Source organism: Castanea sativa, chromosome 12 (genome assembly GCF_040712315.1).
Source record: "Castanea sativa cultivar Marrone di Chiusa Pesio chromosome 12, ASM4071231v1".
Classification (NCBI taxonomy): domain Eukaryota; kingdom Viridiplantae; phylum Streptophyta; class Magnoliopsida; order Fagales; family Fagaceae; genus Castanea; species Castanea sativa.
Genome location: NC_134024.1, coordinates 12,666,927 through 12,739,015, shown reverse-complemented (window position 1 = coordinate 12,739,015; position 72,089 = coordinate 12,666,927). Strand labels below are relative to the sequence as shown.

Sequence of the window (72,089 nt, the reverse complement as noted above, 5' to 3'; positions counted from 1 at the left end):
CACTACACCGAGGGCGCTGAGCTCATCGACTCGGTGCTCGACGTGGTCCGGAAGGAGGCGGAGAACTGTGACTGCTTGCAAGGGTTTCAGGTTTGCCATTCGCTCGGCGGTGGAACCGGGTCTGGTATGGGTACGCTCCTGATATCGAAGATCCGAGAGGAGTACCCGGATCGGATGATGCTGACTTTCTCGGTGTTTCCGTCCCCGAAGGTTTCGGACACGGTGGTTGAGCCGTACAATGCGACGCTCTCGGTTCATCAGCTTGTGGAGAATGCGGATGAGTGTATGGTTTTGGATAATGAAGCTCTTTACGATATTTGCTTCCGTACACTTAAGCTCACTACTCCTAGCTGTGAGTTCCTCTTTTCTCTCTCTCTCTTTTCGATTTTGTGGTGTAGTTGCTTAGTTTTATTACATTTTTTTTTGGTCTTAGTGTGCTTAATTCTATGCCTATTTGCTCTTATTTTCGATTTGATTATGTTTGGCTTGATGGGGTTTAAGAATCGTTTCAGAAACAAGACGATTGTGTTTGAATAATTAAATGACTAATCTAAGAGTATTTGATGTATAATATTACTGGGAATATTTCAGTTGGTTTCATTCTTGGAAATTAAGTACTTATCTGTTTGGCTATTGGGGTTTTCTATAGTTTGAATATAATTGAATGGTTGGGCATTTCTTTTTTTCTTCAGGTTTGATGATGTATTAATTTTTTAATTTAAACATTTATAGGGTTGGGATTAAGTTTTTATTTTTTTAAAAAAGGGTTGGGATTAAGTTATACCTTGTATAGCTCTCTTAATTGTTTATTATTGGATTAAATTTTGAAAAGAGTAACAAACTAATTTACAACATTTTTACAAACTTTTATTGTGGCCAATTTCTTATTACTTATTAGTTTTTATCTAGGCCCATCAATAACATCAGTATTTTATTTACCAACAATCATATATTAACAACTTTTGGTATATATAGTATCATTATTGTTCTTAATATGCACACCAACTTTTTCTTTAAATTGGGGTGTTATTTATTATTTAATCCATTAACTCGTGTTTTTTGTATAATTTTAAAGTTATTAAAGCTTGACATTTAAACGTTGTATGATGAGATAGTTATTGATTGTCCAATTATCTTGATATTTCCCAAGCATGGAAGGTTTAAAGAGGAGATAATATTATTTCAATGAAATGATATGGAGTGGTGTAACATGCCATAGATTCATATTCATTGTAACTTGAATTTGACGCCATATATATAGGCCTCATTGGCTCTAATAAAAATTTATGGAAACTTCTTTGCAGCTAGCTAATAATCTTTGTTTGTTGCAGTTGGAGACTTGAATCACTTGATTTCTGCAACTATGAGTGGGGTTACTTGCTGTTTGCGATTCCCTGGTCAACTCAACTCAGATCTCCGCAAGCTTGCAGTTAATCTAATCCCATTCCCACGTTTGCACTTTTTCATGGTTGGGTTTGCTCCACTTACTTCCCGTGGTTCCCAGCAGTACCGTGCCCTTACCGTTCCTGAGCTCACTCAACAGATGTGGGATTCCAAGAACATGATGTGTGCTGCTGATCCTCGCCATGGCCGATATCTAACTGCCTCTGCCATGTTCCGTGGCAAGATGAGCACTAAGGAAGTCGATGAGCAGATGATTAATGTGCAGAACAAGAACTCATCCTACTTTGTCGAGTGGATCCCCAACAATGTTAAGTCCACTGTTTGTGATATTCCTCCTACTGGGTTGAAAATGGCCTCAACATTCATTGGCAATTCAACATCAATTCAGGAGATGTTCAGGAGAGTCAGTGAACAGTTTACGGCTATGTTCCGCAGAAAGGCTTTCTTGCATTGGTACACAGGAGAAGGTATGGATGAAATGGAGTTTACAGAGGCAGAGAGCAACATGAATGATCTTGTTTCTGAGTATCAGCAATACCAAGATGCTACAGCAGATGAGGATGGTTATGATTATGAAGATGAGGAAGAAGTCCATGAAGAGGAGGAGGCCTAAGTAGTGTTTGATATCTGTTTCTCTCTGTGCTTGTTACAAATGTGTTTGTGTTAATGTTTCCTTTTTGTTCCTGAATACCTTGTTTGGGGGTTTGGATTGTGGGAATGTGGTTGGACTTTTAGCTCTATTGTCTCTCGTTTGCTTTTGGTGTAGTTGTCTAGGGAGTTTTGTGCATCAGACATGGTACCATGAAATGTTAAGTGTTTACTTGCAGTTGCATGCCATTGTCTCTCGCATGCCATTGCTACAAAATTTGATTTCTTGAGCTTTTTGAGAACCAAAGAAATTTGCAGAGGTAAGCTTTATGCACATTGTCATTGCTATATGGATTGTGCTAGGTCCACTTGGGGATGTCATTCAGAACAAAGTAGGTTGTGCGAATATTGAGGCCCAAGCATTTGCATCAAGCAACAGCAAATCACATGCTTTGCAATCCGCATAATTGAGCAATTATGGCTGGTTCCTATTGCAAATACACTCGGGTTGATTCATTGGTTAAGTCAACTTATCATTACAAAATTGCACTGTTGATGGGGGAATTTATCTTATACATAGTTCTTTCTACATGTTTTGAGATATTGATTGTAGTAATTCTTGTGGTGAAGAGTCTTCTGATAACAGAGTTGGGTCGCTATTAACAACTGTTTTTTCAAGCTTCAAAATCAATTGATGAGACAACTTAGGTTGGATCTTAACTTGTGTCAACCTCAGAATTACAGCAGCAATAGCAGCCACAATCATCGCAATGCCCCGGCTATGATAAAATCACACAAACATGCACAGATTTCAACCTATCACGGCTTGACAACTACAAAATGATAGTAAATAAACAATAATCTATGATGCTATTATAGAAACCACCGAGTTTTATCCCAAGGTGAATAAAAGAACAAGAACTTTCCAATCCGCTGTGCTCGATTGGCAAGAATAATTTATTTATGTTGGTTCATATGAATCTAAAATATAGAAACTTTCTGTAGGGATACAACTGATATACCAGATAGATTATGCTTGTCTAGGCTCCAAACTTAGGGACTTTAGCAGTTGAGATTTGAGCAAGGAAGTGCTCTGCTACAAAACGTCGTTGGATTTTTCCAGTAGCAGTTTTTGGTAGAGAATCGGTAAGAAAAACCTTTTTGGGGACTTTGAAGGCTGCAAGATTTTTCTTGCAAAACCTCAGTACCTCTGCCTCGTCAATGTCTGATCCTTCTCTTGGAATGATTGCACAATTAATCTGTTGGCGAAAGAAATACATTATCAAAACTATGTTAGCTTTTGCTTTAGCAAACCAACAGTGGGAATGTGCTTGCATTCTATGTGCTTGTGAATCTTTGCCCAAACATGCCCCTAAGCCTAAGGTGCAGAGTGGCTAAATGGGGAAGTTCAAGTGGCAGATATAAGAGAACCACTGTTTCAACTCATCTAGGCACAACAAGGTAGGAGAATGTGTCTCATACATCGGATATATACACCTCATTCCTCTCTTTTACAACATATTGGGTAATGTATTTTCACCGACTCATGTATATTTAGAGAAATTTTATAGTACTCATGAACCTTTTTAATTTTTATTTCTAGGTGTGGTTTATGCATATCTATTATATACAACTGCAAAAGACAATTCTGCAATTCCATCCCTTTAAAACAAATGTACAATTAGAAAAATATTAGTATATTACAGCTAATACCTTCTTCTATTTCAACTAACACCTTACATTGGATATTAAAAAAAAAGTTTACAGTTAAAAAAAAAAAACTTGAAATATTAGTATATTATTGCTAACACCATCTTATATTTCAACTAACACTTTCTGATATTTCCAGCTAACATATCTAAGGTTCAAATCTCTCCTCTTCAACTATCAAATTATCAAAAAAAGAAAAGAAAAAAAGTAATAGTGGTGGAACCATGAACCATACTTTATACTTCTAGTGATTTAAGAAATCTTATAATTCCAAACCAATACCTTTCATTCCAATAATACCTCCACCTCAGTCTATAGTAGTTCAACATTTGGGGTTTCTATCCCTAGTAATTGAGGAAATTCACTATATCCCAGGGATATATCACTTTGGAGCACCATGGTCACAATCCTATAAAAATTTTGATATTACGAAAATTCTAAATATTTCTCAAATTTGATCTAGATAAAAGTGTAGAAAGCATGAGCTGCGTGACTAAAGTGCACTACTTTAGCAAGCAGGAGGCTGAACACGGGTGATAAATGGGCTGCTAATTCTTGATAATGAACCATAGCAAAACAAATTGGAATTGCTAGCAACCAATGTAATCAAACTCAATATTGTCATTTCAAAACCACCAAAATTTTAATTTAAAAAAAAAAAAATACTAAGATATTAGGAGCAAAAAAGCCCATTGGCTGTATTCAATCCATGGGGCAGAGCTCCTTGTGGCAAATTCGTTGGTGTAAAATGAAGCAAAAGATTGTCACAACTATAAGCTAAAAGATCTCAGCATGTGATGGATCCTGTGAGTAATTGTGTACCAATGGATCCTGTGAGTAATTGTGTACCAAACACTTTATTTTCTCATTAAAAATGAAAGCCTTTTCTAGCCTGTTATTATTATTATCATCATATAAGCTACATATGTGGTCATAAAAGAGCTTAACAATTTACATGAATCCAGAAACATACAAACAAATTTTTAGATTTAGTTCTTTCTGGTATAGGTTTGCATCAAGCTGGGGCCATATCACCAAACAGTGCCAATATATACATGTCACTGTCTGTGACATGACTTAGATTATGGTTTTGTGGGTTCGAGGGAATTGGTTGGAATGTTCAATATAATAATTACCAAAAAGAATATCTACTGTGCAAATATGATTAGTGTCACTCTAACAATATGGTAAATAAGAGTTTGAATTATAATTTTGTAACCAGTGGCACCTTAGTTTATAATATTTGTATAGTAATCAGTATCTCTAACATGGCTCTAAATAAAATCAAAAAGAAATTATTTTTACCTCTTCACCGTATTTGTCATCAGGAACTCCAAAAGCAACTGCTTGAGCAATCTCAGGATGGGACAAAAGGATTGCATCCACCTCAATTGGTGAAATTTTCTCCCCTGAAAAGTTTTGACTTGAATAAGAGGTGTTGAAATAATGATATTAGAATATTTTAAAGACAATTCAGGAAGTTGAAAACACGTTATTTGTTTTCAAAAATAACAAACTTGTAGTGTGGTTTGTTTTTGTATGTCTGGTGCAATTATACTATATGTCTTTGTCAAGCATGACACTAATATTGTCTCTAATAATAGCATTAAGTTGGCCAATTTAAAATGATAGGACCAAAATTTGTTAGGCCTAATTCATCTGCAATTTGTTTTGTTAGGCCTAATTTTATGTGCATATGAAAAGCATTGCAGTTTTGCTACCCAAATAAAAATTAATAAATAAAATTGTAACAAGGCTTTTAGTGAACATAATAAAAATCAAAGACACAAGTTTTTTTTTTTTTTTTTGAGAAACAAAAGACACAAGTTGGTCAGTCTATCTCAAAAATAATGTGCTAGGCGGCCGAAAAGTGGTCAATAAATAGTTAACTACAACATAGGGTTGGTAAACCAAAAAAGAGCCCAGCTTCACAAGAATACTATTGAAGCCATAAAAAGGGAGACAAAATGACGTTGATAACCATGACCTTTTCAAATTCCCAAAAGTGGCCCATGACAAAATGACTTTGATAACCATGTAAATAACATAAAATGAACATGTTACATAGTTCAATAAGCAATTTAAATCACAATCATATTCCCAAAAATAAAAAAAATTCTTACCTCCACGATTGATGAGCTCCTTGATCCGACCAACTAGGTGCAAATACCCATCCGAATCAAAATACCCGAGATCACCCGTATGAAACCACCCAAATTGATAAGCAGCCTTATTAGCCTCAGGGTTATTTTTATAACCCTTTGTCACATTTAGTCCCCTAATACACACCTCCCCATTAATTTGAGTCTCTTGAACCACACCATTCTCATCCAATATCACCATTTCTTGACCCACGGGTTTCCCTACCGACCCGGGTTTATGCGGGCCATCTTCGGGTAATGGGTTCGACGCCATGAGATGGGCCGCCTCAGTCATTGCATAGGCCTCCAATACCGGGGCCTCAAACGCCTCCTCGAGCCGGGCCATAATGGCGGGCGCAAGCGACGCGCTACAGCTCCGAATGAATCGGAGCTTCGGGTAAACGGGTTCCAGGTTACCCAAGTGGCGATCCAAAATAATTTGGTGGATAGTAGGAACTGCAGTGTACCACGTGGCATTATATTTGAGCATGTCTGACCAAAATGTTGAAGCTGAGAATCTACCAGCAGCTGGGAGAGCCACAGCGGCTCCAGCTCCGAGTGAACTCAGTAACCCGGCTAATAACCCGTGAACATGAAACAATGGTAGGACTATCACTGTTGAGTCTGACTCAGTGAGTTTGTACACCGATTTGATGTTCTGCACGGAGGCAGCTAAGTTGAGCTGAGTTAAAGGGACACCCTTTGGTCGGCTCGTGGTGCCTGAGGTGTGGAGGAAGAGTGACACGTCAGTGGGCTCGTTGGTGAGTTTGGTGACCGAGTCAGGGTTTGACTCTGACTGAGTTGGTGATAGAGTCAGCTCCGCGCTGGCTTCAGAGAGTGTTGCTGTGGTGTGTGGGATTTTGAGCTTTGAAGCCGCGGCTTGAGCTGAGACATTTCCTTCTTTTGAGGTTAATAAGAGCTTGGACTCCGAGTCCCCTAAGTAGAACTCAAACTCGTCTGATGTGTAGGCTTGGTTGAGCGGCGCAGCCGTGGCTCTGGCTCGAATTACAGCCAAAAACATTATAACAAACTGTAATCACAAATAATTAAATAAATCATTCTCTAAATAATTTCCTATTTACACTTTTTAAGCACCTCAAGAAATACCATTTTTCTTCTCAAAAAAAAGAAAAAGAAAAAGAAAATACTAATGTTATTGAAAAATATAAATATAACAAAATCAGGACCTAATTTTTTAGGGTGAAAGTGCATGGGTTAAAATTGAATTTTTTATTGTAATCCGCACAATATTAATTTAAAAGGTTTTGTTTGTTTGTTTTTACTACTTCCCCATAAAGTAAAATCCGTTCAATTCCATGAAAATAAAAAGTTAATTAAGTTTTTAGGAAACCAATTTAATTTGATAGCCAGAAGAAACTTTTTAAAACATGGGTCTGTTTCGAAAGAGACGTAGACGTATAAAAATGCATTATTTTGCGTTTTTAATTATAGTGGTACACAAAATGATCTAAGAACTGACGTACTCGATTTTAAAAACTCTCTACCAAATAAAAAATCTGCTTTCAAAAACACGAAAAGCACAATCTTGAAAAAACAGCAACGGCAACAACTTGTAAGTTGTAACAGTTTCGATATGGGTTCTCTCAAAGCCGAAGATGTTGCCGAAATTTAACGTAACAACTTATCACATACCTTTTGTTTTTAATGTGCTTAGGATTCTCCGAAAACTACGAAAACTCCAGGTTTTTATTTATTTTTCGTATTGAACATGAACAACCAAACACGTAAAAAAAAAAGGAAAACAAATAGAGATAAGTATTAGAAAGAAAGAAAAACCTCGACGGTGTTTGGGAAGACAAGGGCCACGACATCGCCGACGTGAACACCGGCGGAGACAAGGCGAGAAGCGGCAGTTTCTACGAGTTCATGAAGCCGAGCGTACGTCAAGTCGAATTTGCCGGAGACTGAGATTGCTCGCCGTGATGGGAATTCTCCGGCGATACGTGTCAACAATCCGGTGAGCGTTTGATTCTCCATCTCAGAGAGAGAGAGAGAGATTGGTTTTGTGTGCTAGTATTACAGAATACAGAGAGATCGATATAATTTTGACTATTTGACAGAAAGGTAATAGTTCAGAGTACACGCGGAAATATACCTACATTACATATATATTTATATGGTGAGTGTATATACAGGAGAGTTTTATTGGTCCAGGTCTTACTTTGGGGGAGGTTAGCCACGTGTCATGATCATGGAGGTTGGGTTTGTGATTGTGAGACTGTATCCTCTGCGATGCTCTTATATGGGGCTCTTCGTGTCAGTGGTAGGCTCAAATTTATTAGTCAAGAACTAGTCTCATCACACGTGAAGCGTGCAATGGGGTCTTTTTTAATGGTTTTATTTTGAAGTAAAAAAAATGTGTTTTTATTTTTTATATATATAATTTATATTTTAAAATTTTAATTTATAAATGAGACTTTTTTTAGTAGTCTTATTTTGTAAAAAAAAAAAAACGTCTTCTTATTTTATATATATAATTTTGATTTTAAAAATCTAATTTATAAGTGGATAAAGTAATTTAAAAATTAACAGGAGATGAACCTTTTTTTTAGTGGTCTTATTTTGTAAAAAAAAAAATTGTGTTTTTTTTTAAATTTTATATATATGTTTTTTATTTTAAAATTTTAATTTATAAATGGATAAAGTAATTTGAATTTAACAGGAAAGTTGTCTAATTTTTTAGGCAATGTTTTAGTGGGAGTTAAAGTTGCATTTTTACCAGATTGTGCTGTAGTTTTATCTCTACTTAAACATAGGGGTATAAGGGCATTTTTGAACTAAAAAAATGAGGAATTTAAATAAAGAAAGCCCCTTAAATAATAGTATAGATAAGATTAAAATAATAAGGTAAAATAATAATAATAATAATAAAAACAAAGGAGGAAAATAAGGTTCGATTACATAGCCAGTGATACGATAATTTGAATTTTAATACAAACAATGCTTAAAATACTAAAATAGTCCAAAAAACCTTTGTAACCTCTTTTTTTTTTCTTTTTTTTTTTATAAATAGTTTCAACGTATGCCGTTCGTTCTAATGATTGCTCTTTTATTATCAAATCAAGATACCAATTGATTTTTGGTGTAAGCGGGGATCAAATCTTAGGTCTCTTACTCGATTGTAATAGAATTTACTAATTTAGCTAATTGGAAGTTGGAATCTACCTTTGTAGTTGTGGGGGGCAAAAAGATCCTGATGGGAACGTGGGCCTTTTGGGCCGTGTTAAGGAAGGCCGACCTGATCCTGGGTTTAGAATTTGTTAGTACTATGGGTCGGCCCATACGCCGAGGATCCGAGGATCCAGCCGAGGGTGACCTTACCCTCGGATGAACACCGAAGAACTCGGGATTTCATAGTAAAGATTAGGGGATGACACGGTTAAGGCCAATGGTTAAAAGGGGGGAACCCTAGAACGCCCCAGAAGCACCGGTGTTGAAGAAATGTCAAAGATAAAGGCTGCTACCTCCACATTAAAGACCCTGCACCTACCACCCTGGCCGCAATTATGGGGAAGTGACACCTGAACAGTAGAAGAGAAACTTCTGGTTACTATTCAAAGGCACTGAGAAGGGAAATATCTAGGCTAAGGGGGAGGTGGGGCAACACGTGTACAAAGTGTTCAAAAGAGGAGTATTTAAGGAGGAACCTGGAATAGAAACAGGGACGGACTTTTTGTAATCTAAAAAAAGAAAAAAAGACAAGGAGAAAGATATAATATAAGAACAGCTCTCGGCTTACGTCCGAGGAGGCCGATTTACAATATCCCTTGTTGTTTCCAAGTATTTGCAATCTTTAATTTGCCATTTAATCCCCACACACTTCTAACATGGGTTTCAAGCCCACACTCTACAAATTCATATTGTTTAAGGCTCATTGGGCCTGTGCCCATAACTGTTCTTGGGGCCAGGTGCACTTGTGTGCTTACAGAACCTATCCTCTCTAGGAATTTTTATGTCAACCTAACTTAGCCATATCAAATTCTTTTTATTTATTTTTATATATACAAAATACAAATTTTATTATAGGCTAATTTAAGTGTATATGTGTGAAACTTCTTTTTGGAGTCTTGAACTTTAGCTCTTGCCATATCAAATTCTAATAAGTGAGATGTCTACAAAAAAATAACTACCCACTAACAAATGAAAACATTTATTAGTGGGTAGATATTTTTGTACACATGTTTCTTGTTTATTGAATTTTAATATCAATGATGTGGTATCTTTTTTTTTTTTTTTTTTTTTTTTTCTGAGAATGTCATGGTATCATTTGATACAAAATATTTATTCCTAGTTTCTATTATTTACAACAAAAACTCGCGATTTGATTTTCCACAAAAAGATATCTCCCAATTAAAGACATATAACATATGTCATATATTTGACTTTAAATTTCAAATGTCTAACATAATAAAGATATTAGAAGAAACTAGAGGATTTAGTCAAGGAGATTTTATCCCAAACTTCATATCATTTGTTGTAACCATTGAATTAATTAAAACAACAACGACATGAATAAACTTGATAAAAAACAAATTTACATTATCTACTTTAATTGGCTGTAAATTTAGTTGTTTATTTTTAATGGTAGTAAGTATGTGATACTCATTAAATTAGCACTTTTCCTGAAATTTACTTGAAGTAAATTTTTGTGATATTTTTGTGCTATTTCTGAGAGAGAGAGAGAGAGAGAGAGAGAGAGAGAGAGAGAGAGAGAGAGAGAGAGAGAGAGAGAGAGAGAGAGAGAGAGAGAGAGAGAGCATGACAATATTAGTTTGGGAATAACCATATATAATCGTCCTACTTGCCAAAAAGTCAATACATGAATCTATAACGAAAAAGTTTAGATCAATATTAATGATTTTGTTTTCTTGACTTTATTATATGCTTAAACTCTAGGATTGAAAAATATTTACTTTCTTTTGCTTTTCTTTATCTTTTATCAGTTATTTTACAAATTTAATTATAAATTTTAGAAATAAAAGATGGAGGGTCTATTCTCTGTCTGTTAGATGAGTGAAATAGATTGTGGAGTAATTTTGATAAAACTAAATTTAAAGTGTTATTTTCGTGTCAAATTAATTTGCAGAGTAATTTTTTTTTTCTCTCACAATTATAGTCATCAATTCATCATTTGTTTCTTCAAAGCCATATATATTATTTTGTTCTTAAAAGTTTTAATTTTGTCTTTTTTGTTTGGAATTAGGGGGTAGATAGAAAATGAAAACGTAAATTTTGTTTATACATGATTATGATTATTTAGGGCCATAATGAATAGACTTCTATTATTAAGTCTTGAATCTTTATTTAATTCTAATTATCAAATGATGATTTAAAAAAAAATTGGTCTGAAATTTTAAAATTTTTTTTTCTATAAGATAAAATTTTTACTCTAACCTAATCTAAGTGCATATATGTATGAAACTTTCTTTTGGAAACTTAAACTCCGACCTTTATTATAACTGATATACCTATTAAAATTATAATTGAATATTATAATCATCATGAAAAAATCTATTTGTCAAGATTTTTATAATTATAATTCAACCCACTCCACCTAATGTTGCCGACAAAAACATACAAATTTAAATATTCCGACACTCAATAAAAAATTTTAAAAAGAAAACGATGATGTGTTGGTGACTCGTGACTATGACCCAGAGTGGATTGGGGAATTGCATTTTTGCTAGCACTTGGGGAATGCAAACGCGTGTCTTACCGGTTTTATTGTCGTTTTATACATGACTTATGTCGTTTATTCTTTAATAGTTTTTTTTTTTTGATGGGTATTCTTTAATAGTTTAATGAACATGACGATGAAGGGCTTTCGGTGCGTTCATGGCATAAGTGGCTGCTATTTGTTCCTTACAAAAAGCACAACCTGCCACGCATTTTGTTTATTTTTTTGTTCTTTTACAATTTTTTTTAAAAAAAAAAATTTGACTGGCTTCTTTTTTTTTTTTTTTTTTTTTTTCTTTCAAGTTTCAACAACCAAACTTAGCGTAGGAACTAATAATATAAGAGCATTAATACCCAGTTTTGTATATGCTATAATATGCTATATTAGTATTAAAACACAAAAAAGCCCATTACCCAGTCTTGCAATTATTAAAAAAATTTGTAATTGTGCTATAGTATCATTCTAAATTTATGATGATACTGTAGCTTACTTGCAAAATTAAAATAAATTTTTTTATTCATTCACCTCAAAAGCATCTTTCACTTTCTCTCCCTCCCTGACTCACCACAAAATTAAAATACGTTTTTTTATTTATAAATTTTGTAGTATATATTTTATTACGTAGATATATTATTTTAATATGTTGCATAGGAATATAAAATCGGACTTGGTTTAGGTCCAGTGCATCCAATGTACTGGATCCAGTCAAATGATGACACGTGTCTAAAAGTGTACACATGTCATTATCTCAACGAATCTAATATTATTGAACACTAGACCTAAACTTGATTGTATTGTAAAATAGTATAATATAATATATAAAGTAGTTTTTTAAATGGTAAAATGAGATATTTTATAGAAACAGACTAATGCATATGCCAAGAATTAAAGAATATTATCAGGTGATTGTTTGATAATTCAATAGTTAAGTGCCAAGAATATTATTAGGTGATTGTTTTATAGAATTTTCAATTTCAATGCATTTGTCACAGTTTTTGACTTTGTTCAAGTTTGTAATATGTTCTAGTTTTTTACTCTTTTTTTGGTGAAAATAGAACGTTATTATCATGGAGTTGAATTTGAAGTCGGTTCAGTTCAGATTTTAATGCTTTTTTTTTTGGTCTCTAATTTTCGCTGAAACTTCTAGTTGAGACCTGAGACAGCTTGAAAATTCTAAAATTCAAATGAATCTACCAAATTTGACCATGGGATTACCAAATTAAGCAATCCCACTGACCAACCAACCACTCTACAAAATTCGTTAATTACATCAACACTAAATGGAATATAATACAAATTTTCTGTTGTTATATCCATTTATATAAAGTATCAATTGAAGATACATATTATTATTGTTATTATTTTATATTTGAGGGCAGGAATTTAAACCTTAGATTTTTTTTTGAGAAACAAACCTTAGATATGGGTGCTGGAAAGTGAAGATGTTGGGTGCACGTGACACCCTTTGGATTCCAGCACGCCATTAGACAAAGCTCAATTGATGAGCTTGCTTCCAAAGTCAGCCTTTGGTTTAATGCAAAGCTGAGCAAGCATGGGGGAGGTCTGACTTCTATTAACAAGAAGTGATGCAAGGCGTGTGGGATACGTTGAAGGAAAAGAAAAGAAGGAAAAAGAAAACCAAGGCCATTCGGCCTTGTAGGAAGCTGAAGCAGAGTTGTTTTTGGCTATTGTGAGAGAGCTGAAGCGATAGAGAGCCATTCGGTCATCCGCCATTGTGAGAAAAACACAAGTGACATTTTTTGAGAGAATGATAAAGAAAAAAGTGACATTTTTTTTTTGCTCAAGTTATACCCAAAGAAGATAAATTGGTGGAGTTCTCATGGAGTTTTTGAGTGCTACAACCATGGAGAGTTGGAATATTCAGAGTAAGATTTTGCTATTGGTTTTGTGGTGAGATTGTATTTACTTTTTGAGATTTATTTGTTGTATATCCAATTTACTGTGGACTCAAGTTTAGTTGCTAAACTTGATAGTTGTAATCTCTATTTCATAGTGGATATTTTTCGGAGCTGCTTAAGATTTTTTCCTTTACACCGGAGGGTTATTCACGTAAGATTTAGTGTTCTTGTGTGATTGTGTTTTTCCCTTTACACCGGAGGGTTATTCACGTAAGATTTAATGTTCTAGTGTGATTGTGTTTATGTGGTGCTGGCTGAAATTTTTTTGTTTCCATTATATTGTTATTGCTTGGTAGTTATATATTTTTTAATTCACACAGAGATAGTGGGATTATGATTTTTCCACAATAGAAGATACATAATTAAAATGATGATGACTAAGTTAGACATAAAAAGTAAAACAATAGTAATTAAGTAACGTAGAAGAAGAAAAGAATGATAAAAATTCACTATTTGAAACCAATTATTGTACTGACTGTAAAAATTTTCTACTATGTTGCCGGTACGTAAGTGGTAATTATGAGTAGTCTCAAGACATCAAACTGCTCATCATCAACATTTTTTACCCTAGCAAAGAAATTTGCAAGTACTAGTAAAATTCAAATCTTACTATAGAGTTTCTTTACAAGCTTGTTTAATGGTTGCTGATTAGGCAGAAAATAATTACGAAGGGGCGAATGGCCTTCTGTTTTTTTGATAAAAAGGGGCAAGTGACCTTTGGTTCATCTATCTAATTATAAAGCTAGCTCTTGAAGTCCGATTTGGTGACTCCTTTTGGAAAGTATAGCAAAGCCAATTAAAAAATAAAATAAAATCAAACCAAGTTTAGCTACTCTATTAAAGCATGGACGAGAACAAAGCTTTTCCTATCACAAAAAAGAAAAAAGAAAAAAAAGAAGAAGAAGTAGAAAGCCGTAAATCATAACGCCTAAAAAATATTTGGGCTAATGGAAGATTACACTGATTATAATTATTTTATACATGATGCTCTTTCAACTTTTACATCATGGAGAGCAAAATATAAGGAAAGAAAGAGCATGTTGTGGTTGATATTTTGCTCAACAAATTGGAAAAGACAAAGAAGTTTAAAAATGGAGTATGGTATCAATGCCTTTGGTGGGTAAAATACTTTATAATTACTAAATTCTATATATAAATCATAAACTAGAAGAGCTACAAAGCAAGTGATTAATAAAATAGTAAGCTAACCAATAAATTTCTTCGTGTCAAAGTATATTGCACATTTCATCACTTTAGACATTGGAATATTCCAAAGTTCCGTATTAGGTTAATGCCCTTTTCAAATACAATGAACTGATGAAGCCACTTTAAAGGAAAACTTATTAAAGGGAATACGCTGCAGTCATATCAATGACATATCAACTTCACTGTAAGATGGTTGAAATGAAATTGAGCTCAAGTTTTGAAGACGGGTTTTGGACACAATCCGTTTTTTTATCACACCTAATTGTCTACACAGTTCCAGCACATATTCTTAATTTCTTATATTGGGTTTGACATCAATTTTGAGATGTTAGAATTTAGACGTATTGTGCTTAAATATTTAAATTTACCATATTTCAATTGTTTAAACTTTTTGAATAATTAGTAATATTTAATTTGAGACACATAATAAGAGATTGATTTTAAAAACTCAAAATATTATAATAATCACAATGCATTTTTCTGCTAATCCAATTTTTGAGCACTTTGCATGCACTTCCTCCATCCCCTAGATCCCATCTTTGTTTTCACATTCCTAAATCAGTTGGGTCCTGTTAGAGTCAAAGAGATATGTAATGTTTACCATATTCAAGCTTAGTTTATCAGGACCATATCCCATAAGGCCATAACAAAAAATTCCAGGTAAATGAATATTGGACACCGGTCAATATATGAGTTACTAAATTCTTCTAATGGGTTTTCTAGATGTTGGACGTGTCTAATTTTTCTATCCAATCTCACTAGTGCGTACCCATTTATCCTTTTATTGAGGGCTAGGATTTCAAGTTCAAGATAATGAGTGAAACAATGCGTGCGATGAGGCAGGAGATAAGATAACGTTTGGGGTGGCCACACAGGACTGAACCAAAGAACTATCTTGGAGCATTGTTTCATGAGGATTGGCATGTGTTATGGGGCAATACCTCTTGCTTCACACACACATACCAAAGTTATTGAATTTGGCTTAAACTATATAGCTTTTCCACGATAATATCTAGCAGTCACTTACGCTTTGTTTGGTTACAAATGAGGGAAGTGGAGAGAAAAGAAATGAATATTAACAAGGAAATGAGAAAGAAAAGAAAATAAATCAATTCTCTTGTGCATGTTTGGAAATAGGGAGAGAAGGGGAAAAGAAAAATGAAGAATGTATTTCTTTTTCCTTTGTTTGGTTTGCCATATAGAAAAAAAAAGAAAAAAAAATATACATATATATATATATATTTTACTTTTATGCCAGTATAAATGTACAAGATGCATAAAAGTTATGGAGAAATATATAACTTCATGTCATACTATATTATTTATGTTGACCCTATTTTTTTAAAACCATTTTCTCCCTTCAAATCCTCCCAATTTGGATGGATTGCAAATATGTGGGCCTAGCGGAAATGATTTCTTCCATTTTATTTATTCCATGGTAACCAAACAGAGAAAATGATTGCATTTAAGTTTAACTCCATTTTCCATTTGGCCCTTTACATTTTAAGAACAAAAGTTCAAAAATAAAACAATTTCAAACTTTAAGAGCCAAAGATATACTTTATTCTTTTATTTTTAACTCTTTCAAACACAATAAAGTTACACCACACCATTATATTATTATATACATAGGGGATTATAATCTCTTTACATCTTTTTTCCCTTATACATCAATGTAAACTAACAATACTACTAATAGGAATTAATGTACCTTCTTATTATTATTCTTCTAGTTGATCATATAGGATTCCAAAACTGATTAGAAACCCTCAAAACTTATTTAGACTTAACAATATCTTATATTTGGATCATCGTCAAGGAACAAAAAGTCTAGATTATGTTTCCAGTTTCCTTTCCTCTCTGTTTTTTAGCAGCATTACTTTGACCTTTCTTGACTTGTACAACCTATTATTGTATTTTCAGAACTTGTACAATGTGTTATTGTCAAGATTTAGAAAGGCCGTTTAACTCTTATCAAGGATCACTGCTAAGATTTTGCACTAGTAAAGGTTCTGATCCTAACTTGAATAACATATGCTACTAGCTAGAGCTTTTGTCCAAAGTCAAAAAGAAGGCGGACAAGGGTACAAATAACTGTAGCTTAAAAGCAATAGGATTTAAGGTAGAATAGAGAAAAATATTTGCTCCTATAAATATTAGGATTTTTTTTTTTTGAGAAGAAAAATAGTGAATTTCATTAATGAAGGCTGATAATATCGGCCTCTAATTAAGTAATGATATCTGATTGTACATCTTTCATCCAAATTTAGAATTGTGAGATGGAAATTGCCTGTCTAACAAGCGAGTGAGCTACAGTATTACAATGTCTGCAAACATGTGAATAATCTAACAATTAAAAGTGGAAGGCAAGATACCATTAGGATCTGGATCATCATCATATTCTTCTCAGTCCAATTAGGTTACTCGGTTGTCTGCTATATAAGCTGTAGTGTTTGGGCAAACCCATGCCAAGAAACTAGTAATTAGGTGATGCCACCTTGACCTAATTATCACCCTTGTCACTACAACATTTTTCCTTTTTAGGTCAGACGATTGGGACAATTCCATTAATTTGTAACAAGAGTTTGAGATTTGGAGAGAATATTTCTTGTAAAGTGGAAGTACAAATCAAGAGCTAGCCTAGCATGTTCTAGCTATTCAACGTTAATTGTTTTGTAGGCAAGAAGGAAGCTATATTTGCGTACTCGATCTGAACTAGAATTGTTGAACAACAACAATGGCTTCCTAATCAGATTAGACCACTACTGGTATGGCTATAAAACTTCATGACACAATAATTATTCTGATTATCGGTGAGATAATAACCACTAACAAAAAGAAGAAGCGGCACATCCATATATAATGCAGCAACCAAGCTGGCATTATTGGTTGAGGAAATTAGATATGAGCCATACAATGATAACTTTTAAATTTTATATATATATATATATATATATATATATATATATATATATATATATATATATATATATGTAATGTTATTGATGTGACAAAAATCACATTTATTTATATATCAATACATAAACATTTTATAGTAAAATTAATTACTTTTTTTTTTTTTTTTACATTTTTAATTTGAACATTATAAATATATTTAGAATCATGTTAGAGATACAAACTTTTTTACTAAAAAATTTACAAACTGCTGATATTGTGAGTGATTATTGGTAAATGAAAAAATTATGTAAGTGGTGGGTCTAGATGAAAACCACTAAGAAGTTGGCCACATCAACAGTTTGTAAAAATATTGTAAAATAATTTGTGGATGTAGTATTACTCATTTATTTATAATACCGGATTTAATTGTAAGTACCCAAGAATATATATATATATATATATATATATATATAAATGTGTGTGTGTGTGTGTTCTTTCTCCATCTTGTGACAATGGAACATTATGGCACAACCGCACAGACATCTTGTTAGTTGTGACAATGGTTAGTTTTTTTTTTTTTTTTTTTTTTCCTTTTCTTTTTTAAAGGATTTTTTCTCATTACCAAAAACAAAAACAAAAAAAAACAACAACAACAAAAAAAAGACACCAAGCATGGGCCTGAGCTTGAGTGAATTTGTAGGGCCAATCTCGAACTCAAAATTTGGGCCCGAAGTCTTAGGCCTACAAATTTTGTCTTAAATGTCTGCTAGAAGTTCGGCGTGGGCCACGATATGAACATCTTTATTTGAAATGGGTCACAAGTATAGACTATTGAGCGTACTGTAGATGTTAGGTAGCTCCAATGGGTTTCCAGTGTGGGCCGAAAAAGAAGAAGAAGAAGAAGAAAGTATAGAAGACGTGGGAATATTAAATTTGACAAATTTGAGTTTATTTGGTAATAGTATTGTGGACAACAAAATCAGGTTATTTGAAAGTATGACTAATAAAAATCAAACGGGCAATAATTCAATGGGCCGGGTTGGGATGAGTGGTTCTGAAGTGGGGTGATCCAATATTTGGTATTGCTAGTAAGGCTTCACAAGCTTCATCTTTTAAGGGGTTCTGCTCCACAATCAAATCCATCCAAACAAAAATAACTTTCTTCATGTGTTTCTACCCCACAATTGCTGTGCATGTCTTTTCTTCTTTAATGGCTGCATCAAAATTAACCTTCACGCAAGCAAGGAGAGAGGATCCCATTCCCTGATTTTATAATCGAAATATGACATGACATTATTTGGAGGGTTACTTCTAGTAAAAACAAAAGAGATATAAGATAAATTAATCAAAATTTTATGGCATTTCTTTTTCTGTTACTATATTTTCACAACAACAGAAGAAGAGGATTTCAAAAAGATGTTAATTTAGAGCATAGCTTCAATTAAAGCACAAGAAATATTGCACCAAATCCAATATTAACTAAGATTCTAATAAGTGAGTTTTAATTAGCTTAACTGGTAAAGTTTTTAATGGTTGAATAATAGAATTGGAGTTTAGTCACCACATACAGGAATGGCAATGGGGTGGGGCGGGTCTGAAAAATGGAGTCTTTGCTCCTGCCCCGCACGGTTTTGTCTTGCCCTATCCTTGCCCTGCATTTTTTTTTGCCCCATCCTCGTCCCTTGGGACCCTGCGAAGCCCTGCGTCATCTCGTAGAACTCTACTTCTTGTTAATTTGCCCACAATTATTACAATTTTTTTAATAAAACCTGTTTTGTTAATAAAAATATACTTAAAATTATAAATAAATTTATCCTATCAAATCAAACTAGTTTTTAGCAAAAATTGAATAATATTATCAAGGTGTTTGACAAGATAATATCACAACAAAAACAAAAATCTCATAATATAAAATCAATGAATCAATAGTATATAAATTTGTTTCTAACAAGGACAAAATAAAATGTTAAAATTGGTACATTATTTCCAACCTTGCTAGAGAAAAAAAGAAAAAAAAAAAGAAAAAAGAAGAAGGTAGAGAGCCATGTTGGGTAGAATAAAATAAACTGATGATATGTTTGTTTAAATATTAGGGTTTTAGAGTATGAAAAATTTACACTTTAACCTTTATCAATACGGCGGGGGGTAGGTCTAAAAAGTCTAAACCCATTCCCGCCCTGTCTTGTGGTGTGGGGTTAAAATCTCTCCCCATCCCTGCCCCACCACCTTTGCGGGGTGGAGAAAACCCGCGTAGGGCAGAGCGAGGAGGGGCGGGTCAAAATTATCATTCCTATCCGCATACACCAAAAACCAATTGATATCTTGATTTGATGATAAAGAGTTATCATCAGAAGCGGATGCCATAAGTTGAAATTCTTTAAAAAAAAAAAAAAACAAAAAACAAAACTAAGACTCTAATAGCGCTAGCTTGGTTCTTCTCATAAGAAGAGTCTTCATTTGAATTCCTTCTCCCAATAGTGTTTTTTCTTTTAAAATATACTAATTTGGAAGTCATCTAGAGATTTGGATTATGCTATGACATATATTTAACCATCCTCACATTGGATAAGAGTTGGATAGGAGTAATTCTATGTTTGTGGGTCCACTACAAAAAACAGAGTCTATAGCCGCGTTTCAAAAACGCGGCTATAGACCCCGAAAACGCGGCTATAACCTATAGCCGCGTTTTTATAACCGCGGCTAAAGCCCAAGCCTGAAGCCGCATTTTTGAAGCACGGCTATAGGCTTCGGGTCTATAGCCGCGTTTTTCAAAAACGCGGCTATAGACCCGCTTGAGCCGCGCTTATTAATGCGGGTATAGGCTGCGGAAAAAACGCGGCTATAGCCCTCTGTCAGCTAAGGAGCTAGGAACTATAGCCGCGTTTATAAAAAACGCGGCTATAGCCCTCTGTCAGCTTCGAAGCTAAAAACTATAGCCGCGTTTATAAAAAACGCGACTATAGCTTCTCTTTTTTTTTTCCTCTTCCCTGTTTTTTTTCTTTCTTTTCCCTGTTATCACAACTTCATTGATTTATCCCTGCTATCACAAGTTTCCAACACAACTTATCACAAGTTTCCAAATCATGGTCATGACACAACTTATCAAAATAAACAAGTTCCCTACTATCACAAGTTTCCAACACAACTTATCACAAGTTTCCAACTCAACTTATCAAAATAAACAAGTTCCTTGCTGTATATCACAACACAACACAAGTTCCCTGCTATCACAAGTTTCAAACAAAACTTATCACAAGTTTCCAACACAACTTATCACAAGTTTCCAAATCATGGACACAACTTATCAAAATAAACAAGTTCCCTCCGTACACAAGTTTCCAACACAACTTATCACAAGTTTCCAACACAACACAAGTTCCCTGCTGTATATCACAACACAACACAAGTTCCTTGCTATCACAAGTTTCCAACACAATACAACTTATGAAAAGAAACAAGTTCCCTGCTATCACAATACAACACAAGTTCCCTGCTATCACAACTTCCCAACACAAGTTCCATAAACAAGTGGACAACACAAAAATTACCAAAATAAACCAGTTCCCAACATCACAAAAAGCCACAGCCACAGCCAACAACATCACAAATAGCCAAACCGGCTATTAACAAAAAAAAATATATAGAAATGTTTGTAGCTGCGTCTATTCACAAAAAAGTTTACAACATGCTTAGAATGACAACATGTTGTGAGGCCTCAAGAGTATCCTCAGTGGCATCTGGCTCCATTTTGACATACGCTTTCTTATCCACTTCATGGCAAAACTGCACAAATTATTCTTTGTCAAGTTAAACTTGCCAAATTTTTGCTTGCAATACTTAATACTCTAAACATTAGTTCAAATTCAAACATTTGTATCAAAAGGCATGATCATGGAGCAATTTGGCAGAACAATGTTATGACGGAGAGAGACATAATTTGACATTATTGAGTTAAAGTAAAGTGATTTCGCTTTTGAAATGGAAAAATGGAAGGGAAAAAAATTATTTAGAAATAGGGAGAACTCATTTCAATTAAAAATACAATACAGCGAAAATATAGTACTACGAATCAATCTTTGCCCCATATCAGTTATGTTGTTTTCATCAACTTAGTAGCATGAGAGGAAGGCTAGCTATAGTTCAACTATTTGTTAACAAGAGTAGTGTAGTAAGTTGTGTAGTCAATTTACCCTTCATTAAAACATAGAGAGAATAACAAAATCTAGTCAAAACTTTCAATCCAATCAAGTTCAGCAATACATGGATCAGATTGATAATGAGAGCTATTGTTTTTTCCCTTTACATTACCTATTTTGCATGTGTCTAGTCATGGAGATGTGCATATGCCAAGCAAGTGTTTTCTTCATGTTTCAGGTGCCAAATAAGAATGCAATACTCTAGAGTAGTCACTATATCAAAACCCAAAACCTTCGAAATGCATCCTGAATCAACTTATAATATTTTATAACATATTCACGAGCATAGAGTTTTCTTTCCTACTATACTGAGTGCTGAGGTTCCTACTTTATCCATCATAGCATAGTATGTACATATGTATATATATACTGTTTTTAGAGAAATATATACTAAGAAATTTTGTTTTACCTTCGGATACACAGTTGCATTCCCATCATTCCCATTAAGCATTGCCACTCTACATATATATTAAAGGCATTGTATTAATATCACATAACAATGCATTTGTAAAAATTGACGTTTCGTTAAATAACATTTGTTTGCTACCTGAGAAGGATATAATTCACGGATAACTGGGCCAAGTGAGTTAAATTTGTCGAACATCTCTCTCATCGAATTCCTCAGTTCGTCCAGTTGTTCTTTGTGCCTTGCCTCAGATTGAGCTAGTTCTTCCCTATGCCTCGCCTCAGATTGAGCCAGGTCCTCCCTACGCCTCGCCTCAGATTGAGCCAAGTCCTCCCTAAGGCATTCATGTTGTTAATAGGTGTGTCCAGTATAATGTTAACAGCTTGCTGCACATACCGTGTACACACGGCCAACAATTCTAATTTTCATTATAAAACCAAGTTCTCCATATCCCCAACCAGAGGGTTTATTTTTGTTTAAGAGACAAATGAAACATACTGAATTGAGACTATCCATGAGATTAATAAGATAAGTTAACTAACTTATCCTTATTCCTAAAGCATATGAGATGAGGTTAAAACCATAAATAGGCGTTCACGAATTCTAAGTTCTTTTCTTACCATTTCATCAGAAATTTGTGCAAAACTTTTGGCCCCAGACCTGGCTATTTCCTCCTGTTTACCTCGACTAGCCGCGTTTTTTCCACTTAATGTCTGCAACCACATTACCATCAATACTAAAAAAACTAAACAAAACATCTCTTCACTAAATTACCACGAATATGAGATTGACGAAGAAAGTCAGTACCTCTGTTTTGTCATCGAACCAATACTCAACCATCTCCCTCCATTGCACTGGGATAACTTCATCCGGTACTGTACCCAATACCTGTTCACGTGTCATGCCTCTTTTTTTGACTTTCTTCTTTAACTTCGTCCTCCCATTTCTTCTCACTTCCCCTAGCTGATGCATTGCCCATGCCTTTTGATTGGGTGGTGCGACAATGGTGGGATCAATTATATATCGTTTCTGAAATGCAAAAATGGAGTTACCAAAATGATATTTACTTAGGACAGCAGCTGTAAATGTAGTAAGTTATACTTTATTTTCATACTACCTCAATTTCCACCCAACAATCCCGTTTATACTTTTCAGCAACGCTTGGCCACCTAGCAGGCGTAAGCGGGCATAATAGGCCATTCTCGCAAAATGAGCCCAACCAACGTTTGAACAAAGACCCGGCCCGGTCAATCGGTTGGCCTTCAGCATTTAATGGCAACGGGATTTTGTAGTCATCACCAGTCATTGCCCATATGTCAGCCAACTTTGTTTTGCCACGTCTTGCAGGCGTATTTTCTGGTGCTGGATTTTGTACCGGTGCTGGGGTTTAAACGTAATCATTTGTATATACAAAACCACCAATATTAGAACTAATTTACCAAAGCTCACAAGTACTAAAAAATATCACACCACGCAAAAATTATGCATCTACCTACTAACAGAAATAATAAAAAGTTTATGATTTCATTTAAACATAACTTTAGTAAATTTAGGCCTTTCTCCCATGCATTCATGTAACCCATTGGTTGTGCAGCCCTATTTCTTTCAATCATGTATTACAGCAACATATTCAGTTCACTTTGGATTTAATGAGGTCGCAAACAACCAATACCTCCCCTACTAGACCAAGTTAATTGTTGATTACATTTGCTTACTACCAGCATTATAACTAAAATGACTACTACTTCATAACATTCCAACCATAAAGACCTAACATAGTAACTTATTAGTCCCATAGAAAGGTCATAACTTCAACGATAAAGGAGAGCACTTTACCAAAACTATGTGTTGCCACTTATAAAAATAAAAAGAAAATCAAATTATGACCTCTTCCTATGACAAGATTTTGTGGGATCAATTATTTTGAAAAGATGAGCAACCTAACTTCGTTTGGGTTGCCTTCATTTTTCCTTAATAAATTCATATTTAGAACGTATAATTCCAACCTAAACTTATCCTTTACCATTCTTAAGTGCACTAAATAGACCAAAGTGAACTAAAATGGACCAAAGTGGACGAAATGTATCGAAGTTAATCAAATTGGACCGGAGTAATCGAATGGACCATATTGGACAGAAATGGACTGAAGGGAAACCAATGGACAGAGCAGACCAAATGGGACCCAAGGGAAATGCGTGGACCAAACGGACCAAAGTGGACCGCATATACTGAATGGACCAAAGTGGACCGAAATGCTACGCTAATGTTATATAAATATAGATTATTAGAACTGAATTATGCATCTAGCAATAAACATCAAACTTTAGATAATGTGACATGTTAACTACCTGGGGGCTGTGTCTACTGCCTCCACCCTTTGTCGGGAATTTGATGATCCTCAGAATGATGTGCTTCTTGATCTACTGCCTCCACCCTTTGTCGGGAATTTGATGATCCTTGCCCAACGTAAACCATCCCTAATTGACGTTTCCTCACCATTCTTGCGTCCAACCCCTTTACAACACAAAAATAAAGATAATTATAGCCAACAAGCAATCACATGAAGAAATAAGAACATGAAGAAATGTCAGTTGTAAAGATAATTATATATGTTAAAACTGTTATTTCTTAACAACGTGAAGAAATAACAATTTCCACACATATATGCAACATTGTCAAACGTTGCACGCAATATACCTTTACAAATTCTACTTACAATTTCAATAATAAGTATAACATAATTACGCATACAACAACAGTATCCTATTACACTACTCATCATCGCTGTACTCGACTGCGTTGTCATCTTCATCGTTGGACTCATCATCAATGAACTCACAATCATCCAAGTCGTCCATTTCATGAAGATCTCTTTCGCCAATGACAGAGGCATCAATTGTGATTCCCTCCACATCATCTCGACCCCAACGAAGGTCATCCCTACGAACATCATTACCACTTATACTATACGGAATGTTCTCATGAAACCCATCTGTGTCATCCTCGTTACAATTGGGGCCAATACCGGCATCAAAGACATCTCTAGCTTTCGTCGTAACGACAACATACCAATCTTTGTGCCTTTTATCTTCAACATAAAATACTTGTATAGCTTGAGACGCTAAGACATATGGTTCATGCACCATTTCCTCCCCACCGTGTATGGAGTGGGTAAAATTCACCATAGGAAACCCAAACTCATCAGTCCTATATCCCCTCCTATTTTGATCATCAACCCATGTACACTTGAATAACACATGTTTGATACTGCCAGAATAATTCAACTCAATAATATCTCTCAACACACCATAGTACGTAATGCCACCTTCAGTGGCGACACTAACTCCACTATTTTGCGTTGTTCTATTTGCCTCGACATTCGAACTCCTAAATTTTAACCCATTTATGACATAATGTTTCAGCCGATTGACTGAAGTATATGGCCCTTTGGAAAGTGTGACAAGTGCATCAGTAAGTGCAGTACTTTCCCTATCAGCATCAGTCATAGACATCACCTAATATAACCAAACAAACTTATTATCATTAGTACAGTCATTCTACTTATGCGAAAGTTGCAAGCTTAATAAGTGACACCTACGTGAGACCTAAACCAACCACAAAACTTCTCCATGTGGTGCTTATGAATAATAGCATTGGATATACGATCGTGGCCCCTTCGAAGTTCATCCTCCATCAAACTTTTGTGCATCCTGCATGTGATGGCAATTGTATTAGTGTTAACACACGTAATTCCACATTGGATTTTCATACAATTATATTGGTGTCCGTAGTACTTACTCACGAAATTGGTAAATGTTGTCGGAATTGAATAGAATGTAGCGATGAGCTTGGGTCAACTCCCTATTGCCTAGTGCCACACTTGAAACCACCCCTGTTGACTCCTCCATCATCCTCCTGGGTCGATTAAATATAGTTTCAACTCCTTCCATATACCGTGAACAAAACGTTAAGCATTCCTCCACTATGTATCCTTCGGCAATACACCCTTCTGGAGCAGCCCTATTTCTTACATAAGACTTAAGACGTGAGAGGTACCTATAATGCACATGAGAAGGTTAGCAATTGACACTAGTTTTTACAAACCTCACATTATTTTTATATTGTACATGTATCACATACGACTGACCTCTCAATGGGGTACATCCAACGGTACTGAACTGGACCACCAATCTTGGCTTCAGTAGCCAAGTGCATGACCAAATGTACCATCACAGTGAAGAAAGATGGAGGGAATATCTGTTCCAATTCACACAACGTGACTGCAATGTCGGCCTCAACACTCGTTATATCTGAAACCGTAACGGTTTTAGAACAAAGTTTCCTGAAGAAACATGCTAACTTTATCAAAGGCCTAGTAACGTGCGATGGCAAAGTTCCTCGTAAAGCAATTGGAAGGAGTTGTTGCATTAGGATGTGATTATCATGACTCCTTAGACCAGAAATCTTGCGTTCTTTCAGATTGATACGGCGTGAGATGTTGGAAGCATATCCATCAGGCACTCTGACGTCCCGCAAAACTTGCAAGAAACCATCTTTCTCCAATGCAAACATATGAAAACACGTAGGCGGTATCGTGTACTTATCATCACCTTTTCGTCGTAGGTGGAGTTCACTCCGTATTCCCATGTCCGCCAAGTCAAGGCGTGCCTTGTAATTGTCCTTTGTCCAGTCCTTCAAGTTCAACACCGTGCCAAGTATATTGTCCATCACATTCTTCTCTATATGCATCACATCAAAATTGTGTCGCAACTTCTGATCCTCCCAATAAGGCAAGTTGAAAAAAATACTTCTCTTCTTCCAAACACACTGGTTTGCCTCACCTCTCTTTCTTTTGTTGTATTTTTCTTGACATTTCTTCCCCAGACAACGTCCAACTAAACTTTCAATGTCCGCAAGTATGCTTGCCGCAACTTGTGGCATAGGAGCCACTCGCATATCAGTAGATCCATCAAATAATGTATCTTCTTCCTAAAATTTGTGGTCCCTACCCAACCATCGCCTATGTCCCATGTAACAGAATTTGTGACCATTTTTTAAATATTGAGAGTCAGTCTCTAATGCACAACAAGGACACGCATACTTACCCTTCGTACTCCAATCCGACACATCTGCGTAGGCAGGAAAATCATGTATGGTCCACATCAATTCTGCACGCAATTGGAATACATTTTTTGAAGATGCATCATACGCTTCTACTCCAACATCCCATAATTCCCTCAGTTCTTCTACTAAGGGTTGCAAGTACACATCTATCGCAATCCCTGGCGATTTAGGACCAGGAATAACTAGTGATAGAATCAAAGATGACCGTTTCATGCACAGCCAAGGCGGGAGATTGTAAGGGACTAGCATGACAGGCCAAGTGCTGTGAGTAGTACTCAGAATTCCGAAGGGGTTGAACCCATTCGCAGCTAGACCAAGTCTGACATTACGAGGGTCAGACGAGAACTGTAAATGCGTACTGTCAAACATTTTCCATGCATCCGAGTCAGCAGGATGCCGCATTACCCCGTCATCTGTACGACCATTAACATGCCATTTCATAGAACTAGCCAAGTCGGGTGACAAAAAAAGTCGCTGCAATCTTGGCTTTAAGGGGAACCACCATAGGATCTTTGCAGCTTTCTTCTTTCCCTTACTAGATGATGCATTATTAGCTGTAACGGATGCCTCATTCGTTTTCCACCTTGACACTTTGCAACAAGGACATGCCTCGAGATTAACATTCTCCTTCCAAAATAGCATACAATCATTGGGACAAGCATGGATCTTCTCATAACCCAAACCCAAATCTCGGACAATCTTCTTAGCTTCATAATGGTCCTTTGGAAACTTAGCGTCTGAAGGAAGCATATCCATCAGGACTTGAAGCAACATAGTAAATGATTTGTTCATCCAACCACAAAGAGTCTTTAACTGGAACAACACAACGATGGCTGAGAATATGCTAAATTTTGTACAACCAGCATATAAGGGTTTGTCCACATCATCTATCATGTTGTAAAACTTTTGTGCACCATCAGTCGGTTGGCCTTCAGCCGATTCTTGCACTCTTTCACCTTCTTCCATTGGTTCGGGTGGCATTTCATGTGTGGGGCACAAATCATGCAACATCCCACGAAAGTCACCATATTGTTCTAGGGAGTCTTGCACATGACTACTCCCACATTCGGTGGCCGTTGGCACATCGGCCGATTCCCCATGCCATTTCCAATGTGTGTAACTTTGAAGCATCCCCTTTCTCCATAGATGTTCACGTGCCACCCCTGGCGGGACCAGACACAAATTCACACATTTGGTACAAGGACAAAAGATTTTCCCATCGCTTGCATGTTTAGATGCAAATTCCACAAAATTAAGTACACCTTGAATATATTCCATTGAACCCCCCTGCTTCTTCATCCAACTTTTATCCATTGCTATAGAAGATTTCAAAATACTAACCTACAACAACATTTGGTAATGCATAGCCAGTTACCCTTCAAATTAGTTAAGATGAAATTATATGAGTGACCGTTCAAACTCGTTGAACCAAATGTTCTTAAAATAGAGGACAAATTTTAGTCAAAGGTACCCTATCTTTCACCAAAAGCATGGTAGTGCATTTAGGTTATTGTCAAATTGTTGTATAGAAATTTAGAATGTGTCTTTGGATGATGGGTTTGCAATATATATAGTATTATGAAGATGATTTTCACGTGGTTAAGAAAGATCAAGGATGTTTCATTTGACAATAACATTTTCTAGCTAGAAAATAGTAGACCCCTAACCATGAACCTTGTAAGCTGAGGTTCTATTTAAACAAATTTGTTGAAGATTATAATGTACATTGAATTTCACCAAAAAAGGATGTCAAGTTTTTTAAAGTCTCAGTTATTGTAACAATAGTCGTATTTTCAAACAAATAAGACAGTCAAACTAAATGCAGTTATAGGTGGTGGGTTTTAGTTGCATTTATAACAACCGCGGCTATAGGGCAACTATAGCTAGATTAGGGAATACTCTTTCTATTTTTTGTATTCATATATTACACCTAGGTGCATGTCCCACAAGGCGAGTAATGAAAAGAAAGCTACCTTATAGTTCAGCAAGCAGTGGCAAATGAAGAATCACAGGTGGCTCAGTGTTTTCCTACCTGAAACCCCCATTAAGAACCAAAAATAAATAAAAAGTACGGTAAGATGTAGAAGATTGGACCACATGTATGGCACGTAATAACAATCATGCACACATGTAAGATGTATAAGAGAGCTAAATATTATATTACACATGAGCTATGCGAATTCACATCAAGATTGTTTGTAATGCCAAATTTACAGTTTGTAACTTACGTCACCATTGACATCGACAAGAATCATTAATTGTTATTTCATTGGAACTTTATTTTGGTTAATGACAAAATAAAATAGAAAAAGGGTCATCCTCCTTACTCAATTGATTTTCTATAGAATTGTAATAGAGCACATATAGTAATAGCATGTATGGTAATATTTCATTTCCAAAATAAATAAAATTGTTGCCCACATAGTAAAAGGTTTGAGGGAACTCACTTGTAGTTAAGGAGAAAATGATGTAGGAAAATAGTTAAGAAGCTTAGCCAGGTCACTTGCAGGCCAAAATCTACTGCCCGCACCAGATAGAATGAGAGTTTGTGCTTTGACTTTTAAGTTCTATTTACAAGAAAAATAACAAGTTAGTTATTTCAAGAAATATAGGCATGGGGCTTTGACCACTTCTTTGAGGTGGCAAGAGTTGGTTTAAGTTGCCTCGAAAAATCGATAAGATTTGTTGATTCTATCAGTGAGAAAGAACCTAATGCATCCATATAATTAATTAGGAGATACTTGTTGAGAGTTGATTGTCACATTTTCTTATGGAGTTTAAAGTTGATTTAATTTATGAAAAACATTAGGCAATATCAATTTGTACGAAGGGTTAAAATTAATTTAATTTATGAAACTTGATTTCATTTATGAAATAAGTTAGCCAAAAGAGAAGACATATGTATGAAGTGATAAACAATTTAGGTACTATAGTCTAGAATAAGAATCAGAGGAAGTTCAAGTTGCATATATATATATATGTGTGTGTGTGTGTGTGTGTGTGTGTGTATACACATACGCGCACACACTCAGGCGTCTCTTCATGCAATTTCAAGGGCGAGAAATTCACCCATTCAATTATAGTACCACTTCTCTTTACAGGGCGAAAAATTCACCCATTTAAATATAATTCCACTTCCCTTTCCAATAGGGTACTGCACGCATGCATGTCCCAACTATGTTTGTTTTACAATTTTTTTTTTTTTGAAAATTTGTTTGATAGGGCCTACATATGTCTCAAATATGGCCCTATCATACAAATCTGAATGTACATAAAGACTTACAACGATGCATCAAAAGCATCAAATGAAGAAAGATATTAAACACAACAAAACACATTGTAATCAACAATGTATCCCAAGGAAAAAGTTACATATATATATATGTAAGCACTTTACAGTTCTAAAGCTTACAAAGAACGATGTTGAGCAATAAGAAAAAAATCTCGGAACAGCTAGCTTTGGTTCGTCCTTTTGGAAGCAATGAGTCCCGTACCCTGATAGTGGAGTTGATCAATGGCTGCATAGAGAATTATGTGTTAACATCTTCAAAATTAGCTTCTCAAACACCATGATATTATGCACAGAAAATTTACCTAGCTACTAGAAAAGTCACAAAGCCAATTTAACAATCCAAGAAAAATAATTCTTTTTCTATTATTTTTTTTAAGTAAAAAAAAATTATTAAAAACAGTCTCCATGTTGCAAAAAGGGGCATGAAGCAACCAAATAGGTATAGAGAAAGCTCAAAAAGGGGCAACGTTGGTATTGCACAAGTTGTGTTTGATAAAAAAGCTGTGTGTTGTTCTTTTAAAAATTAAAAAATAAAAATGTCACACATTTGGTACAGGTGACCCTTCTTTAACCTAGGCACTTTGTATCTTCATTAGCACTGTGCCCTCGTGGCGACTCCTAGCCTCTTCTGCCTATTTTGCAACCCAAAAACCTGTCCACATGAAGCCCAATCACCAACATCAATCAACACAACAATCATAACAAAAATATAATAGTACAGGCAAATTTTTAAGAGGTACCTACACGGTACTGCTTAATTTTCATGCACAAAATGAGACACAAATGCAAATGCTTATTCAAAGTCATCCCCAAATTTAAAAACTACACCAAACTGGACCGGTCAGTTGAAACAGAAACTGGACATTAAATTGGTCTAGTAAAAGTATCAAAACTAGTCAAAACTGACAGTTCAACTAGTAGATTTTGAGACATGATCAGTTTTCGATTCTTTGATGTATAAGGTTTTTAGAACTATGTATTTCTTTTTGGTTTTTTGACATATGTGTGAGAACTTAAAATTTATTCAGCAATATTTTCGAAGCTTGATTTGAGTAGACTAGAGGTAGATGCAAAGCTCATTGTGCATACTATTTCTAAACAGTCTCGTAATTGAGTTAAAGTAAGAAAACTTTTATTGAAAGTGAATGAGTTTCTATATCCTACAATAACTTCTTATGATTATGAGACGTATCATAATGCATATATCTATCAAAACGGAGTATTTTCCTAATTCATCCCAAAAACAATCCTAACGTATTCAAAGCTAACCTCTAATGAGTAAAGTTAGACTTTTCAAATCACAAATAGGTAACATGAAATTAGGCCTAACCACATGTGGGTAAATTGTAATCAACTTTATCTTTATACTTGAAAAGAAATAAACATTTATTCATAGGTTCAACAGTTTGAGCTCAAGAAAAAAAAAATTCCTTGCTGTTTATAAAGATTTTTATTTCAATATTATTTTCAAAACAGTCACATAGTTCTGTATTATTTGTATTCATCACCCTTTAAGATTTTTTGAAATTATATACAAAAAATAAATTACATGTTAGGATTCATTTAGTAACTTATACATAAAAGATAAGTAGATAACTACAGAAATTTATCTATTAGAAAATAAAAAGCCTTTGAGCATGCATATAGAATGTGCGTGTCTCAATTTTCTTTCTATGTTTTACATTTACAGTTTTTGAGTTAAAACAAATGCAATGCAAGAAAAGAATAATTTGACTTTATCTTGGTGTGCATAACCTTTTAGTGGTATTTTTGATGATCGTGTTTTGGAGGTTGTATTAATAAAAGTTTGTTGTTTGTGGTATCTTAAGCTCCCAAGATTTGGTTTTAATGGGGTGTAGATATATTTGACATATAAAATTATAATTGCTTGAGTAGGCCTATAAATTTCACCACTAATGAAAATGCAGATTAGAGGGATCATACCTGTGGTTGCACCTAATTTCGTCTTAAAAACATCTCCCAATTTAGTCCCGTGCAAATACATGACATTCTGAAAAAGGATTCAGTATATATGCATCAATGGTGAGAGGAGATAACACATAGTCAAAGGTATTGCAAATGAATAACACAAGTAAAATTATACTGACACTTTATATAAGATATGAGCAAAAGCTTATCAACTCCTCATCTTGTGCACATCAAAACTTTATCAATTTTGAACAGCTTCTAACTCAAACTCAGCCCACTTTTACAATGAAAAAATTACACTAATGAACTTGAAATTGATTACAGATAAATATCATGGAATAGGCCAACCATAAAGACCTAACATATTCTTTAACTAATACTTAAATATAAAAAATGTCTTACTTAAAATTGTCATATTAGGCATTAAATTGTATCCTACTTAAAACTAATGAATTAATAATTTGGAAATTATTGATAATATTTGAATAGAAAAAATGTGATTGAACATTCATAAACATTTTATTTAGGTGACTTATAAATAATTTTTCTTTCTAAAATCAACTCATTAGTTAGTTTTAGGGGAAAAAAATAAAAGAGAGAAGGAAAAGTAAAAGTTGAAATTAAGTGTCGCCTTAGTAATTCTTATGTAAAAGATAGGAAGTAAAATTCTCGCATTTCATGATAAAGCTCATGTTCATGGAAATTACAATTCTAAAAATTTTGTTAAAAAAACAACTTGCATATTTTTAAATGGATATATAGACGAGTGACATGATTCTAGCTAGAGTTCATATGGACTAAAAATTGACCAAGTGGGACACGCCACACCTTTAGATGTTTGTTTTTTGTTTTTTGTTTTTTGTTTATTGTTTTATTGTTTTTTTTTTTGTTTTTTTTTTCCAATCTAAAGCCTATACGAAGCTCATAGCAAAGCTTTATTACTTTTTACCAAATGCATAGAAAGTTTTATTAATGGGCTTATATTAATTGGGGCTTAAATATAAGCTGTATGAATAAGAAATTAATTATATATCAATTCATAATTTAGTTTTCAATTTATAAATTTATTAGCTTGTTACCGCTAATGCATTTCCCTCAACAACCAATTAGCCAACCAAATCCCGTTTATTAACTGTACAATTCCACGTTTTAAACTTTACTTCTTCTTTTTTAATAGGTTTCTTTAACTTTACTAAGGCAAAACCACTCTTCTAATTGAGCCAGTGCTCGAATTGGGTTTAGTGGTGGAAGAGCAATTTGGTCTTCTTTCCTAACGTGTAGAAGGTAGGCTTGATAATCAGGACCCAAGGTTACAACCAAACCATGTGGAGATCCCCAACAAGGTTTTTGGTCACTTGTAGGTAGTTCTAACCAAGAATATTTGTTGTTGCAGAGAGTAAATAAATATTTTAGACCAGAATCAGCGGCTAAATACGAAGACTGCCTATCATGGCTTTAAAACTACCCTTAACACACAATATCAGACACACACACACACACACATGCTATCTCTCTCTCTCTCTCTCTCTCAAAATGCATAAATCACAGAGCAAATATGACTTAGTGTTGTCCTAGAAATTTATAAATGTGTGAACCTCATTATTTACATAAAATATTTTCAATTAAATTAGAATCATATGAGATTGTTTGAACAAAATTAAAATACCAATGTTATGGTCTTCTTAACATACCAAATTAGCCTTCAAAAAAAAAAAAAAAAATACCAAATTCTTCTTCTTCTTCTTCTTCTTGTTAAGATAAGCTTGAAGCTCTTCTTGTTGGGCAAGTGACTGCTCTAAAGCCTGAAAACCCAATAATCATCAATATGGAATGGAAACCCTCAACATTATTTGGTATTATTTAGTATCAATTGCCTAGCATCATCATGGCCATAGTTAGGATACATTAATTAATGGAAAAACTTAGGTACAAGTCCTGAAGTATTGTACATTGATTCTCCAATTAAACTCAAACATATAGTTGCATTAATGACCAACAAAGCACAAACATTATGTTATCTATTTCAAGAACAATTAAATTCAATGCAATTATGTATCTACCCGTACTTTTTAATAATATGAATAATTTGTAAAAGTTATTGAAAAGAGGGACATTATTTACACACAACATTCATATTTTTTTTTATTGATGTCCACATTTAAAACATGAAGTGGGTGATGAGTATAGACAACATACAATAAGGAGAGTGTAAGAATCAATTCCCTTAAAACAACCAACAAGCATACCATCAAAAGAAAGAGACAGTCAACACATGATGTCTATTTTAATCCTTCCTTCCAATGTATGACACAAATAGAGATAAGTGTAGTTATAACAGCAATTCAGAAATATATGCCTATCACATTAAACCAGGTATCTCCTAGATGAAGAATTCTGTGAAAGGTCAGTTGTAAAGATTTTTATCTTTATTTTTTTTTGGCACTTCTCTGGGAGATCTTATAATTTTGTGAAGGCAACCACATGTAAAATTCTAACTCTTAAAATGTGAAAAAGATACATGCTAAGAAAACCAAACCGTTAATCAAAATTTGGAGTATGCAAAACAAACCACTACCTAAAACCCCTAGTATCATTCTTGCTGCCACGGCAGAACATCTGCAAAAGAACATGCAAAGACAATATAAATGCTTAGGGATTTGCTTCCAGTAATAAAAAATAACATCACAAGAAAATTGAACCAAGCTAGCCAACATATAACCATAGAACATAAGAATGGATATATTCACTGCAAAAGCTAAGGTATTAGACTACTAGCTAGTTATAGGCATCTGAAAACTGACAATCTTACTATCAAGGCATTTAAGTATCCCAAACTAACTTGGCACATCACTCAACTCAGCAGAGAATCAATAAATGGCTTAAGCACTGATGCTCGGCAAACAATAAAATCCACCAATATTATTAGTCAAATCGTATAAAATTCGTATACAGTTTCAACCTCCTCAAGGCTTCCAATATCATCAAATCAGCAACTACATAAAGTTTCATATAAGTGGGTGAAAAGAGTTTTCACAAAATCAAAGGAACTCATTGCTAGACAGGACTTCCAACATTTTACGTCTACTGAATTGTCTGAAATATATTCTCACAAATCTCATTTATTTTTTCAAATTAAGACAAGAGAATGAGAAAAACATTAGAAGCAGAATCTGCTAGGCTTAGAGCATATTTTATGCATGAAATATTGATTAATTTTCCCAAATGACATTGGGCATTTCTATGAATCTAACTTGAACTATCTTATGTTAAAGGTCTTGGCTACTAAAACGCCTATGACTACTAAAACAAAAAGAAAATTGTGTCTTACTTGTATTCACTCCTGAAAAGTCTTGAGGAGGTGGAATTTAATTTTTTAAAACCATTTTGGCAACTCTTTCAATGCCCAAATGATAGGGTGCAGTTTATATTGAGAAGGATGAATAAAGATTAAAAAACGACTTAAGCACCATTTGGTCAGTGCCACAAAAAGTACTTAATTGCTTTTAAAATACGAAAATTAGAATCATATGAAACAGGAATTATTTTTTGCTCTGAAAAATCATGTATTTGATGACCCAAATCAAAGCATGATGAAAATGTTAAACTCTGACAAAAAAAATTAACTACTTCCCTTATAATCACAATCCAAGCAAGAAGAACATATATGTTGTGTTTAGATTCTTTTCCGTGTTCATAATCATACATTAAAAAAGTTTAAAAATTTTTGCTTCAATTGATTAATGAATAACTGAAATCAACATAAACTCTTTTTGGTTTTGGGTAAAAAAAGAAAAAGAGAGTCGTTAAAGGATAGAAGGGAACCAACCTTGGAGACGCATTCCAACTCGGCGAACTTGAAAGCGAGGCGAACTTGAAAGCGAGGCCAATTGACGGCGGAGATTGAAAGACGAGGGAGGCCGTTGGATGGGATGGGTTGGGTTTGGAAGAGGAGGAGTCGGTGAGGCCGAAGAAGAGCTTCGAAATGAGAGAGAGTTTGGGTTTGGGCAGGTGAGTGAGAGAGAGCAAGAAGGAGTCGATGGAGGAGCAGGGGTTTCTGATTTAGGGTTTTTTTGCGATCTAATTTAGGAATGATTTAGGGATTTTTTTTTTTTTAATATTTATACTAAATGTTGAAGCCGCGTTTGATTAAACGCAGCTCCAGACATGTTGAAGCTGCGTTTGATTAAACGCAGCTTCAACATGTCTAGAGCTGCGTTTAATCAAACGCGGCTTCAACATTTAGGACCTGCGTTTAACGAAACGCAGTTTCTGCGGGTCTAGAGCTGCGTTTTTTAAACGCCGCTCCAGAAATAATTAAAAAAAAAAAATCCCTGGAGCCGCGTTTCTAAAAACGCGGCTGAAATCCTACCAGGCAAACGCAGCCTCAACACCAAAGAACGCGGCTTCAGTGCGGGTCTATAGCCGCGTTTTAAAAACACGGCTATATGTGTTTCCTGGAGCTGCGTTTTTGTAAAACGCGGTTCAAAACCCCTATCTGTAGTTGCGTTTTACAAAAACGTGGCTAAAAAACGCGGCCCAAAAGCGCGTTTTTTGTAGTGGTCCACCCTTGTGGGCTTATTTGAGGGGCAATTGTAAGACAGTCCCTATGCATTGCTCGAGAGTTGAGACCACCTAAACTTTTTTCCTTATTAGAGATAGTAGTTACATATATTTGATACACAATATCATTTTTTCCTAAATGAGGCAATTTCTCTTCTGTTGCACTAATTGGCGGACGTTATTCCTTAACTCAAGTCTTGAGCTCAATGGCGTGTAATTTAAGGAAAAGAGAATCATCTTCCATAATTTAAAACTATATAGAATTCAACATAACTCTACGCCTCACCCAGTCCTTTGCCCCCATACAGAACGCAATTCCTAAGCCCCACCCATGCATTAATTGTTTTAGACCCCTTATTTAGAAAAGTCAGAGGTCATAACATAACAGAATCCCTAAACTATTTAATATCAATTTTGTTATGGACACAATTTTGTATGGGCACAATTTGTTGAGATATTGCGTTATCGTGAATGTATATACCTACCATTTACCTTTTTTCTTTTTCTTTTTTTACTATTCATTACTTGTCATTTTAACAGTTGTGGAACAAGTTTTGTTTCTAAACTTATTCATTTAATATGTATAACGACTCTTAGCCTCTAATTATCCATGTACACACCTTTTTTTTTTATACATACTAGCTTATAACCCGCACAATGTGCGGGACACTTTTATTCATTACAAAAGACAAATTGTAGGTGAAAATTTAAACATTTTAGAGTTAGATAATACCAAAAAATATATTTTAAAAAAACTTGCAAGAAAGAAAACTATGAAATCTAATCTTGAAATAGACCACAAAAAAAAAAAAGTCTTTCTTCATCACACATGCACTCAAGCACATCAAAGAAAGTGATTCTTTTTTTTTTTTTTTTCCTTTTAACTCCAAGAGTTAATTATTTCAACCATGTTCCAAATTTCGAAAAGATATTCAAAATTAATTCAAGGTGGTCCAAGAGAGATAATAGGTGTATTTGTTTTTGCTAGAAGCAAGTATCGGTGTCTTCAACTAACAATAATTAATAATTAAAATATCATGAAATTCAAATCCTATAGTAGTAATCTATGAATTACATCAAACTACAATAGTAAGTAGTCTCACAGAAAAAAAAAATTAAAAACAAAAGAATATTGCAAGGAATGCACCAATTGGCAAAATTTTAGACTATGTAAAGATGAAGTCTTTACTTTCATATATACAAAGTCATTCTATCACTTTAACACCACAAAAAATGCCATAACTCCTTATACTGTTAGACAATTTTTTTGCAGAAAATAAAAACAAATAAATTGAATAGTTCCTTCATAATTCAATAAGAATATCCTCAATGTACAACATAATAATTCCATACATTCTAAAAGAAAACATCAGAGAGAAAATTTGGATTCCATCTTACTTTTGTTGTTGAGTTTGAGCTATTTGTCTTAAAGCTTTCCTCTTTGTATCCTTGCACTTCCTGCAACATGCATATTAATCCAATTGAAATCCCTTTCTTGGTATTGAGCAATGCAGACTGCAGGGTGCTTTACTCTTTACCATCTACCTAATTCTTTATAATGGTTTTCACTTGATTTGGACATCAATCATTGAACTATTAAGAAAGATATTTATAGTTACATATCTTTAAGTTAATCAAACCCAAAAACAACTCTACTGTAAGCATCGTACTGATATCAAATGTTAAAACACAAATGTAATACACACACACACATATCTAACTCCATCTAGAGCTTTGGAATTGACCAAGCCATCTGTTAAATCTAACGCATTTCTAATATAATTATGCACCCCAATTTTTAATTCAATTACCAATTTGTTGCTATCCTATCTTTGTAGCTCTTTGAATCATCCTTTTATTCTCTACCCAAATAATAAATCATTTGTCCCCGGCTAGGATAAATAGAGGTATTCAACTTAAATAACTAAAAATCACCATAATGTAGCCATTAAAGTTGGGTATAAAAGTCAAGCATCCATACCAACTTGCAGATTAACTATCACAATACTTCAATACATTGACTTGCTAAACAAAATTACTAAACAAACATACAGCTGTAATTTTTTTCATTTGGTGTTCAAGTAATAACCTTGAAATAATTTTTTTTTCAGACAGTACAAAAGAAAAGGGATCGAATGAGGTAAATAGCATAATGAAATAGATAAATAGTACCTAAAAGAAGCACTAACAGAGAACACAATATTTTATAATTGTGCACTATATATTCTCTTTAGTGGTTTCATCTCCTCCCCATAGGAAACTCCAGGATCAATATAACACTACTGAAAGTCTGAAACAAAAACAGAATATCATGCACACTGTCAAATTGTAGTACTTTCAAAAAGTAGCAAGACCAAATACCATACTTTACTAAAAACATAAACCAATATTGTGGCTTCTTCAATGTGTGAACCCCTTTATTTATAACCTTTTTCCACCCATAATTCTCTTCCAAAATAGACCTTAAAGTATAAGAGGATTAAGAAAACTGACCAAAGAAACTTGGTACATTACACTATGAATTAGGCAAAACAAATACTTCTATTATTCACAAATTGAAAAAGAAATCATTTCAATTGAGTTAAGTACTGTATAAAGCCTTGAATTATTGAATTTTCTCATGTGACTGCATGATAGATTCTCTACTGATCATCTCAACTTGCTGAAATTTCATGGTATTTAAATATTATAAATGGTTGCAATTCTCTACTTATCACCACAATTCACAGATTAGCAAAGTAAACTAACAAATTTAATTTAAACAGAACAATTTAAAACCTTCAAAACTGGTTACAATTCCTTTTACTATTGTTACACTTTTGTTTCATAGTACTAAAAAGATTCTCAATGAATTTTCAAGAACAGCATACAACATGAAAAACCCAAAAAACCAAATATTGTACACACCAAAACCAACACCTAGGAATCTCTGATATATATTTTTTTGATAAGTAAATCGCTGAGAAAATTATTCTCTATCATAACATACAAAGTAATCAATTTCGTACAAAGAACATTATACTTTCAGATTTAACAATTTGAAACATGTAAAACCTAGAAAAACCCAACATCAAAAATAACAAAATCATGACTTAAAATTATCTTTTAAAAAAAATATCGTCTAAAATCTACAATGTATAAACAAAATAACAAAATATTTTTTGATTTCAAAACCCCACAATTTCAATCCCCCTTACAAATAAGGGAACATGTAAGAGAGAAAACAAAACTTGAAAATTAAAGTGAAATGATTTAGTTTAAAGGATTTAAAAGATTTCATTTTGCAGAGGTTTTCCATGATTTCAACAAATAGAGAGGAAAAAGTAGGAGAATATTAGGAAAAGAAATTGATACCTTTGCTTTGATGAAATTAGAGACTCCAGATTGAAGAAAGATTCCACTTCATCTCTGCAGAGAAAGAAATTGAATGTTTTAAATCCAAAAGAGTCGAATTTAAACAAACCCATTACTAAAAATATCTAAAAATATACTCACATATCAGAATTTCAAATTCCTTAACCCTAATTTCTGGAACCAAACCCACCTGTAATTGTAAAAGTTTGAAACATATAACAGATCTAATTTGCGGGGGAAAAAGTCGGAAAATGAATAGGAATACATCAATCGAAGTTTTTGTTTTCCTTAATCACAAAGTAGAGTGAAAGATATTGAAAGGAATTTGAACATAGGTTTTTTTTTTTTTTAAGCGATGTGATTGCAAAGGGAAGAAATTAGCACAACTTATTTAGGTACAGCAGAAGGTGTGGTCTTTTGATTCGATTTCAAAGGTTTATCTTTTATCTTTTCTGGGTTTTGGTTTTACTTTCCATCGTTTTCTGGGCAACCAAACAGATATAGAAAATAGTAGAGAGAGAGAGACCTGTTGGGAGGCGACGTCGGCAGTGCGAGGCTTAAGGAGGAGGTGGAGGTGGGGAGGGTAGGATTAGAGAACCACGCAATCGTCTTCGGACACTGCTTGCATCACTTCTACTTCTGCCGCAACTTCCTCTTCTTCGTCATTGTTCTCTGAGAGAGAGGGAGAGATTTTTTTTCCCTTTTTAATGTAACCCTTCTTGCTTTTTAATTGTCAGACGTGGCAGGGTTAAAAATCCAACCATTGTACCGTACGGATTTTTAAAAAAAAAGTGTACACATGTCTGAATTTTAAATAGGTAGTTATCCTATTTGTCAGCACGCCCTTAAATATATGAACTAACTTTCTCTCAGCTTTGTCTATTATATATATATATAGATTATCCACTGATCTCTATGCATTAGCAAAACGTTAATATAAGATTTTTGATACGAGGATATCAAAGGGGGAAAAATGCACTCTTGAATGTTTATCTTTGTCTTATTGAACCACAAAAGATTCATAAATGAGTGTCATGTCTGCTAAAGTATCGTGGGGTCACATGAAAGAGGACTAGAGGAGTAACATGATGAATTTTATTATATCAGATATTGCGAGGAAAAAATGAAATGGAGCACTTAAAGTTAAGGTGGTTGATTTTGACTGTGTAAAGTATAAACCATTGAGTCCCAAGCCATTCCAATCAAGGCATGAGTTTTGGTAAGATGGGCCATTTCTTCAATTCTTCCTCTTCGCTTTGGTTTAGTATTCGACTTTAAGGGACACTCTGTATTTTTCTCTCTCAGACACGTTGGCAAGACAATGCTTCATTACATGCTCTACCCCGGAGCGCAAGACTTTCTTTTCTTATTTTAGTTTGGATGGAATCGGTTCCTCCTTATATTTACAACTACTATGTTTCTGATTTCTTAGCAATTAAATAAATTGGCCTGATTGGCCTGCCTCTCAAAAAAAAGAAGAAGTAAACATTCAACCTCTCTTTATTCAGTGTTCAAACCAAATAACAGAATTTGATTTGGACTGCTTGACTTGGTTGGAAAGAAAGACTGTTAGAAAATGTATCAAATTGTCTATATTGCGTGTCCCATTTCATTCCACAAGCTAAGATACATATATAAAAGCAAAAATAGAAGAATAATTGTATATATATATATATCGATCGGTTTGATTTGACTTCAAATTTCTTTCGTTTACATTCATCGACAATCACGGAGGAAACTATTGCTAAATAAACCTTTTCTCTTTCTAATTTCCAAACCATACAATAAAAGAACATAAAAATGACTATTACACCACACAAGACACACAACCTTCTACAGTATAACATACTATTTCTAATGCACATGGTGACTTTAAAGGTACACCTTATTCAATACAACACACCGGAGTCATAATCAACGTGATTGCACAGGCCAAATCAATGAGATTACAGACCCTGGTGTGACTTATTATTGTAACCTAATTAAACACTAATCAAGCTTCGTGTACAATTCTTTTTTACTGTGAATTTAGTATGGTGCTGGGGCAACAATTGGTGCAATAGTGAATTCCACAGGCAGCACGGGTCCTGGTGCACCCGCCAACTTCCCAGGCTGCACAGGTCCTGGAGCAACATGACCAGAGCTTTTGATCTCAGACATTGCTCGTCGCGTATTTGCTCCTTGTGCTTCACATAATTTGGGTAGAAATACACCTAAATCGACAACCAAAAAAAGAAAAAAAAAGTTGAATGAGTACATAAATATCAACATTAAATATAGCAATACAAAATATCTCATTACTTGTTCTAAAACCATTGAATTGACTTTCATTTTTGTACCATAAATTAATGTTATAGTAATCACAGTTTATCATCTTAATAATTTATTAAAAAGGTAGTGAAATTTGTTAATCCTAGCATTCCACAAACAGGGTATCAATTAATATGGCTTGCATGCACTAAGCTTGTAGCGTAAATAATTGGAATAAAAATTCTTTATTATATGTCATGTTTTTTAAAAAAACTTTAGTTATTTTATAAGGAAAAAAATGGTGTGGGATATACTTTAATTGGTTGACTATAAAATGAATATACTCATGGTGAGAAGGTATTTTTATTTAAATGGTTGGTCTTTTGATAATTTATGTTTATACCTTCACCAGCAGCAAGATTGAAGTATAGGTCAACAATGTTAGGGCAGCTTCCATAGCACTGAGTTGAGCAAAGCTTTTCTGTGAAACGAGGCTCAAGGAGAGAGTCAGATGAGATTCCAAGTGTTTTACGGTCAAGCCCACATCCTTTGATGCACTGGTCAGTCTCGATCAAATCTTGTATTTTGTCTGCCTCAATTTCTGATGTACGGCATGTGTATGCTTCCTCTCCGCTCCTTTTTACGTGCTTCTCAAGCACACAGCGTTTGCCGGAGGATGACACTGCGAATGCGCATGTGTTCTCGTCCAGATTCTCACATGTTATTGCTCCTGCAACCACCAACAAAAAAAAAAAAACAGATGAAGTGCTATGGTTTGGAGAAGTATATGAAAAGTTTAGTTTTTGGATTTCACAATGTGTAGATTATCACGTTATTTAAAACTTTAAGGCACTAAATACACCTTAAGATTTGACACAAAACGCATTTATTTCAAATGGTATATAAAGTTGTAGTGTAACTTTATATATCACATTCCAAATGAGCGAAAAAAGAATCTCAAATGGTTCATTTTCAAGAAAAAAATGCATGTAAAGAAAGAAAATTTTCTGGATTTATGAATATAATGATAAATTCTACCATTGAATTGTAAGATAGCTAAAAAAAACTAAATTTTTGTAGCATCAAGAAATAAGTGATGAGTGAATGTAAGGGAAGAAAAAAAAAAATGTAAGTTTAATAAATTGGTTTTGGCGTTGGAAATAATTATGTTCATACCTAGAGTGCCTTGAACGCAGAGGGCAATTGCAAGAACCAAGACTGCCAGGGTCTTCAAGCTAATATGAGAGGCCATTGCACTGTTCTAAACGTGAAAAAGAAGAGCTGGTGCTGAGGCCAAATTAGCTATAGGGCTCTCGTAAAGCTAGTAAAACTTTGTGTTTCTACTTGGAGGAATGCTGTGAAGTTTCATGGGTCGTTAGGACCATTTATAGCAGCTTCTATGCACTGTAGATTTCAAAAAATGTGACCACGTAGAATGTAATTTCAATTTTAAGAAATGCGAAAAGTCTTGGTGAACCTTACTTTAGAAACTAGTGAAGCTATGGCCCATTTTGTGTGACCCCACCATGAAGAACTTGAGTTTGTCAGGGCCTTTTTTTTTTTTTTTTTTTTTTTGTTATGAGGCCCCAGAAGATTGGTAATTACTAGTCAATGACTGCCGCTATCAAAGGCGGAGGCATGGCTGTAACATACATGCCACCGGCATGTAAAAACAAAAATATGGTTTTCAATAATTATATATAATTTGGTCGGCACTGTACATTAGAGGTTGCTTATTTGAAAATTGTTTACACGATCGATGCTGATTTTTGTTCTCGCATGTGCCTTGTAAGAATAGAGTAAGAATAAAGTTTGGCTACATACTTTATTGTAGCTTAAAGTTATAATTTCACTCAATATCTTTCTATTAGATTTGAATTTTAACAAATCTATCAATATAGATCACATTATCATCTTATATCTACCTTGCTTACAAAACTTTCAGGAGATTAAAGGTTAATAGTTATGTCATTAATCAATTGTTTAAATTGAAAACTTTTTTAGTCTAAAATTATGCTTAAAAAATAAGTTTATGGATCACATAGTAAATAACATCTAATTGACACAAAATTTGACATGTGTATTAAAAAAATAAAGAACATACAATTCAATGATTAGATTTTCAAAATATGTAACAATGCTATTTTAAAAAAAAAGTATTTGTAGTCTTAAGCTACAATTAAGTTTGCGACCAAACTTTGTTCATAAAATAATAAGAATGTAAACTCCTCAACTGATTTGACTTCCTCCTTACAAAATGAGAATGAAAAGAATCCAGAGCCTAATGTCTTTGAAAATTTGGTTCCTTACCGTTAACTCGAGAAATGTGTTCCTTATTAGGAGCAACTTTTCAAACCAATTAAGTACTTTTCTTTTAAGTTATGTTAAGAGTACAATAAAAAATTATAATATTTTCAAATTAATCTATCACTTTATCAAAAAAATTAAATTACAAATTGTAGTGAACACATATGTGAAGTAGTATGTTAATTTAAGATTTTTTTTTTTTTTTGAGGGAAAATTTAAGAATGTTATGAAACTATTGTAAATTTTTATTGTGTTCCGAATTTTTTTTTCTTCTTCACCTTTGTTAGACTAGCATTATACTCATGCATACACATAAATATATTTAAAAATAAACACATTTTATTAATCATAAAAAAAATACATAATTGATTGAATTGTTAGAAAAAATAAACTTAATTAGATGCATATTAAAATTTTTACATAAGTTTAATACTATATATGATCATTTTATTCTAATTTTTAATACTATATATTATAGGGTGAGTTGCAGCTTGCCCTAAGCCCCTTGCTTTAAGAAGTTCTCTAAGATTCATTATGCTTGCTTTAATAAGATTATCACATGATTACTCATTAATTACATGCTTATTTTTCAATCATGTGATAAATATATGAAAGTTAAAGTGAAATATGACAAAAATTGGGGAATTTGACATTGAATGGAAATTGCAAGTTGCAACTAGTCACCTAGGAAATTAATTGCTCAAGATATAAGTCAGCAAGACCCAATTCTTATACCCCCGACAACACTTCTTTCATTAACTATTTTTTGTACCTTACACTTCTGATCAAATATTAAATGAAGGCGGCTCTTAGACACTAGCCTAGAAATCTATTGGCGTGGCCTTTTCTTATCCTCAAACTAGTAGCAAATTTGGGTTTCAAGAAGCTATAACTCGTAAATGCAAGCCTAGAAATCTATTTGTCTTTTATTTATCACCCAATTTTTATTTTTTATTACAAGATAATTATTTTTTATTACAAGATAGAAATTCTATCATAAGTGTATAAATGTGTAAATTCATTCTTGAAGGCTTGAACTCCGGTTTTTACCCTCACATATCTCATAGACACTTATACTTATTGAGTAACTATCGTGTCAAGGGTGCGTAATGATATATATCACCCAATTATCTAGTTGTGCATTTGGAATTCAAGAGGTTATAAGTGTTTACTAGTCTTATCAATTTGAAATAAGAGTATAAGACCATAAATTTTAATCAAGCTTAAGCCTATAAAGACTAGATAATAGAGATTAGAGAGAGGGAGAGGAGAGATTGCCGTATACGACATTGCGCAAGAGATTTCAGTTACGAAAACCAAGAGCATCTTTTGTTCCTATGTTGTTCATAATAAGCAATGGAATCAATACGAGAAACATGAATTTTAACGGTATAGTTAATAGTTTTCCACTTTCTTGGCAATGATTTCTTGGCAGTGTTAGGAACGCAAGAAAGGAGGACCTGCCTTTAATGATTGTATCTCAATGTAAGACCGACTTAAAAAACGAACCAATTTTCTGGTCAAACTCAAACAAAGCATTCCCTAAGAAAATAAGTTTCTGGTCAAACAAAGCATTTCCTAAGAAAATAAAAGGAAAAATTCTATGAAGCTACTCTTTATTTTCCTCCACTAACAATACTGAAAAAAAAAAATAGAAATGAAATATTTTGCTCGGCCTTAAGGACTGATATGTATCTCATATATCTAACATACATATCATTTCTCTCAAACCCGCTCTATGATGATTACTAATTATTATCATCAAATTAAGACACCAATTAGTTTTTTTGTGTATGCAAGGTTTGAAACTTATATCTCTCATTTGACGACATAAGACTTTATCCGTTAATCTAACTAGAACCCACCACAACATATGAGTCCTACAATGTAAAATCTCCAAATTTATTAGAAAGATAATACATATATCGGATGTATAAAATATTTCCTCCATAAGAACATTTTTTTTTATTAATATATAATAAAAGAAGAATAAAGAGAAGATGACGTCTGGAATGACATCCCTACTTGAGTATAATCATAATAAATACTCTCCTATTGGACTTGCAAGAAAGGCAACCATAAAACCATAGCTATACCCTAACCCCACGACGACATTAGCGAGCAAAGGGACTGGGGTATGGCCGTATTGGGGGCTCCATAATGATAGTCTATAGTCTATAATCTATATAGAGTTAGTTATGAGTTGAACTTTGATATATATGGGAAATAAATTTGGTATTAGTCAGCCATTAGTTCAATTTCTTGGACTTTTCTTCTCCGGTGTTTGCGGGGCAAAGGTTACAAATTATCAATATTATTTTTGTTAGGGGGCATGAATAACGGGGACGGAGTTAGTTGTTAATATAGTGGACTGTAACTTTGATCAATTGGAGTTGAAAACTTTAGCAATTCCCATGATTATGGGATGAATTGAAACTAGGATATGCTGTTTAATGTACTTTTATATTCTATTTGTTTTTTTAGATCCCAAACTTTCGTGAACACAATAGGCTCCATCTTGATCACTAAACTGACTGATTTGATTTTGATGTTGACACCCATGGTGAAGTTAATTCAACTAAGCACAATCAACTATTCTATTCTCAACGGTTAAAAAAAAAACTATTCTACTCTTGACCATTTGCTAAGGAAGTAAAAGGTGAGGGTAAAAAACTGAACTGGTACGAAAATTGTTGTTACAAAAACAGTGTTTCAGGCTTTCAGCAGCCTGATCCCAAATCACCTTAAATTATGAGGCTGGTAAGAGATTTTTAGTAACACTGTTTAAGCATTGTAGAAATACATATAAATAAAAAAATATTGTAAAAATATGTGTCTTGGCAACGAAAACATCATTGTTTAAACAATAGTACCAAACATACCCTATGTGTCTTGATTCTATTATCTTTTGAAATAATCGCTCACCCATAAATCATAATCACCATTTATACAATATTATCCTTTGTTTTGTAGCTTTTATGGCCAAGACTCCAGAGGCACCTTCCAAAAGTAAAGGCAGAACTTAAAACTTAAAACCTTTTTTTTTTTTTTTTGAGAAACACACACACACACATATAGGGAAGAAGATGAGATAAGGGAATACATTCACACGCCAACACCAAAACTGCATACGGCAGTTAGTATCGCGGAGCAAGTGATAAACCCCTTCTCAATATCACACCTTACCGATATGGGACAATTAATTACTTAAAACTTAAAAGTTTAATTAATTTGCTACTTGCTGGTTGTGACTTTTTTTTTCCCCAATCAAAAATACAATTTTGGTTCATATATGGCACATCGAAATTTAATTTTTATTCATGAATTATTGATAATTTTTCAATATGGTTAATTTTTTTAATAAGGAAATAATTACAATAATAAGGAAATAATATTTTTTGAAATTTTTTTGTTGTTGTTGGAATAAGTAGATAGTGGAGGGGGGAGGTGTGAGATTTGAACTACAAACATAGAGATTGGGACACCACAAAAAAATACTATTATTACGAAGCTCTCACTTGAACTCAATGGGGATGGGAAATTTGAACCTTGATTTTTGAAAGTTTAGACTACAATACTACTAAATCACAAAACTCATGACAACTTTCACCTAATTTGTACTTTGTAGTAGATTCTTTTCATAAACAATTAAATATCTATATAATGCAAGGCACATTTTGGTTTCAATAACATAAGAATTTATGGACATCAAATATTTTATAGGAAAAATTATATTTTAAGTCCTACCATTTAGAATCTTACGATTTACATAATTTGTTACTTTTAAAATTATGGAATTTGATTTTTTTTTTTTGAAATTTCGAGATTTAATTTGTTACTTTTGAAATTACAATGTTTAATTTGGACACCCCCAAAACTATAGGATTTTAAATGTAATTTGTAGAATTAAGAAATTAATCCGAGGTTGATAACTTCTCTAAGTACACAATTAATTTAGATTGTGGGCTTATGACAATCCGCAATGGGAGGTTTGAACAAGAATCCATAATTTAACTTACACTCATACTAGTACTTAAAAAATGAAAACTCTTATTCATATCATTCCCTTGATTACAATTTTCACTCCTAATGTTTCACACACCCATCGTTGTTTGTCTTCTTTCCCTTTTATACCTTTTCTTCTCATTCTTCCTCATTCTTATCCGGTGTGTGGTTCTTATTTTCTTCTCCACCTTGTGCCACAATAGATCATTTCCTGGTATGGTTATACAGCTTTTTTGTCCCATTAGGCTATTCTTTTGTTGAGGTTATGATGAACGGAGACTTTTGAGCCTTTTTGTTTTATTCATGATAAATTATCTATTGCATTGAATGCAATTACGTCAAGTGGATTATTGTGGATTCAACAGGAAGATTTGGAGGGCATACCTGAACATTATGAGTACCTTGGTGGTACGCCTTAGGCATTTTGGTAATCCTTTAATAGTATGCATACCTCGACGGGATGCCTTAGGCCTTTGGGTATCCTCAAATATAGTTCGTACCTCAGTGGGATGCCATTATGTCTATGGACATTTATCTTGGATGGTTCAAATGGTCCATTCATGCTTGGACCGAGGGTGATGGTCCCTATAAGGTCGGTTTCCAGGGTACTTGCTTCTGCAGTTTAAATCATTTTCTCGGAAAGGTACATCTTGGGCCAATGTGTTCCTTGAGTTTTTGGTGCCATGTCCCTACATAATTTTTGTATTTGTTATTAATATGTTATTTTAAAAGAAATTAAATTTACATATTTTTTTATATATACCGATTTTACGAGACCAACATGTGATCTAACATATCACATAAGTATTACTCCTATAACAAAAGTAAGGACAAGTGTATGAAAAACATCTATTACATCAGCAGTTGTCATTAGCATGATGAGGATCAAGTAGCTAGAATGAGGATGGCATTAGGACGTTTTTGAAACTCCAAGGACTATATTGAAATAATTGACAATCAATGCATGAAATTGAACTTTGAGGCATAGTTCAAGAATCAAAAGCATAATTAATTTGACTTTCTTTTTCTTCTTCTTCCTTTTTATTTTTTTATATAACAAAGATAGATTGTGGACTCAAAGAGAAGGTTATTTTAAGTTTCATAAAAAAAAAGAAAAAAAAAAAAAAAAGGGAAGATTATTTTAACCTGTGGCTAAAGGTCAAGCCCAACCCAGCCTAATATTGGGTTTCCCATAACAGATTGCGTGACATCCTTTTTCGCTTAAACCTTTTTCTGGTTCGTTTGTTCTTGTAAGTAATACTTGATAAGTAGGCAACAAAATAACCCAGATGGTGAGATAGACAATATTGGTAAGTTGGTAGTGATGTTCAAAAGGTGGGCTTCAGATTGGGCTTCTGGGCTCATAAACCCATGTAAAAACTTGAATTCCACTTTCATCATTAGAAGTTGCTCTATACATGTGACCCTAACAAACAAGGGCCCGTGTTAAAGTCATGGTTAAATTATTAAATTCATAAATTTTTTTAATAGTTTAAGATTTTTTTAATAATCAATTATTTATCATGTTATCGAAGCAAAGGATCTTAAGTTCAAATGTTCCCTCCACAAATCTCCCTTGAAAAATATTATCCCCTTGTTCAAACCAAATGATATAATTGGAAATGCCATTGAGTGGAGCAACTATTGGTATTTTAGTACATTTATTTTTACTTGAGTTTGTGATACATATGAATGGCCTTTTCTTGGTATCTTGACTTGTTAATATATTAGTTTATGGTCCTAGTAATGTTTGTCGTTTGAACCCTCCTATCCTCTTCCCTACTATCTACTTAGCAAAAAAATACAATCTATATATATATATATATATATATTCCCTTCCTGTGGGATTTAGTTATGAAATCATATCCTTTTATTTACTCTTAACCCAAAAAATAAAATGTATTATTTTTACTGTTTGGTATGAATAGAAGGTATAAGATTTTGAAAGTATGGTATCCTCAAATCGATTGGTGGAGGATAACTGCTCTATAAAAACTTGTATGTGTATGGGCCGAAAAAGAGGTGTTGAAGTTAGGTCTGGTGGCATGACAAAAATATATTTTGACATGTATTTTTCCCTTTAATTAGATAATATTAAAATGCAACGATACAAATAACTATAGAATTAAGTTTTATAAGTAAGAATATAAAATTTTTTGGAGAGAGTGATTGAACATAGGTTAAGACATAAAACAATAAAATCTGATTATCAATTTGGTCGTATACCAAGGTGATATTTCATGGCATTCTCAAAAAAAAAAGGTGGTATACCATGGTAACTATTTCCTTAAACACTTAATAAAAAAAAATATAAAGGAACTCGTAAAGATACTGTGGGGAGTAAAAGGACCCAAATGGGCATATGGGCCTTTGGACTGTAGCATGAAGGGCCGACCTGCTTCAGAATTGAACTCTACGAATTGACCAATACGCCGAGGGTCCAAGGTTACAGCCGAGGACGAGCTTCTCCTTGGACAAGCTCTAGAGAATTCAAAGTTTCATTATGAAGGTCAAAGCTCAACTCTAGAAAGACTAATGGTTAAAGGGGGAAACTCTGAACCTTCTCGATACCTTAGTGTTAAGAAAAATATCTAGAGCAAAGGCTGCCACCTCCGCATTAAAGACTCTGCACCTACCTCCCTGGCCGCATTAATGGGGAAGTGACTCCTGAATAGTGAGGTGGAAACTTCTAGTCACTGTTCAAAAAGTATCAGGGAAGGAAGTATAAAAGGGGGGTAAAGGCCAAAGAAAAGGGGGATCGGAAAACTAAGAAAGAAATTAAGAAATTGTAATCTTGAAGGAAGAAAGAGAAATAATAAAGAAGTAGTCCTCGGCTCGAGTCCGAGGAGATCCATTTGTCATTATCGTTCGTTATTTACTTGTGTTTGTTTATAAAAGCCTGTTATCAAGCTCCCAGTACTTCTAACCTAGGTTTCAAGCCCACACTCTACAAATTTTATTGTTTAAGGCTCATTGGGCCTGAGCCCGTGATTATCTTTGGGTCCAGGTGCAATTGTGCACTTACAATTGGCGCCGTCTGTGGGAAACCTGGTCTAGAAAAGGTTGGGATACCATGGCAGGCCTAGGTTCTCACCATGCAGAGTCACAGGGATCACAACCGGAGGATCGTTTCAAGCGCCTTAAGCGTTAGAGGGATCGTGAGGGAAGTGTCCATACAGAATACCCCGGCGCTAGCCATTCTCATGGTGGGGGTAGCACCACCCACGAGGAGGGTTCTAAATCCATGCAGAAGGAAATCAATCGTTTGAAGAGAAAGTTACGTCGTGCTAAATGTAGGTTTTCACCGTCCTCATCTAATCCTTCCTCAGAGGAGGATAGGGGAGGTGGCTACAGCTCGAGGTCGCGCTCCCCCACCAGTGCAACGTCCTCCGGTGAGGAGGACGACCAGCCAACTCGCAGACGTAAGAAGCTTCATTCTAGGGGCTTAGGAAACGATGCTATGAGTAGGGCGTTGCACCAACTCTCCAAATCTCCATTTACACGGAGGATTGAGAAAGGAAGGCTTCCCAGGAGGTTTACCCAGCCCACTTTTGCCATCTACAATGGCCGGACTGATCCGGTGGAGCACGTGAGTCACTTTAACCAGAGGATGGCGGTGCACTCTCACAACGAGACCCTGATGTGTAAAGTTTTCCCCTCTAGCCTGGGACCTGTTGCTATGAGGTGGTTCAACGGCCTTAAATCGGGGTCTATAGGTTCGTTTGGGGAGCTTACTAGAGCATTCGCTTCGCGGTTCATTACGTGTAGCAGAGTCCCTCGGCCATTGGACTCGCTGTTATCCATGACCATGAGGGAGGGGGAGACGTTGAAAGCATACTCCGACCGTTATTGGGAGATGTTTAATGAAATAGATGGCGACTTTGATGAGGTGGTGCTTAATACCTTTAAGGTAGGCCTTCCTACTGATCACGACCTGAGAAAGTCTTTGACTAAAAAGCCCGTCCGCAGTGTACGTCGCCTCATGGACCGTATTGACGAGTATAAGAGAGTGGAGCAAGACCAACAGCAAGGAAAGGGTAAGGAGAAGGTTATCCCGCAGGAGAGAAGGGATTTCAGGTCGGACAGGTACCACAATAATAGGCCGAGGAGAGATTACGTTGGGCAGTCCGCCTCGGCAGCACCTCAGGCCGTGAACACTGTGTTCCGAGAACCAGTACATCAGCTGCTGGAGAAAGTTCGTAAGGAACCCTTCTTCAAATGGCCTGATAAAATGGCAGGAGACCTTGCGAAGAGGAATCAGAACCTCTTTTGCCAGTACCACCAGGATGTGGGCCACACTACTGAGAACTGTCGGACCCTTTGGAACTACTTGGAGTAGCTTGTCAGTGAAGGAAAACTAAAGCAGCACCTATGCCAACCTAGCGGGCAGGGCAGTCAATCTGGTTCAAACAATCAGAGGAATAATTCATCTCGGCCGGCTTTAGGAACAATTAATGTTATTTTTGCTGCACCTGGCAGGACCGGTTCGGCTCCCACTAGGGTGATGGCAGTTTCCCATTCTCAGGCCGAGGAGGCAGGCTGCAGGCCAAAGAGGTTGAAGCTCAATTTGCCCGTCTTGGGATTTTCTAAGGAGGATAAAGTAGGGACTATCCAACCCCATGATGATGCTCTTGTATTTACGCTTAGGATAGGGAACTATGATGTGAGGAGGGTGATGATAGATCAGGGCAGCGGTGCAGATATCATGTACCCTGATCTATTTAAGGGGTTAAGATTGAAGCTGGAAGATCTTACTCCTTACGACTCGCCACTTATAAGTTTCGAAGAGAGGTCCGTTGTGCCGAAGGGACAGATTCGTTTGCCCGTTCAATCCGGCTCAGAAACGGTTGAAGTGGACTTCATCGTGGTTGATGCGTACTCTCCATACACGGCCATCCTCGCCAGGCCTTGGCTGCACGCTCTGGAAGCTGTCTCCTCTACTTTGCATGTTAAAGTTAAATTCCCCTCGGGGGAATATGTTGAGGAAGTTCTCAGCAGCCAATCGGTGGCCAGGCAATGCATATCGGCTGCAGTACTGCATCAGACAGAAGCCGAGTCTTCGACTTTAATCACCAAAGACTTATAGCAGTTAACAGCTCCTGGTTCATCTGGGATGGTGACAGGAGAGGAGACACATTGTGAGGAGTTAGAGAAGTTTCCAGTAGCCGATAACCCAGAGAGGTTCTTCCAAGTCGGCATACTTTTGCCACACCAAGAGAATATCGAATTGTTAGAATTTCTGAAGGACAATATTGATGTTTTTGCGTGGGATCCTTACGAAGCTCCAGGCGTCGATCCGAGCTTCATTTGTCATCATTTAAATGTCAACCCAGCTATTGTTCCAAGAAGGCAGCCACCTCGGCGCTCTTCCAGAGAACACTCCGAGGCTGTGAAGGAAGAGGTGCTTAAACTCAAGAGGGCTGGGGCTATCAAAGAAGTTTTCTACCCTGAGTGGTTGGCCCATACAGTTGTTGTTAAAAAGAAGAATGGAACGTGGAGGGTATGTGTGGACTTTACTGATCTGAACAAGGCCTCTCCCAAAGATTCGTTCCCAATGCCGCGTATTGATCAACTGGTGGATGCCACTGTCGGACATCCTCGGATGAGTTTTTTGGACGCCTTCCAGGGTTACCACCAGATTCCCTTGGCATTGGAGGATCAAGAGAAGACTGCCTTCATTACTCCGACGGGGAATTATCATTATAAGGTCATGCCATTTAGTTTGAAAAATGCTGGGGCTACTTACCAAAGAATGATGACCAGGATGTTCGAACAGCAATTGGGGAAGACTATTGAGGTGTATGTAGACGATATGGTGGTAAAGAGCAAAACGATACCTTCACACGTGAGAGACCTGGCTGACACCTTTCAGGTGTTAAGAAAGTACAAGCTGCGCCTTAATGCCTCAAAATGCTCTTTCAGCGTTGGGTCTGGAAAGTTTTTAGGGTACATGATCACTCATAGAGGCATAGAGGTAAACCCAGCACAGGTAAAGGCTATTCAGGACTTGCAGCCTCCTCGCAACCCAAAAGAAATCCAGAAATTGACCGGAATGATTGCCGCATTGAATAGGTTTATCTCTCGGTCAGCTGACCGATGCCGTCCTTTCTTCCAATTGTTGAATAAGTGGAAATGGTTTCAATGGACCGAGGATTGCGTGTTAGCTTTCCAGCAACTTAAACAATATCTTTCTCGGCCACCCATTTTGTCTCGCCCCGAGGCGGACGAGGTCTTGTTTGCTTATCTGGCAGTGGCCGTACACGCGGTCAGCCTGGTCCTTAAAAGGAATGAAAGTGGGGTGCAAAGACCGGTCTACTATGTTAGTAAGTCTTTGAATGAGGCCGAGGTGCGCTACTTGCTCTTGGAGAAAGCGCTTCTGCCCATAATTCATGCCACGCGGAAGCTCCCTCATTATTTTCAGTCTCATACTGTGGTGGTTCTGACCCAATTGCCTCTCAAGGCAGTGTTACGCAGCGCCGACTACACTAGTAGGGTGGCAAAGTGGGGAACCATATTAGGAGCTTTTGACGTTAAATACAGACCTCGCACCTCGGTGAAGGGCCAGGTCCTCGCTGACTTGGTGGCAGAGTTTACTGAACCATTGCCAGAAGAGACTCTAAAAGAAGCACGCATGGATGGAAAATCAGTTGGTGTGATCACGGCCGCAGGGCCTTCGACTTGGAAAATGTATGTGGATGGGGCAGCTAATCAGAGAGGGTCTGGTGTGGGACTTGTTCTAATATCCCCAGAGGGAATTATCTTTGAAAAATCTCTAAGGCTATCATTCTCGGCTACTAATAATGAAGCCGAATACAAAGCAGTTCTGGTAGGCATGAACATGTTACATAAGATGGGTGGAAAGGAAGTCCATGCGTTCTCGGACTCTCAGTTAGTGGTCGGCCAGGTCATGGGGACCATGGAGGCCAGGGACCCAAGAATGCAAGAATATTTGGCCCAGGTCAAGCGTCAGCAAGCAGAATTTGACTCCTTTGTCTTAGCTCACATCTCTAGGAGTGGGAACACTCATGCCGATTCCTTGGCTACGTTAGCAACGTCCTCGGCTCAGGATTTGCCCAGGATTATCCTTGTGGAGGATTTGCTGGAGCCAACTCTTGTCCCCGCCAAGGCGGCTCGCGTCCATCTAATAAGGCTTGGACCTAGTTGGATGGACCCAGTCGTATCTTTTCTTAAGAACGACATCCTTCCTGAGGACAAGTCTGAAGCAGAGAAGGTGCGTCGGAAGGCGCCACGTTTTTGGCTATCCGAGGATCAGAAACTGTACAAATGATCCTTCTCAGGACCATACTTATTGTGTGTGCACCCTGAATCAACGGACGCACTTCTCGAAGAACTGCATGAAGGGATTTGTGGAAGCCACACTAGGGGAAGGTCCTTAGCCCATAGGGCCCTGACTCAGGGTTATTAGTGGCCCAACATGCAGAGGGAGGCTCAGGACTATGCCAGAAAATGTGATCAATGCCAGAGGTTCGCCCCTAATATTCATCAGCCTGGAGGGGTTCTCAACCCTCTCTCCAGTTCTTGGCCTTTTGCGCAGTGGGGATTGGACATAGTGGGGCCATTTCCGAGAGCAGCAGGAAATAAAAGATGGCTTCTTGTGGGAACAGACTATTTCACCAAATGGGTTGAGGCCGATCCCTTAGCAAATATCAGAGATATTGATTCCAAGAAGTTTGTCTGGAAAAATATTGTCACTAGATTCGGTATACCACACACACTTATCTCCGACAATGGCGTTCAATTTGACAGCAAGGTCTTTAGGCAATATTGTGGTGACATGGGTATCATAAACAGATACTCCACCCCAGCTTATCCTCAGGGAAATGGGCAAGTCGAGGCCGTTAACAAGGTCATAGTCAGTGGGCTTAAGAAAAGGCTGGACGATGCGAAAGGCAGATGGGTAGAAGAGCTCCCTCATGTTCTATGGACGTATCGGACCACACCGCGCAGGTCCACAGGAGAAACGCCATTCTCTATGACTTATGGAGCCGAGGCGTTGATACCTCTGGAATCTGGTTTTCCCACCCTAAAGACAAGTTCTTTTAGCCCAGAGAATAACAATGGACTCCTGGAGAAAGGTCTTGATTTGCTCGAGGAACGACGCGAGGCAGCCATGGTCCAAATGGCTTATTATCAACAGAAGCTAAAACGGGGATATGATGCCCACGTGAAGCTAAGGCCACTTGCACCTGGTGATCTTGTACTAAGGAAAGTTGTAGGTACTTCTAAGAACCCAGCTTGGGGTAAGCTAGGACCCAACTGGGAAGGCCCCTATCACATTGTTTCAGTAGCAGGCATAGGGTCATATCGACTAGCTGACCTAGATGAAAGAATTGTACCACGCCCATGGAATGTAAATAATCTTAGAAGGTATTATTATTAATAAAATGGGTTTTTGTCAGTTAATATTTCAAAGTTATGACTACCTCTGACACTTGCAGCTACTGTTCTTAAGAATCAAACAGAAACTTGGTTAAGTGCAGTCCTCAAACCACAAACCTTGTGGAAATTGATGTCTTGTCATTTGTTAAACAGAACCTTAGTTATGCCGGGTCCTCGGACCTCCTACTTTGGAGAAATTAACATTTGAAGCTACTGTTCTTAAGAATCAAACAGAAACTTGGTTAAGTGCAGTCCTCGGACCACAAACCTTGTGGAAATTGATGTCTTGTCATTTGTTAAACAGAATCTTAGTTATGCCGGGTCCTCGGACCTCCTACTTTGAGAAAATTAACATTTGAAGCTACTATCCATAAGAATCAAACAGAAACTTGGTTAAGTGCAGTCCTCGGACCACAAACCTTGTGGAAATTGATGTCTTTTCATTTGTTAAACAAAACCTTAGTTATGCGGGTCCTCGGACCTCCTACTTTGGGGAAATTAACATTTGAAGCTCTTGTTCTTAAGAATCAAACGAAACTTGGTTAAGTGCAGTCCTCGGACCATAAACCTTGTGGAAATTGATGTCTTGTCATTTGTTAAACAGAACCTTAGTTATGCCGGGTCCTCGGACCTCCTACTTTGGGAAAATTAGCATTTGAAGCTACTGTTCTTAAAAATCAAACAGAAACTTGGTTAACTGCAGTCCTCGGACCACAAACCTTGTGGAAATTGATGTCTTGTCATTTGTTGAACAGAACCTTAGTTATGCCGGGTCCTCCGACCTCCTACTTTGGGGAAATTAACATTTGAAGCTACTGTTCTTAAGAATCAAACGAAACTTGGTTAAGTGCAGTCCTCGGACCACAAACCTTGTGGAAATTGATGTCTTGTCATTTGTTAAACATAAACTTAGTTATGCGGGTCCTCGGACCTCCTACTTTGGGGAAATTAACATTTGAAGCTACTTGTTCTTAAGAATCAAACGAAACTTGGTTAAGTGCAGTCCTCGGACCACAAACCTTGTGGAAATTGATGTCTTTTCATTTGTTAAACAGAACCTTAGTTATGCCGGGTCCTCGGACCTCCTACTTTGGGAAAATTAACATTTGAAGCTACTGTTCTTAAGAATCAAACAGAAACTTGGTTAAGTGCAGTCCTCGGACCACAAACTTTGTGGAAATTGATGTCTTGTCATTTGTTAAACAGAACCTTAGTTATGCCGGGTCCTCGGACCTCCTACTTTGGGAAAATTAACATTTGAAGCTACTGTTCTTAAGAATCAAACAGAAACTTGGTTAAGTGCAGTCCTTGGACCACAAACCTTGTGGAAATTGATGTCTTATCATTTGTTAAACAGAACCTTAGTTATGCCGGGTCCTCGGACCTCCTACTTTGGGAAAATTAACATTTGAAGCTACTGTTCTTAAGAATCAAACAGAAACTTGGTTAAGTGCAGTCCTCGGACCACAAACCTTGTGAAAATTGATGTCTTGTCATTTGTTAAACATAACCTTAGTTATGCCGGGTCCTCGGACCTCCTACTTTGGGGAAATTAACATTTGAAGCTACTGTTCTTAAGAATCAAATAGAAACTTGGTTAAGTGCAGTCCTCGGACCACAAACCTTGTGAAAATTGATGTGTTTTCATTTGTTAAACAGAACCTTAGTTATGCCGGGTCCTCGGACCTCCTACTTTGGGGAAATTAACATTTGAAGCTACTGTTCTTAAGAATCAAATAGAAACTTGGTTAAGTGCAGTCCTCAGACCACAAACCTTGTGGAAATTGATGACTTTTCATTTGTTAAACAGAACCTTAGTTATGCCGGGTCCTCGGACCTCCTACTTTGGGGAAATTAACATTTGAAGCTACTGTTCTTAAGAATCAAACAGAAACTTGGTTAAGTGCAGTCCTCGGACCACAAACCTTGTGGAAATTGATGTCTTTTCATTTGTTAAACAGAACCTTAGTTATGCCAGGTCCTCAGACCTCCTACTTTGGAGAAATTAACATTTGAAGCTACTGTTCTTAAGAATCAAACAGAAACTTGGTTAAGTGCAGTCCTCAGACCACAAACCTTGTGGAAATTGATGTCTTTTCATTTGTTAAACAGAACCTTAGTTATGCCGGGTCCTCGGACCTCCTACTTTTTGAAAATTAGCATTTGAAGCTACTGTTCTTAAGAATCAAACAGAAACTTGGTTAAGTGCAGTCCTCGGACCACAAACCTTGTGGAAATTGATGTCTTATCATTTGTTAAACAGAACCTTAGTTATGACGGGTCCTCGGACCTCCTACTTTGGGGAAATTAACACTTGAAGTTACTATTCTTAAAAATCAAATAGAAACTTGGTTAAGTATAGTCCTCAGACCAAACCTTGTCACTATTCTTAATATTTTGTCACTGTTCTTATTATTATCACCCTTTTTATGGAAATCATTATCTCATCATTTATTAATTTGGATCTCAAGTTCTTCATTCTTAAGTGTTAAGCAAAATTTTTGCAAGGAATGGTCTTCGGACCTTACATCCTGCTGAAAGCAATATATCAGATTACAAAGGTTTAACTGTCATATGAGTTGTCTAACTTTGGTATTATTTGATGTCTAAATTAAGTTATGCGGCAGTTTTGAAGTCATAGTTAATTGCATGGTGGAGTTGTACTTATTTATTCTGCTTCCCCTTTAATTGTTTGTTATTAAAAGCTCTCATGGCAAGCACAAAAAGAATAAAGTAAAACCAAGACAATGTGAACAAAAATTGAATAAAAATCTTCTTCATTAATTATATACAAAGAAGGGGAGTACAGAAAATTCCTATACTAGGCCCTAAACTAGGGAAAGGGGGTCTTGAAGGGAGCTGCTGCCAGCCTCAGTACTCTTCAATTCCAGCTCAAAGGTGGACAAGGCTTGTTTCCCTTTGTCTGTTGAAGGCATGGGGGGCTCCACACTTTGGATCTGCTCCTTCTCGGCACCACCACACTCGTCCTTCTCTTTGTGGGAACTTTCAGGTTTTGTAGGAGCAGGAACGAGCTCTTCCACTACAGGAGGAAGGGCAGGAGAGGCAGCAACAGGAGGGTCTTCAATTTCCTGTATGTCTAGGGGAAGCCAGATGTTCTCGGGCTTCCTCAGCTCGGAAGCTTGAGGAACCCCTACCGCATTCATGGCCTCTCCCCAGACCTGCTGACAGTACTCTCGGCACAAGGCCGTGAAAGCCTCTGTCAGCTCTTCTTGCGTTCTGGTCACCCCCTCCTGATAACTGGCCTTCTTCGCAGCCTCCAGTGCGTGCTGATGGGCGCGAGCCTCCTCCTTAGCCCGCGTAAGCTCCTTTTCCAAGTCAGAGAGTACCTGTTGGACTTGGGCGAGCTCGTCATCCTTTTGACGAAGGAGCTTACGCTGCCCCTCCACTTGGGTTGTCATCGTCTTCAAGCTGGCCTTGTCACCATCTCTTTCTCTTTTCAAGTCGGCCAGCTGGGACGTGATTTTCCCATTCTCTGCTAGGGCCTGGCTTAGAGATCTTTCTGCCTCTTGCCTTAGCTCCAACTCCATCCCAGGGCGCTTCCGAGAGTCGTCCACGAACTTCTCGGCAGCGAAAACCTCTTGGATGGACTGCAAAAAGGATAGGAGGTTAAATGCAGTGAAGTGTTTACAAACCAGTATAGACTGTTAGTGTAAGATGGAACTTACCAGAGCTAAACCCCTCTTTAACGAGAGGAACAGCTGCGGCTGGCCCATCTTCTCCAAGGTTTCCATGTCCTTGGGAAGCAGAAGAGGGCGCTCCAACACCTCGGCTAGGTGGTGAGCGTGGCCTTGCTGGACCGCCCTGATACTAGAATGGTAGGGAACGGGAGCGCCGTCTAGCCTCAAGTCAGGAGACCAGGTAGCTGGTGCTGGGCGCACCTCGGCCACGTCTCTGATCTCCCCGTTTTCAATTGAACGGGCGCGCCCTTTGCCCTTGTCCAACTTCTGTTGCTGGGTCGGCACGGGCTGTTTCATCTTCTTTTGCTTTTCACCTCCAGCCCCCTCAACCTCCGCTTTCCTTTTCTTCTTGGGATCTTCGGCTGGAGGCTTAGGGTCGGCTGGAGGAGGAGGAGGTAGTGGTAAAGCCGGGGGAACCTGGGACCCCCGTGTCCCTTTCTTTGCCACTCGGGCGCCTCTATCGGTCATAAGATCCTTTAACTTGTCCATATCTTCTTCAATGGAACTGTCGTCTTGACGTGCTATCACTAGACCCGCGATCCCAGAGGCCTCGGCTTCTTCTTCCTCGTCGGAAAGGATAACAAACGGGTTTCCGTGAGGTCGTAGGGAGTCCTCATGTTGAAACTGGTCTATCTCCTCGTCCAATGTGTTCGAGGAAGACACTCGCTCCTCTGGGACGTCAATAGCCTGAGAGTGCACAGCGAGGGGAACTGCCGTTATGGGCTGTGTGTACAAGACGGTGTGAGGGGCGTCAGGGATGTCGTGATCGTCCAAGAAGTGACGTCTGGCTACGTTGATTTTCCTACGCCTTCGGTCACCCGCGATTATGGCGTTCTCGATCTCCTGGAAGTCCGAGGAGACGGGATCGTATCCCAAAATCAAGTGGGCCACTCTAAGCTGTAGGTCTCTGCTAACAAACACCTCGGAGCGCAGCACCCTATTCAAGTCTGCAACGTTGCAGTGGCTTAGGCGCGGGCGTACGTTTTGCTTATCTGCAAAGAAAAACATCCAAATAGACAAACATGGTTAGATTCGGAGAACATATAAATAAAATAAAGGTAGACGTCCGAATAAATGCAAATGCACATTCCTAGATGATTTAGGGAGTTATGGGATGGGAAGTTAAATCCTAAGGCGTCGCACCTGGAACTCCCCACTCAACTGGGCAGTGGGGGCCGTCGTGCCAATTGCCAGAGACGATGAGGTAGTCATCCTTCATGCCTTTGTTGGACTTGGGCAAATAGGAGATCAACCTAACTACGCTGGAGCGGGATTTGATGTAATAACCGACTCTAGTGAGTTTGTGGCATTCGTACATAAAGACGACATCATGCCAGGTGAGGTTCAGACCCATTTGCTCGTTCAGAGCGTCGACGCTACCCAAAACTCTAAAAACGTTTGGGGCGCACTGATCGGTACACAACCGGTGGTTGCGGAGGTACTCCCTGGTTACAGGCTTCATTGGGAGGGTCATCCCACCTTCTACAAAGGCTACCATTGGGATGATAACCTTTCCGACCTTCCTAGAACCGGTCACGGCTTCCGCCGGGCAATATTTTAAACCTACATCGCCGGGAATGTGATATTTGGCTCTGAAGCCTTCCATTCCAGCGGCGATATCAACTAGACACTTGAACTTTCCCATCAAATATGAACGAAAGGCTAAATTCTAAAAGGGGGAATGATTATAAGGAGAGCCGAGGACAGGGTCCGAGGAGAAAGGGTTAAGAGAAAAAAGGAATAAGAACTTACAGACTTGAAGTTGTGCGAGTTTCCACGGATTTGTGTAGACAAAAGGTGATTGCTGATGTTTTGATGGGATTAGTCTCTGGAGAAATAAATGAAGGCGCAGGTTCCCGAAGCGTCATCACGTGTGGGAAGCGGCCTCGAAATTATATTTGTCTCGCCCAAATTTTCGTGAAATAACGAGGACCGTTGGATGCCCATCTCACCGTTGAACGTGGGGGACAAGGTGTAACTTATAGTAATAAATGCGCGCGTTTTTGAAAATAAAACCGCCAAGTGGCGTCTTCTGGAACGCGAAACGGTTTTCACACGTGCAATCATTCACAAAGTATGCAGAGTTCGTTCTCGTCGGATCAAAACCCTATTTTTCTCCTTGGATGATGAAAAATAGAGTTTTGAGGGGCTATTGTGGGGAGTAAAAGGACCCAAATGGGCATATGGGCCTTTGGACTGTAGCATGAAGGGCCGACCTGCTTCAGAATTGAACTCTACGAATTGGCCAATACGCCGAGGGTCCAAGGTTACAGCCGAGGACGAGCTTCTCCTTGGACAAGCCCTAGAGAATTCAAAATTTCATTATGAAGGTCAAACCTCAACTCTAGAAAGACTAATGGTTAAAGGGGGAAACCCTGAACCTTCTCGATACCCTAGTGTTAAGGAAAATATCTAGAGCAAAGGCTGCCACCTCCGCATTAAAGACTCTGCACCTACCTCCCTGGCCGCATTAATGGGGAAGTGACCCCTGAACAGTGAGGTGGAAACTTCTAGTCACTGTTCAAAAAGTATCAGGGAAGGAAGTATAAAAGGGGGGTAAAGGCCAAAGAAAAGGGGGATTGGAAAACTAAGAAAGAAATTAAGAAATTGTAATTTTGAAGGAAGAAAGAGAAATAATAAAGAAGTAGTCCTCGGCTCGAGCCCGAGGAGATCCATTTGTTATTATCGTTCGTTATTTACTTGTGTTTGTTTATAAAAGCCTGTTATCAAGCTCCCAGTACTTCTAACCTAGGTTTCAAGCCCACACTCTACAAATTTTATTGTTTAAGGCTCATTGGGCCTGAGCCCGTGATTGTCTTTAGGTCCAGGTGCAATTGTGCACTTACAGATACCAATATAGTTTTTATAGATCTAGAAGAAGTATATGATAATAATTTTAGAGAAAAATAATAAAAAGACAAAAAAACCTTCAATAATTATACATCTTTCACAATTTTTCAAATATAATGGTAAATCTTTACTTTCTAGTTCATTGCAAAAAGAGATATTCACCAAACCACACAGTCGCACTCAAACCAACCAAAATCGCCACAAAATAAAGTAACTGCATCGCACCACATTGTGTGGTGCGGAGTATGGTTTTAAGATAAGAAAACTGCACAGAACCGAACCGCACTACACTGCACTACACCTCACCCATATATATTTATTTATTTTGTATTAAATATATATTTATAATTTAATATTATATATATGAAGTAAGTGGCCAGCCCAGTGTTAATGTATTACAGTTTCGTGTTAAAAACAACTTTGTTTTGGTTAAATACAAAACCAAAAGTTCAAAACCTCATTCACTTTTCCATCTCACACTTTCACTCTCACAAAATCAAAAGTTCAAAAGTTTAATATTATTTTTTGTTTTGTATAAACTATATAATTGTGGTACTTTTAGTTTAAGGTTTTATTTTAAAAAAAAAAACTTAATGTCATATTGTCATTATAATTAATAGTAAATTAAAAATTGGCCATGACATTTGGAAAAATATACCATCTCAAAACCGACCAAACTGCACATTTTATATCACACATATGACCGCAAAATTATGATATGGTTTTGGTCACACTGCACTGTAGAGAGCAGTGCTTAAAATGGCCCAAAACCGCATCATGAAATACCCTAATTGCAAACAAAGGCAATAACTTTTCCATTTTTATATATATAGCTATAGACATTGAATGCAATAAAACAAACTGTAGACTTTTTTTTTTAATTAGGTTTGATAAGATTTGAAGCCCCATATATATATGTGTGTGTGTGTGTGGGGTGTCTTTTGTACCATAAGACAAAGACACCAATTACTTTATAATTGGTGTGTGTGTGTGAGTGAGAGTGAGAGTGAGAGTGGTACACACTACACAGTAGTTTGATATGTATCAAGGAAGACAATTTTTTTTGGGGAAAATGTTGATATTTTTATTTTTTATCACCTAAGAATTTTATTATAATTCCTAATTAAAGCATATTGCATGTGGGATTGCTAATTAATATTGACAGTGGCAATTATATCGCCACAACTAATTTTTTTTTTTTTTAAAGAAAGTATTATACAAAAATTTTATTAAACTTTAATGGGTTTTAATTACATACATCAACTAAAAATTTAAATAGAGATTAATTAGTGAGACTTACCGAAACCTACCAAAGATGGAGACTTTCTTGAGACATGGGCACTATAAAAATATATATATGCTTGAACAAGTGAAAATATATCAGAATAATCAAGAAAAGAACAGCTGTATTAAACTCATATAGCCTATAAATTGGTAATATGTTGGCATGTGTTGAAATCTCATGTGAAGGAAAAATTAAAAAAGAGAATACATATAGACTAAATAGAATTCTACTCTAACATAATTTAAGTATACATGTGTACAAAACTCATTTTTGAAAAACTTGAACCTTGACCCTTACCCCTCTTACTTCAAAAAATTTTTGTACTTGTAGAATGACCATCACTTTAAGAGTACATGGTGGTGTGATTTTTGAACTAGTAAAAGCCTCACAAATGATAGATTTTTTTCATAAAATTAGGAAAAAAGATACATTTGATTTGAAGATAACATTGGAAGAGTCTCTAATTAAGGTGGCAAAATAAATGTAATGCTCAAGAAGTGAATAATAAAGACTGGGTGTCAAAATTCCCACGTAATTCGAAAGATGTCCTATTTTTGTTAATGAAATATTCTTGCACATTACCAGTGCACATGCTAATTTCTATATATTTTGACATGTACCTCAGACACAGTACGTTTCTCGTCATTATTCCATGTTTTTTCATTCCTGCTGTGTGGCCATGAATGCTAAATAAAGACACAAAAGTCACAACCTAGAAACATATTGGTTCAACTATCACATTCTCAAAATGAATCAAATTCCGACAAACCAAGACGATGATTGATGGGTTTTGACAATTAGGTCATTCATGTCTCTTACCATAGAAAATATCATGTGATCTATCTACTGTGTTTTCCTGAAGGTTAGCAAAGGTTTCGGCCATGAATACAATCCACATCAGCTTGAGAAACAAGAAAACATGTTGTCTTTGAAAATGCACCTAGTATAATTATAAGTCCTGACTGAGTGACATCTTATGTAGTCGAATCACATTTGATTGAAAAATAATTTACCATGTGATTTTGAAGAAATAGTACGGTTATTATGATTTCATACATTAATTAGTTGCAGGGAAAATCATAAAAATTATTGACTAATATATATAATTAAATAATTAAATATGATTATGGTATACTAATGATCAACTACAAAAGCAAATATAAATACGATGAGATTATGTTAAACTTGATGGATCAACATAAAATTAAACACTTTGAAGCGAAAGAAAAAAAAAAAACATAAAATTAAACACTGATTCAAACTATTATGCAAGTGCATATGGATGATGATGATGATAAGTTTTAGCACACATGTAGATTTTGAGAGAGTGCAGAAGATCTTTAATTAAGAGTGTAAGGATAATCCATAACTTTAAAGTAATTAAGATAATTCTGCGAGTTTGCAAAACAATTGTCAAGTTCCTAGTGCTCAGTTTTCAGCATATTAATATGTCTTTCCATCAAATACATACATACATATATACATATATATGTATGTATAATTAACACACACACATATATATATATATATATGCATGTATAATTAACATGAGATATATATCTTATTAACCAAATTGACAGTACAAATGAGAAACTCGCAGCCTAGCTGCACTCAACCTAGCTAAGAAGAAAAAAAACATGAAATATCTTTAAAAATCATAATTTCTAAAGAAATGAATCTAAATCACTGCCATAAATCCTCAAATTAACAAAGATAATTAAGCATTAAATTATTCGAAAAAAGGTTAAAGATTAAATTTTGAAAAGGGGGAGAGGAACAAGAATTAAAAGAGGAAGGTCCATGCAATTCACATGAAGAAACACAATATTCTAAAATATTCTTGAGTTACCTTGAAAGCATACTATTTAAAAAAAAAAAAAAAAAAAAAAAAACCTTACCTTGAAAGGATGGTGTTAATTTAGAGCTATGGAAAATTCCTAAGGGATCGCATGATCCAATGAATGAGCTAAATGAAATAAACCAACCCATAGGACTCATCTGGGCATCCATGAACATTAGATCAATGCGATCCCTTTGGAACTCTCCATCTGCACTAAGAACTCTATGGCAGACAAGAAAATAGGCTTTCCTTTAGCTAGGTTTGTGATAAAAAAGCTTCTTATCTAGGAGGATATATACATAGAGAGTTGAATACAAACCTTGGCAAGGTGCATGTGATTTATAGAAAGCAAGAAAATAAGCAAAGTGTGGCTTACGAAACTCCTTTGCGTTCACGCATTTTTTGTGTGATGGGCAGTTAGGCAGCTTCCAGTGCTAGCTAACCTTCTAATGTGAATTTACTAAACTAGCTTGGTATTCTTATTATTATTACTGAAAGCACATGTGTATCTTACTATTCTAATCCTTGAATTCGTATGTATTTGTTTGTGTATGTATTTTAGGGGCCGACCATTAAAATGGAATCCCAGCTCATCCATTCACTCTTGATGTTGATAGCAATGTATTGGATTGGTTGCACATTAAGTAGGATGCTTTGGTTCATAAACTGTGTGCTAGAGTCAAGTTTCATTCTTTTATTGATTGTGTCATCAATTCCATTCCTAACATGTTTGAAACAATTTCAATGCTATGATTATCCCCTTTCTTTTTACATTTCGAGCAATTTATGTGAAGTTATTTTACAAATCGAATGCTAATAATATATAGTTATGGGTGCTCACAGGTCAGTCAAGCTCAGGCTGAGTATCAACTCACTAAATGATTTAAAACACATTGGGTTGTGTATCAATTTAAATAATGTCAATCAAGACACCATCGATTTTTTATTGATCTAGTTAATTAGGTTATGCCGACAATTGGGTTGATTGAGTTTTGGTTGAGTGTCAACCGACTAACTGACTTGATCATATATATCGGGTAGAGAGTACCAATCCAACAAATGCCAACTAAGACACCAATGGTTATTGACTAATTCAGTAAGGTTATGCCCACAATTAGGTCTATCAAAATTGTTGATTCCTCTCGTTGAAGACTCAAATTCAATGGTTTAAGCGTTGTTGAGGCTAACAGGCTAATGGAGATAGAGATCTCGGTTAAGTCTAGTGGAGATCCTGAGATCTCCATTGGATCTCACGATAGATCTTCGTCGAATCTCACCAAGCTTGATAAAAGGAAGACAAGGGATGGCAAGGAAAGGAATAAAGACCACCTATGAGTCGAGGCATTGTGCAAAGTTATTGCTTGGGTAGGTTTACAATCGATTTATAAGAATAGGAATCGATCTTCAATCGAAATTGGTCAAATTTAACGTTCTAAAACATGTCCACAATTGGATTTGGATCTGGCCAGGCCAAGCAAGTGAGTTTCTCTATCACCCCTAGTTGTAATTAACCTTGATCTTCACCAAAGGGTTCAAAATATGAATGGTTAGCATGATTTTAAGAATTTTCTTTGATCATAGGTGAGAATAAGTGTACTGTATTTAACTATTTTTAAATTAGGGACGAAAATTGACATAATCAATCATTATGGAAAAAATTGAACTATGGTACATGTTTAGAGATACAAATAGTTGTTTAGCCTAAAAAGGTCATTTTGACCATGCTTTCCCTTAGACTGAATTTGGTCATCCTTGTCTCTTTAGGCTGTTTGAAGGATTAAATGTCTTATTGAATTATGTTTAATTGGACATGATGAAACAACTAACTTATAATTTCTATAGCAGTTGGTGTAACATTGCTTTAAATTACACCATTTAATATTTTTTAATTGGATGAGAATTTTGGCAAATCCATTGTTGTATTGTATTATCTTTGTATATTCTCTATACTTACAAAATTTTAAGGTGATCAAGAATCGATAGTCATGCCATCAATCAATTGTTTAAATTCAAGTTTGTATAGTTTAAAATAATTTATAAAAAATAAGTTTATGAATCGAATGGTAAATAATAATCGATTGACATAAAAATTGGCATACATGTCAAGAATATATAGAACATGTAATCCAATGGTGAGATTTTCAAAATCTAAATTTAATAACAAATTACTGAGCGGTATAATATTGTTTAAAGTTACACCATGTGTAACTTGAAATACATACATACATACATACATACATACATACATACATACATATATATATATATATATATATATATAATTTGCACAGTCTATAGACAAATGTTCTAAAATTTGGCTGTCATGCATTAAGAGGGTGATCATAACCATCGGTTTGTAGTGCACTAAGTTGGAGGGCACTTAAAAAAACTAATACGCTCAACAAGTTTTCTCTTTGATTTATCCAAAAGCTCCTCTTCACCAATTCTCTCCCTTTTTTTTATTTTTTTTATATATAATAATACACAAGTCTAAATCGTGATAATTGATAACATATGGAAGGTTTCAGTTAATTTGACTCGTAAAATTTCTTATTGTCATATAAGAAATTTGTGGTTCAAAATATGCATCTACCAAAAATCAATTAATATTTTAGTTTGATAATATATATGTATATATATATAATTTGCACAGGCTATAGACAAATGTTCTAATATTTGGCTGTCATGCATTAAGAGGGTGATTCATAACCATCGGCTTGTAGTGCACTAAGTTGGAGGGCACTTAAAAAAATTAATACCCTCAACAAGTTTTCTCTTTGATTTATCCAAAAGCTCCTCTTCACCAATTCTCTCCCTTTTTTTTTTATAATAATACACAAGTCTAAATCCTGATAATTGATAACATACGGAAGGTTTCAGTTAATTTCACTCGTAAAATTTCTTATTGTCATATAAGAAATATGTGGTTCAAAATATGCATCTACCAAAAATCAATTAATATTTTAGTTTGATAATAAAAAGTAATAAGTAATCATTAAGCAAACATTATATATTAGAAATTCTATCTTATCTAAAAATAATTTTTTTTTTCTTTTAAAAAAATTATTGAGAGTTTAGGAGGTTTTCAGCTTTTATTGTTTGGAGGGAAAAAGTCAAGTTGTATTCCCCCTTTATTAATTGACTTTTACAATTATTCAAGCTATCAGCTATCACAGTTTCCCCATTAACCAATAGTCGAGTTTGTGTCACTAATCACGGGGCAAGCAAGATAAATAGATTATTAGACTCCTTCCAGTCCTTTGTATGGTTTTAAGGCAGTTGAAGGTTTCAATCAAACAGCTAATGCTGCCCGCAAGAAACTTAGCGCTTAGTCCGATATGAGGATGACATATTTCACGCCCATTTAATATCTCATTTATTAGGGTGATCTTGATTCATATATTCCATTTACATTATTAAGGGCAATTTTTAAGTGGTTCGGAGCACTCTATTTCGGGCTCTTGCAAAAAGGGTGGGCCTCACACGTGGGTCTGTAAGTTTTTTCCCATTGTTAAAGTTAAACAAATAGGGTGGGCCTCACACGTGGATCTGTAAGTTTTTTCCTATAAAGTCAATAGATATTTAAGGCCATATACAATTCTAAACGCATTCCTGAGTGCCGATTGAAATCTCAACATGTCTAAGATTGGTTAGCTCAACTAAGTTCCAATTGATTTAAAGCCGAATTTGATTCATTTATTTGTTAGGATGGAAATGAATCAAAGCCTAATTACGTGCACAAGAACTTTCAGTCAATGCTATTGTATATGATTGTGTATAGTTGTGATGGATGATCACATCATGATATGGTACATTCTCATACATATATAATAACCTAGCTTAGTGGATATTGTGTTGCTTTAGTAAAACAATATATTTTTTTTAAAGATAATTATAATATGCTGTTAATTCCGCAGCTCGAACCCTTTCTCTCCAGTTTTTCAAGTATTTTATGTATGAAAAGATGCCAATTCAACTAAAGTTGTTTCGGTAGACAGAAATTGATATTTAGATAAAGTTGTAACTGTTTAAGTTAATGTATTTGTACATACAATTGTGTCTATTCCTAAGAGATACATATTTGCTTATAAATATGAGGACCATGTTTGTAATCAGACACATGACTTTAGTTATGATCATCATCATAGTAAGACTGTGATTCACGTTTGGGACCGACAATATGACGTGCATTTTAAGATGAATCGTTGAAGACAACATATATGATAACTTTGATAGTACTGTGTATCATATTCATATGTACGACAACCTCGCCAAGGTTTTGTCTAATTTTACTTTTTTTTTTTTCTTTTTCTCTTTTTGGTAAAATACTTTTTTTCTTTTGTTACATTATATATACGAATTAAAAAGGTCGGGGAGACACATTTCAAACACTATTCTGTGAAAAATCTATTTCATGAGACTGTTAAGTTGATGCAATCATGCAAGTGCGAAAAGACATCCACCAAAAACAAAGAGAAGAAGTTAATATAGTGCATAGTTTTGATACCAACCTCAAATCACGGATCCATCTAACACTTACGATTCTGTGCCTTGTACGTGGAGAAGGTATCAATGATTGGAGATCTAGAGTTCATATTTCTTTTACACAAACATATTTTTTTAATTGTTGGACACTTTCTTTGATTCTATTAGGATATGTAATGGTTAATTAGTTTTAGATTAGTTTATTTTCACCTCAAAACTAAAATTTTTAAAGTATCACCATTTTTAAGGTATAATTGTACTTTTATACAATAAATAAAACAAACTTAGCAAACTCAATACCGTTTCTGCTAAGGCAAGCTCGGCCGAGCCAGGCTCCTTTTGCCTTGGCCAAGCTGTGAGTATGGTGTGGCCAAGGTGCCATGACATCGCTGTGTGTCGAGGTGTCCCATCACTAGTTCTTTCTTATCAATGTTAGAGTTGTGTGAGGAGTTTTATGTACAACTAGAGTGTGTGTAAAAGTGTGTATAATAGAATGTGTGCAAGTAATAAACACCACCCATAGCTAAATTAAAAAGTGTACAAT

At 35.7% G+C, this 72,089-nt stretch overlaps 4 protein-coding genes and 1 long non-coding RNA gene across 5 annotated transcripts in view; 1 reads left to right on the top strand and 4 right to left on the bottom strand.

Annotated features, from left to right (window-relative positions):
• LOC142620873 (tubulin beta-1 chain) overlaps positions 1-2,326 on the top strand; it is a 2,709-nt gene extending 383 nt beyond the window's left edge. Inside the window, exons 1-2 of the mRNA XM_075794173.1 lie at positions 1-352; positions 1,332-2,326. The exon at positions 1-352 is cut by the window's left edge and continues 383 nt beyond it. Of these exons, the coding sequence (XP_075650288.1) occupies positions 1-352; positions 1,332-2,017 (1,038 nt within the window). The 3' untranslated portion in view covers positions 2,018-2,326. The remainder of the gene's footprint in view (positions 353-1,331) is intronic.
• A 507-nt stretch (positions 2,327-2,833) lies between these two features.
• LOC142620872 (putative CoA ligase CCL9) lies at positions 2,834-7,966 on the bottom strand. The gene is made up of 4 exons (XM_075794172.1): positions 7,641-7,966; positions 5,826-6,873; positions 5,008-5,111; positions 2,834-3,251 (listed from the first exon to the last, which is right to left on the bottom strand). The coding sequence occupies exons 1-4, from the start codon at positions 7,839-7,841 to the stop codon at positions 3,033-3,035; spliced, it is 1,572 nt and encodes a 523-aa protein (XP_075650287.1). The 5' UTR covers positions 7,842-7,966; the 3' UTR covers positions 2,834-3,032.
• A 19,189-nt stretch (positions 7,967-27,155) lies between these two features.
• On the bottom strand, positions 27,156-28,604 carry LOC142620202 (uncharacterized). The gene has a single exon (XM_075793603.1). The coding sequence runs from the start codon at positions 28,602-28,604 to the stop codon at positions 27,156-27,158; it is 1,449 nt and encodes a 482-aa protein (XP_075649718.1).
• Positions 28,605-38,344: 9,740 nt separating this feature from the next.
• On the bottom strand, positions 38,345-41,032 carry LOC142618907 (uncharacterized). Its single transcript, XR_012841390.1, has 3 exons — positions 40,952-41,032; positions 40,426-40,479; positions 38,345-38,529 (listed from the first exon to the last, which is right to left on the bottom strand). It is a non-coding gene; the product is annotated as an uncharacterized LOC142618907 (long non-coding RNA).
• Positions 41,033-42,164: 1,132 nt separating this feature from the next.
• On the bottom strand, positions 42,165-44,049 carry LOC142618593 (uncharacterized). The gene is made up of 3 exons (XM_075791535.1): positions 43,852-44,049; positions 43,079-43,405; positions 42,165-42,638 (listed from the first exon to the last, which is right to left on the bottom strand). Exons 1-3 carry the CDS (start codon positions 43,925-43,927, stop codon positions 42,454-42,456), a joined length of 588 nt encoding a protein of 195 aa, XP_075647650.1. The 5' UTR covers positions 43,928-44,049; the 3' UTR covers positions 42,165-42,453.
• Between the last annotated feature and the right edge of the window lie 28,040 nt (positions 44,050-72,089).

Excerpts from the sequence above, each read along its gene's own strand:
- LOC142620872 (XM_075794172.1), bottom strand. The coding sequence starts at position 7,841 with ATGGAGAATCAAACGCTCACCGGATTGTTGACACGTATCGCCGGAGAA. Across the intron at positions 6,874-7,640 it reads TCTTCCCAAACACCGTCGAG|TTTGTTATAATGTTTTTGGC; the intron begins GTTTTTCTTTCT and ends TTGTGATTACAG. Across the intron at positions 3,252-5,007 it reads ATGACAAATACGGTGAAGAG|ATTAATTGTGCAATCATTCC; the intron begins GTAAAAATAATT and ends TTTCGCCAACAG.
- LOC142620202 (XM_075793603.1), bottom strand. The coding sequence starts at position 28,604 with ATGGATAAAAGTTGGATGAAGAAGCAGGGGGGTTCAATGGAATATATT.
- LOC142618593 (XM_075791535.1), bottom strand. The coding sequence starts at position 43,927 with ATGGCCTCTCATATTAGCTTGAAGACCCTGGCAGTCTTGGTTCTTGCA. Across the intron at positions 43,406-43,851 it reads CTGCGTTCAAGGCACTCTAG|GAGCAATAACATGTGAGAAT; the intron begins GTATGAACATAA and ends TGGTGGTTGCAG. Across the intron at positions 42,639-43,078 it reads CAATCTTGCTGCTGGTGAAG|GTGTATTTCTACCCAAATTA; the intron begins GTATAAACATAA and ends TTGTCGATTTAG.